The 71,037-nt window shown below is 38.2% G+C and overlaps 5 protein-coding genes and 1 long non-coding RNA gene across 8 annotated transcripts in view; 5 read left to right on the forward strand and 1 right to left on the reverse strand.

Annotated features, from left to right (window-relative positions):
* The first annotated feature begins 2,818 nt into the window (after window positions 1-2,818).
* itgb2 (integrin, beta 2) lies at window positions 2,819-16,200 on the forward strand. Of its 2 annotated transcripts, none has more exons than XM_056236900.1 (16): window positions 2,819-2,948; window positions 4,575-4,632; window positions 9,105-9,196; window positions 9,918-10,110; window positions 10,252-10,422; window positions 10,495-10,736; window positions 10,990-11,145; window positions 11,589-11,684; window positions 11,977-12,066; window positions 12,192-12,326; window positions 12,480-12,670; window positions 13,286-13,518; window positions 13,625-13,841; window positions 14,186-14,391; window positions 15,740-15,903; window positions 16,027-16,200. In XM_056236900.1, the coding sequence occupies exons 2-16, from the start codon at window positions 4,578-4,580 to the stop codon at window positions 16,093-16,095; spliced, it is 2,310 nt and encodes a 769-aa protein (XP_056092875.1). In that variant the 5' UTR covers window positions 2,819-2,948; window positions 4,575-4,577; the 3' UTR covers window positions 16,096-16,200. The 2 variants fall into 2 exon arrangements, with proteins under 2 accessions (XP_056092875.1, XP_056092876.1); XM_056236901.1 differs by having other exon boundaries at window positions 2,880-2,952.
* Window positions 16,201-19,099: 2,899 nt separating this feature from the next.
* Window positions 19,100-37,014, forward strand: vil1 (villin 1). 2 transcript variants are annotated; one of them, XM_056236896.1, is made up of 20 exons: window positions 19,100-19,224; window positions 24,885-24,994; window positions 25,108-25,182; window positions 25,291-25,487; window positions 26,690-26,798; window positions 28,929-29,039; window positions 29,166-29,368; window positions 29,463-29,541; window positions 30,170-30,268; window positions 31,254-31,407; window positions 32,064-32,164; window positions 32,243-32,380; window positions 32,572-32,730; window positions 33,370-33,549; window positions 33,676-33,821; window positions 34,330-34,474; window positions 34,562-34,750; window positions 34,845-34,913; window positions 35,455-35,610; window positions 36,285-37,014. In XM_056236896.1, the coding sequence occupies exons 2-20, from the start codon at window positions 24,914-24,916 to the stop codon at window positions 36,396-36,398; spliced, it is 2,505 nt and encodes an 834-aa protein (XP_056092871.1). In that variant the 5' UTR covers window positions 19,100-19,224; window positions 24,885-24,913; the 3' UTR covers window positions 36,399-37,014. The 2 variants fall into 2 exon arrangements, with proteins under 2 accessions (XP_056092871.1, XP_056092869.1); XM_056236894.1 differs by lacking the exon at window positions 19,100-19,224 and adding an exon at window positions 21,282-21,389.
* A 6,867-nt stretch (window positions 37,015-43,881) lies between these two features.
* Window positions 43,882-51,374, forward strand: LOC130072017 (peroxisomal N(1)-acetyl-spermine/spermidine oxidase-like). The gene is made up of 4 exons (XM_056236893.1): window positions 43,882-44,085; window positions 49,106-50,361; window positions 50,480-50,663; window positions 51,026-51,374. The coding sequence occupies exons 1-4, from the start codon at window positions 43,882-43,884 to the stop codon at window positions 51,143-51,145; spliced, it is 1,764 nt and encodes a 587-aa protein (XP_056092868.1). The 3' UTR covers window positions 51,146-51,374.
* A 3,414-nt stretch (window positions 51,375-54,788) lies between these two features.
* LOC130072021 (spermine oxidase-like) lies at window positions 54,789-57,077 on the forward strand. Its single transcript, XM_056236898.1, has 3 exons — window positions 54,789-56,230; window positions 56,344-56,527; window positions 56,878-57,077. The coding sequence occupies exons 1-3, from the start codon at window positions 55,041-55,043 to the stop codon at window positions 56,995-56,997; spliced, it is 1,494 nt and encodes a 497-aa protein (XP_056092873.1). The 5' UTR covers window positions 54,789-55,040; the 3' UTR covers window positions 56,998-57,077.
* A 1,918-nt stretch (window positions 57,078-58,995) lies between these two features.
* Window positions 58,996-71,037, forward strand: part of dnajc10 (DnaJ (Hsp40) homolog, subfamily C, member 10) — a 15,288-nt gene continuing 3,246 nt past the window's right edge. The window contains exons 1-20 of the mRNA XM_056236897.1: window positions 58,996-59,104; window positions 59,831-60,118; window positions 60,203-60,368; window positions 60,501-60,551; window positions 61,215-61,297; window positions 61,407-61,538; window positions 61,618-61,711; window positions 64,210-64,287; window positions 64,384-64,427; window positions 64,549-64,680; window positions 65,276-65,365; window positions 65,620-65,730; window positions 66,198-66,312; window positions 67,236-67,363; window positions 67,612-67,728; window positions 68,404-68,505; window positions 68,606-68,761; window positions 69,688-69,821; window positions 69,905-69,958; window positions 70,310-70,457. Of these exons, the coding sequence (XP_056092872.1) occupies window positions 59,921-60,118; window positions 60,203-60,368; window positions 60,501-60,551; window positions 61,215-61,297; window positions 61,407-61,538; window positions 61,618-61,711; window positions 64,210-64,287; window positions 64,384-64,427; window positions 64,549-64,680; window positions 65,276-65,365; window positions 65,620-65,730; window positions 66,198-66,312; window positions 67,236-67,363; window positions 67,612-67,728; window positions 68,404-68,505; window positions 68,606-68,761; window positions 69,688-69,821; window positions 69,905-69,958; window positions 70,310-70,457 (2,133 nt within the window). The 5' untranslated portion in view covers window positions 58,996-59,104; window positions 59,831-59,920. The remainder of the gene's footprint in view (window positions 59,105-59,830; window positions 60,119-60,202; window positions 60,369-60,500; window positions 60,552-61,214; window positions 61,298-61,406; window positions 61,539-61,617; window positions 61,712-64,209; window positions 64,288-64,383; window positions 64,428-64,548; window positions 64,681-65,275; window positions 65,366-65,619; window positions 65,731-66,197; window positions 66,313-67,235; window positions 67,364-67,611; window positions 67,729-68,403; window positions 68,506-68,605; window positions 68,762-69,687; window positions 69,822-69,904; window positions 69,959-70,309; window positions 70,458-71,037) is intronic.
* LOC130072020 (uncharacterized) overlaps window positions 68,799-71,037 on the reverse strand; it is a 12,009-nt gene continuing 9,770 nt past the window's right edge. The window contains exon 3 of the long non-coding RNA XR_008804064.1: window positions 68,799-68,840. This is a non-coding gene — a long non-coding RNA (uncharacterized LOC130072020). The remainder of the gene's footprint in view (window positions 68,841-71,037) is intronic.

Genomic DNA, 71,037 nt, shown 5'->3' on the forward strand with positions numbered 1-71,037 from the left:
ACAAACTGAAACAGTTTGAATCCAACTTACGTGCTCGAACTAAAAATTCGTACAATAAGAGACATAGAGCAAGATCTTTGTCACCACTGAAGCCTGGACAGACTGTTTGGATTAAGGACCAAGCCATCACTGCGAAAGTGATCCGACAGCAGGCCCCAAGGTCGTTTGTTTTGAAAACCTCACATGGAAATATTCGACGCAACAGACGGGTGTTGGTGCGACTCCACCACCCTGGAAAAGAAAAAGAACAAACAGTTGATTTGCCAGACTTCTGTGAGGATGATCATGTACCTGACTGTCAAGCAGTAACAGTTCCCCAACCAGCTCCAAGTCCGCAGTCTGCCTTGCCTACCCGACAGGGAACGTACACAAGGTCGGGACGTTTGTCTGTTCCACCAAGACGAATGAACCTTTAATTTATGGCCGGTGACTATAGAGGCAGAATAATCCTCTCACTGTGCCAGGAGTGCTCAGGTAGTCCACCCTGACCTCCTTAAAAAAAAAAAAAAAGAAAAAAAAAAAAAAGAAGAAGAAGAACATATATTGTAAGACAATTGAGTAACAGTATTGTAAAGGGAAAGAAAGCAAGGCAAAATGTTATGCTAAAGGATGTTTATTAAAGCAATAATTTTATTTTATGTTATAGAAGTATGGCATAGTATTTGTTAAAATGGTTATGTTTACTATGCCAGAACAGTAACATTCTTGGATTTACTAAGTTCATTGTTTGGGGAAAGGAGAGATGTAGTGATATGTGATGGGTGGGATCGCTACTGAGTGAGCCACGCCCCAAGCGGGGTTTTTGTACTCTGTGAGTGAGCAATAAAGTTAGTTATGTACCTGCTAGGCTGTGTGATCACTGTCTCGGCTCATTCACGAACACAACAAATACAACACATTAACGCTGTCATATAGAGAACACATATCAAACACTGTTCATATTCTTTCAGTTTTCCAAATTATGAACTAACCAAACCGTCAAACACCGGCTCTCTGTGTGAACACATGCAAGTGACTAACAAAAGCATTTTTAAGCTAACTTGCAATTGGTATTTTTGTGCCACTTATGCACATGACTGACAACAGCATACTGCATGTGCCCTGCAAATGGGCGCTCTGCATTTGAAACAGACAGTGCTTGTTTTCACATCTTTTGGGGCACACAAAGTGCATCTCTTCCTTTTCTCTCCTCTGCCTATGACAGCTGAAGGACCTGGTTCTGCTGTTGGTTCTGGTGTTTGTATGTCTCTCACCAATGTAGCAGAGGGCAGTGACATAAAAAAGAATATGTCTTCAAGCACACATGTACATATGTGAACATAAACATGAACATGCTCCTGACAACTAAATTTTTCTCAAATTTTTAGTCTCCCCCATTCACTTTCAATGACCGGGAACACCACAAGTGTGACTCTGTGTCATTTTGTGCAAAAAAACCCACACATTTCAAAACAAACGGTGTCATTAAATATTAAAGTAGACAAGTGTGATCAACAGTGCAATTTTTTTTTCATATTTTACTTAATATTGCCAAAATTATTAACAAATAATGCTTTTTTCACTCAAAAACTGAAGTGCATAAGCTCGGATAAATGACTCCTACAATTAAACCGTTTGAAAATTAAATACAAAACCAGTCCTAATTGAAAGAGAACAAGTTGACAAAAAGATTGAATCCAAGATTGGGTGAAAATATGGTATAATGAGTGATTTATAAGCTATTTTTTATAGGCCGGTCATTTTGACCCGGGAAGACCACAGGTGTTATAGGGTTTTGAACACCACATGAGGGTTAATTGCGTTAAATATTTACCACTGAGTCTAGGCCGCGGTTCCTGCGCAGACGTCACGTCACGAGTAGGATGGGTTTCATACAAGATCTGGCAACTGGACAACCTTGGAATAATATATTGATTATTATTCATATAACGACGTTTAGGCCATACAAATTACGGGAGTTTCACGGGAAAATAACAAGGGGGGCGGGAGATGTGTGTGAAATACTGGAGACTCCCGTGGAAACCGGGAGTGTTGACAGTATGTGTTTCTGATGTGCGCTCGGTGCGAAGCTGCTGCTGCCTGTTTCACGATTTAAAACAGACTGAAGGTTAATCACAATTTCTTTTGAATTTTTTTTTTCTTTTTCTAAAAAGGGCCAATAGTGACGCCCATGACTGGCACTGTCAATGTAAAAATCTCGTCTTTGCAAGAGTAATTGGTTCGTTGTATTAATATTAAAATTAAATCAGGCATTAGAAATATAACATGCAAAAATAACATAACATTTTGAATTAGACTTTATTTTGATGAATTTATGCTTATGCTGCATATACCACCACATAGCACTCCACGCCTACCACAGTTTTAGTGCATCCACAGTTATTATCAACTATGTAAATCTACTGTACCTGTTCAGACTAATGACTTGGGAGATGGTTTTATTCAAAGCAAATTACAAATGAGGAACATCGCAAGAGCCAACAGTATCGCAGCACCACAAATTTTCCTAGTAAGCTAGAGCAGAAGTAGAAGAAGCAGAAGAGTTTTTTTTTTTTTTTTTAGGCCTAAGGCCTATTTCTAAAAGGCACAACAGCAAGTGTAAAGAGAAGGTGTAAAATGGATACGAGAAAGTAAATTATGGCAGTTTCTTGCATCAAAAATGGTAATGCGCTCAGTAACATTCCTATTGTAAAACTTTTATTTTGAATTACTTCCAACTCTTTTTGAACTTGTGGTTTTGATTTGCATAGGCCATCTCATCTCCCCATTGCCCCACCGCCCATTATTTCTCACAGACTTACATCACTGTACTTCCTCTCTGCTTTCCTGTCACGTGAGCAGACGTTTGCTAACTTTCTTTTCATTTTAAGGCAAGGTTTGAGGAAACCAAAAACATCCCATAGCCACTTAACGGTTGTATCTCTCTAGGGCGTTGCATTTCGACCAAAGTAAGTAAGGCTTGTTAAATACTTTACTTTTTACTTGTTTTAACAAAGAATGTGCATGACTATAATTTTTATTAGAATTCTTATTCGTATCAGTTTTTTTGGACAACAGTAGTTGTAGCTTTAAGGAACAGCTATAGTTTTGATCTGATTAACCGTTAGTTCACTAATCCACTCAAACTATATGTTCTTGTTGATGATTTACAACATTTTAAATGAAAAGTGTTTTATTTGGGTTCATAGAGATCTCAGACATTCACACTCTAATTCAAATGCATATTTGGAATCAGTAAACACTGAGATTGTACTACATTTGATCACTTTATACAGTAAGGAGAATTTCCCTAAATAACTAGGCTAATGGCTATATCAACTGCATTTGCTAAATTCGTGGAGGACACATGTTGAAAGGAATAGGAATATAGTGACACTATACACTATAAAGACTCTATATATAGACACTATATTAGGAATAGGTAACAAAAAAAAAAAAAGAATATTCTGTCATTATGTTGTTCAACAGAGTATTATTTTCTTTCTTCTGGGAAACACAAAATAAGATGCTTGGTAAAATCACCATGCTGCTTTTTACCATAAAACAAAATGAATGGTTATTTACACTGTCAAGCTCAAAAAATGGACAAAAAACATCATAAAAGTAGGCTATCATAAAGTTGTAGGCAGTACGCATTATATGATTTGAGCTCGACAGTATACAGTAAATACATATCCAAACTTACATTGTATGGTAATCAGAACAACTTCTCTTTTGTTTTTCACAGAAGAAACAAAGTCAAGCAGGAAAATTTTAATTTTCAAACAAGCTATCCATTTAAGCATTCACAACACGGAAAGTGGCGTAAACTTCTCACTTTGGAATCTAAATATAGCTCTCTGTGTGAGAAACTAAGCATGTTTCATTGGGTGATGCGATAAAACCATGATGAACCAATAAATGGCAGGCACACAGATCCCTTAACCGTCTATGGCAGTCTATGAGTCTTTAGACTGTCAAAGTCATCCCCTTCTGAGATGTGTCACCCACACATCATATTGACAACTAAAAAACATTTTTCAAGTTCACACTTTCTGTGCGGCACCTTGCACAGCTGCTGCAAAACTGCACAGGCATAGAAAAGTTTTCATTGCATTATTTAACATGTGAACCTGGACCACAAAACCAGTCAATTTTGGGTCAATTTTTTGAAAATGATATTTATACATCTTCTGATAGCTGAAGTAATAAATAATAAATAAGCTTTTCATTGAACTATTTGGAAATCTGGAATCTGAGGGTGCAAAAAAAATCTAAACATTGAGAAAATCGCCTTTAAAGTTGTCCATTTATGTTTGCGATTGTGCTGCATTCACTCACAAAAATAAATGTTTTATTTATTTATGGTGAAACATGATCTTTACTTAATAGCCTAATGACTTTTGGCATACAGGAAAAAATAGATAATTTTGACCCATACAATGTTTTGCTGGCTATTGCCTCAAATACCTGTGCTACTTGTGAATGGTTTTGTAATCCAGGGTCAAATATGGCAACTGAAATCTCATTTCTCGTCTCATTTTCAATAGTTGTTTGGGATGCTGATAATAATAAAGAATGCTGTTTTAAATTAGAAAATGCTTCAGTCGGTGTGTCTGAGGGGACTTCTCCTGCTGTTGGTGGGAAGACAGGGTAGGTACATGAAATACACCTAGTGCAAATGTCCTTAAACTGGGTTCACGGCTGTGTTTGAAACCTGAACAATACAGGTAGCATAAGGAGGTGGGAAGGCATTATGCCAATGTTTGCAAAGCCTCATTTCCTGCCTATAATATCCCATGATCCTGTGCCTGCAGTTCATACATAAACAAAAATGGTGTCTGATGTTATGGTGCATTGGAAGCCAGTCTAAAAACTGTTTCAGGAGAATACAGGGCAGCTTGGAACAAAGCCTGTGTCTCACAAATAAACGGAATTTGTATTTGTGTCTGTTAAAGGGATAGTTCACCCAAAAATGAAAACTCTGTCATTAATTACTCACCCTGATGTCGTTTCAAACCTGTAAAACTTTCGTTCATCTTCGGAATACAAATAAAGATCTTTTTGATGAAATCTGAGAGCTTTCTGTCTCTCCATTGCTAACACTTTGACGCCTCAAAAAGTTCATAAAGAGATCGTAAAACTAATCCATATGAATAGAGCGGTTTAGTCCAAATTTTCTGAAGAGACTTGATCGCTTTATATGATGAACAGATTGAATTTAGGCTTTTTTCACATATAAACATTCATCAACTCACACTTCAGTTTGGTCAACTTTACGTGAAGAGAACCTCGTGTTTCACAGCACGTTTGAGCTTCTGTAAGAACCAATGAGGTTCATTCTCGTGTTACATCGCATGTTTGAGCTTCTGTAAGAACCAATGAGGTTCATTCTCGCGTTACGCAGCACGTTTGAGCTTCTGTAAGAACCAATGAGTTTCATTCTCGCGTTACACAGCACGTTTGAGCTTCTGTAAGAACCAATGAGGTTCATTCTCGTGTTACACAGCACGTTTGAGCTTCTGTAAGAACCAATGAGGTTCATTCTCGTGTTACATCGCATGTTTGAGCTTCTGTAAGAACCAATGAGGTTCATACTCGTGTTACACAGCACGTTTGAGCTTCTGTAAGAACCAATGAGGTTCATTCTCGTGTTACACAGCACGTTTGAGCTTCTGTAAGAACCAATGAGGTTCATTCTCGTGTTACATCGCATGTTTGAGCTTCTGTAAGAACCAATGAGGTTCATTCTCGTGTTACGCAGCACGTTTGAGCTTCTGTAAGAACCAATGAGGTTCATTCTCGTGTTACATCGCATGTTTGAGCTTCTGTAAGAACCAATGAGGTTAATTCTCGCGTTACGCAGCACGTTTGAGCTTCTGTAAGAACCAATGAGGTTCATTCTCGTGTTACGCAGCACGTTTGAGCTTCTGTAAGAACCAATGAGGTTCATTCTCGCGTTACACCAACACAGTCTCATCCCAAGGCGTCATCTAACTGACGCTTCTGACCATGCGTCAACATGCCGACGCACACACCACCCCCCAAACGTCAACATGAGACGCTCATCCTCGGGCGTCATCAAATGCCGCGCACCCTTTAGCGTCAGTTAGATGACGCTTCCGTTATGGGTAGGTTTAGGTCTGGGGTAGGGTTAGGATTAGACCACTAGGAGGCGCGTCTCATATTGACGCTCAAGGGGTACCCTGTGCGTCGGCATATTGACGCATGGCCAAACATGGTCTAAAGGGTCAGTTAGTTGACGCCTTGGGTGTGAGACTGGGCTGGTTACACAGCACGTTTGAGCTTCTGTAAGAACCAATGAGGTTCATTCTCGCGTTACACAGCACGTTTGAGCTTCTGTAAGAACCAATGAGGTTCATTCTCGAGTTACGCAGCATGTTTGAGCTTCTGTAAGAGCCAATGAGGTTCATTCTCGCGTTACACAGCACGTTTGAGCTTCTGTAAGAACCAATGAGGTTCATTCTCGCGTTACACAGCACGTTTGAGCTTCTGTAAGAACCAATGAGGTTCATTCTTGTGTTACACAGCACGTTTGAGCTTCTGTAAGAACCAATGAGGTTCATTCTCGTGTTACATCGCATGTTTGAGCTTCTGTAAGAACCAATGAGGTTCATACTCGTGTTACACAGCACGTTTGAGCTTCTGTAAGAACCAATGAGGTTCATTCTCGTGTTACACAGCACGTTTGAGCTTCTGTAAGAACCAATGAGGTTCATTCTCGTGTTACATCGCATGTTTGAGCTTCTGTAAGAACCAATGAGGTTCATTCTCGTGTTACGCAGCACGTTTGAGCTTCTGTAAGAACCAATGAGGTTCATTCTCGTGTTACATCGCATGTTTGAGCTTCTGTAAGAACCAATGAGGTTAATTCTCGCGTTACGCAGCACGTTTGAGCTTCTGTAAGAACCAATGAGGTTCATTCTCGTGTTACGCAGCACGTTTGAGCTTCTGTAAGAACCAATGAGGTTCATTCTCGCGTTACACCAACACAGTCTCATCCCAAGGCGTCATCTAACTGACGCTTCTGACCATGCGTCAACATGCCGACGCACACACCACCCCCCAAACGTCAACATGAGACGCTCATCCTCGGGCGTCATCAAATGCCGCGCACCCTTTAGCGTCAGTTAGATGACGCTTCCGTTATGGGTAGGTTTAGGTCTGGGGTAGGGTTAGGATTAGACCACTAGGAGGCGCGTCTCATATTGACGCTCAAGGGGTGCCCTGTGCGTCGGCATATTGACGCATGGCCAAACATGGTCTAAAGCGTCAGTTAGTTGACGCCTTGGGTGTGAGACTGGGCTGGTTACACAGCACGTTTGAGCTTCTGTAAGAACCAATGAGATTCATTCTCGCGTTACACAGCACGTTTGAGCTTCTGTAAGAACCAATGAGATTCATTCTCGAGTTACGCAGCATGTTTGAGCTTCTGTAAGAGCCAATGAGGTTCATTCTCGCGTTACACAGCACGTTTGAGCTTCTGTAAGAACCAATGAGGTTCATTCTCGCGTTACACAGAACCAATGAGGTTCATTCTCGCGTTACACAGCACGTTTGAGCTTCTGTAAGAACCAATGAGGTTCATTCTCGAGTTACGCAGCATGTTTGAGCTTCTGTAAGAGCCAATGAGGTTCATTCTCGCGTTACACAGCACGTTTGAGCTTCTGTAAGAACCAATGAGGTTCATTCTCGCGTTACACAGCACGTTTGAGCTTCTGTAAGAACCAATGAGGTTCATTCTCGCGTTACACAGCACGTTTGAGCTTCTGTAAGAACCAATGAGGTTCATTCTCGCGTTACACAGCACGTTTGAGCTTCTGTAAGAACCAATGAGGTTCATTCTCGCGTTACACAGCACGTTTGAGCTTCTGTAAGAACCAATGAGGTTCATTCTCGAGTTACGCAGCATGTTTGAGCTTCTGTAAGAGCCAATGAGGTTCATTCTCGCGTTACACAGCACGTTTGAGCTTCTGTAAGAACCAATGAGGTTCATTCTCGCGTTACACAGCACGTTTGAGCTTCCGTAAGAACAAATGAGGTTCATTCTCGCGTTACGCAGCACATTTGAGCTTCTGTAAGAACCAATGAGGTTCATTCTCGTGTTACGCAGCACGTTTGAGCTTCTGTAAGAACAAATGAGGTTCATTCTCGCGTTACGCAGCACATTTGAGCTTCTGTAAGAACCAATGAGGTTCATTCTCGTGTTACGCAGCACGCTTGAGCTTCTGTAAGAACCAATGAGGTTCATTCTTGTGTTACACAGCACGTTTGAGCTTCTGTAAGAACCAATGAGGTTCATTCTCGTGTTACGCAGCACGTTTGAGCTTCTGTAAGAACCAATGAGGTTCATTCTTGTGTTACACAGCACGTTTGAGCTTCTGTAAGAACCAATGAGGTTCATTCTCGCGTTACGCAGCACGTTTGAGCTTCTGCAAGAACCAATGAGGTTCATTCTCGTGTTACGCAGCACTTTTGAGCTTCTGTAAGAGCCAATGAGGTTCATTCTCGTGTTACGCAGCACTTTTGAGCTTCTGTAAGAACCAATGAGGTTCATTCTTGCGTTACACAGCACATTTGAGCTTCTGTAAGAACCAATGAGGTTCATTCTCGTGTTACGCACCACATTTGAGCTTCTGTAAGAACCAATGAGGTTTGTTCTCACACGTCAAGCAGGTTCGGTTGAGCTTTTATTGTTCGCTGATCAATGTTTATATGTGAATAAAAGCCTAAATTCAATCAGTTCATCATATAAAGCGATCGTGTCTCTTCAGAAAATTTGGACTAAACTGCTTAATAAATATGGATTCGTTTTACGATCTCTTTATAAACTTTTTGAAGTTGCGCAGCTGTCAATAGAGGGACAGAAAGCTCTCAGATTTAATCAAAAAGATCTTCATTTGTGTTCAGAAAATGAACGAAAGTCTTAAGGGTTTGGAACGACATGAGTGTTAGTAAGTAATGACAGAATTTTTATTTTCATTTTTGGTTGAACTAACCTTTTAACTACATCTATCATAAGAGACAAATATCCAGGATGCTGAATCATGCAAACAAAACAGACTGTTTAAAGACATAACTGAAGTTAAATCTGTTTGTTGCAGTCTACACTCAGGAGCAATGCTTAAAAGCTTCAGTAAACACATGTGGAGACTGTATCAAGTCCGGGCCCGGCTGTGCCTGGTGTAAAGACTTGGTAAGCCCTGCTTAATGGTTCAATTTAATTACCCTTCAGAAAATAACTGACTGTCTGAACTCACTCTAAATGTATTAACACTACTCATGCTAATATAACGTAATTTAAAGTAGTTTCAACAATTTCAATCCCTAGTCTCTCTCACAAAGCCATAATTTGACTTGCGGTATAAAGTTTGTTCCAGTTTATTCTGACCAAGAATCATGTATTTAGATGATATGTAAAAGTGGCCAGTTTTTACATCCTGTTTAGGTGCACGTTAATCAGAAGAAGAAAAAAACACACCAATTGATTAGCATAGAAAATACTTTCAAAATATACCACAGCAGTTTGAAAGTAACAAGTGATGATAATTTCACAGATAAAAGCAAAGTTCTGCTCATGAATTTCTTGCTTGCAACTAAGTGCCTCAAACAGAACTCCATCGATCAATACTTCATCACAAGCACTCATAATATCAACCCAATACCTTTTAAAATCAATTATATTTATTGATAAAAAGTCAAACTCTCAAAGTTTCATTGGAAACAGGAAATTTCATAAGTGCCTTCAACTTTTGTGTGCAATATGTCTCAGATGGTCAACTATTTGATCTCCAACATTAGTAATGCAATGTTGGTCTGTCTAAATCTAATTCTCAACAGCTTTTTCGATTCAAAATATATTGAATTCCACATTGCATCTTCTTAAAATCCTCCTGTTTGTCTTATTCAAACAACAGAATTTCACCAAGACTGGGGAGCAGGAAGCAGCACGTTGTGACACAAAAGCCTTGCTTATAGATAGAGGATGTCCACCCAATAGCATAATAAATCCTTTAAACATTTGGAAGCCTGTTTTAAACAAGTCCCTGGCTGCTGGTCCAAATCCAGTGCAAATCCAACCACAACAAATTGAACTAGATCTTAGACCAGGTATGTTATATACTTTCTATATACCGTACTACTGTATATACTGTATATAACTACTGCATTGACCAAAACAATGACTTTTTTAATGTAAGTTTGAGACTGACTTTCAAAGAATAGAGATGACTAATTGTGTTGTTTTCTCAGGGTTGCCCCACACTTTTCAACTAAAATTCAAAAGGGCAGAAGGCTATCCTGTAGATCTTTACTACCTAATGGATCTCTCCTACTCTATGAAAGATGATTTGGCGAATGTGAAAAATCTGGGAAATAATTTACTTCAAGAGCTCAATAAAATTACGGGCAATGCCAGAATAGGTAAGCATGTATATCTCAATCAGAGTTGAATTGTTATGGCAATGGCTTCATTAACCAACTTTCCTGATGCAGGATTCGGTTCGTTTGTCGACAAAACCGTTCTTCCATACACCGACACCAATGAAGCGAAGCTCAAACAGCCATGCCCGACTAAAGATGAACCATGCCAGCCAGCATTTGGCTTTCAGCATGTGCTTTCACTGACAAAAGAAGGGGAAACGTTTAAAAAGATGGTAGACAAGCAAGATATATCTGGAAACCTGGACCCTCCAGAGGGAAGCCTGGATGCCATCATGCAAGCCGCGGTCTGCGTGGTGAGACTTAAAACGTTTCACACCACATAAGCATGCATAAGTGGCAGAAATATATTTTGGCAGCCATTTTAACAGATTGCATCATCCACGCTGTGGGCAAAAGAATGGGAAGTATATGTCATGCTGTGAGAAACAAGCTTGAAAACTTACAGTACATGAAACCTGTAGAGAATTTCTTTGTGCGTGATTCATGCATGACGTTCTATATCATGTTAGTAAATAAAGTAGGCCTAAATGTGTTACCTGTGCACAGAATGAGATTGGTTGGGGAAACAGCACTCGGCTGCTGGTGCTGGCTACTGATGACGGCTTCCACATGGCAGGGGATGGAAAACTCGCAGCCATTCTGGAACCAAACAAAGAAACCTGTCAGCTGGTCGGAAACAAGTACAGCATGAGCAACATCTGGGTATGATTTAATACTTCTGAAGAACTTTAAATCTGAAAAACATGTGAACTACACCAGAAAGTTCCAAGGCAGGGTTATAATCTAAAATTAAAACAAATTTTAAAAATAATTTAATAATTTTAAATAAAATCAACATTAACTGAAATATACAGTATATAGACATAAAAAAACCTAACAAAAATGACAACAAAAATGTATATCAATGATACTAAAATAACAAGGCAAGTTTAAATGTAAATGTTGTACATTTGGATAGACACTAATAAATTATGTATATACTAGACAATCAATCTTTGAATTCCACTAATTCAGTATCTAAATACCTCCCCGAATCTGTAAACGTGTGCATCTCCACATATGTAAAAAGGTACGTATGTTTTAGATGCTACAGTATCACCTTGATATATGTGAAAATATAACAACTATATGATCTATGTTTTCAGGACTACCCATCTGTAGGACAGATAGCTCGCAAGCTGGAGGAGCAAAACATACAACCAATTTTTGCTGTCACTAAAAAAATGGAAACTGTGTACACAGTAAGTAAAACATGCTTATATCTAAAATGAGAAAATATATGTTCTGGGGGTAAAAGGATATAATAAGTTATCAAAAGTGTAAACAAGTGACTCAGCGGCACTTGCAGCGTTGATTATTGGCAGATTGGGAGTGTCTGAGAGTGATCATTTTTGTACGTTTGGGGAATAAATTATAACACCTTCTCCTTTTACTTTGTGTCATTTACACACGATCCACATTAATATTCCTAGCCTAGTAGAAGTAGTAGAAGTACAATGGTGTACCTGACCACAGTTGTATGTTCTTTAATAGGAGCTGAGCAAACTGATCCCTAAATCTGCAGTAGGAGTGCTTTCTGACGACTCCAGCAACGTTGTCAATCTAATTGTGGATGCATACAATGTGAGTCCATTTCCAATTTATACAATCCTTGTCTTTTTAAAGGCTAAATAAATAAATAAAACATTACAATGAGAGCGCTTTTCTATGTTTAACACCCTTATCAATGTCCTATGGGGTTTGAACAGAACTTAACCTCTGAAGTGATCATGGCTCATGATGCCCTCCCAAACTCCGTATCTGTGAAATACACATCAAACTGTCCAGGTGGAGGAAACCCCAGTGACAGGGGGAAGTGTGATAATGTGAACATTGGACAGGAAGTGAGTACGATTAGACACCAGCACACACAACCTAAAGGTAGACAGATCATTAATGCTCGTGCAGATGCAAATCCATTCAGCAGATTTAGCAAATGCAATAATTCAACAATGTACACTTTTTAAATGACTTTACTCTTACTTTAATCCTTTTAGGTGACTTTTTATGTGACAGTAACAGCAGAAAGATGCATGCCGGGCAGTCAGAGCTTCTTTATTGGGCCATTAGGATTTAATGAAAAAGCGAAAGTGACCGTTCAGACTCGATGCGAATGTGACTGTGATGATGAGAATAAAAATCATATTCACTGTGGGAATAACGGTAAAATTGTCTGTGGCAGCTGCAGGTAACAGAACAGTATCATTTACTCCAAATGTGTCCTTTTTCATCACTTTTTACTGATATTAAACTCCAAAGGCCCTGGCTGAATATTACAACAACATGTCTGGGTCATATATCTATAAAAAATAAGTAACTAAAAATAAGAATTTATCCAATTAGTCTTAAAGGTGAATCTCATTAGATTCTCATTGCAAAGTACTGTAGCAATAATAATACAGCAAAAATAAAGATAGCAAAACAAATTACAATTAAGTAATATTTATTTATGCTTTATTTATATTACAAAAACATTCTAATGGTCCCAACAAAGACTTTAGTAATGTTTTTCTTAGAGCATATTATTACAATTTAAAATAGCTGTTTTCTATTTGATTACATTTTAAACTATAATTTATTCCTGTGATGCAAAGCTAAATTTTCAGCATCATTACTTCAGCGTCACATGAACCTCCAGAAATCATTCTACGCTTGTGTGCGTGCGTGCATGTGTGTGCAAAGATATAGATGCATACATTGACATCCAAATAACCTTTTTGCAGCACACACAACCTGACTGTAGTGACAGACATTCTATTACATATGACTAACACAAGCTAAAGCAACCTCCCCATGTCCTCAGGTGTAATACTGGTTTCTTAGGACAGCGCTGTGAGTGCACACTAGGAAAAAAGGACGAGGCTTCACTGAAAGCACAGTGCCGGAAAGACAACGGCACGGAATGCGAAGGCAAAGGAGATTGTGTTTGTGGACGGTGTCAGTGCCATATCACAGAGGCCGGTGGCAATTTCTATGGCGAACACTGTGAATGTGACGATGAGCACTGTGAAAAATTTAACAATACACTGTGTGCAGGTGATTAGTGTGGAGAGGCTCATATTTAAGTGCTTAACAGTTTATTTTATATATTATGTATATTTTTATAATTTTTTAATCATTTAGATGTTTTTACTTTTTACAGGTCATGGCAAGTGCAAATGTGGTAAATGTGAGTGTGAACAAGGCTACGAGGGAACAGCGTGTCACTGTGCAAAATCCGACGAGGCTTGCAAGAGGGACGGGAATGTTTGTTTTAACCGTGGTAAATGTGTATGTAACCAGTGTGAATGTGAGAGAGGATACAAGGGGCCCTACTGCGAAACGTGTTCTGCTTGTCAACGTCCGTGTCAACAGTCAGGGTAAGAAAACTTGTGTGACCTTGACCTTTACAAAGCCACCCTATAAATACAAATGATTACTTGAAACACACGTTCTTACTTAATTTTACAACCCCAACTGGGATTACTAAAACTACTAATTTAGTTAATCAGTTAATATGGACGATTTATTTAAATTATCCATTTCACGTATTCTCAGTTATATAAATAATGGTATTTTCTAGTTTTCTTATTTGTATTTAATACAAATGTATTTGTTATTTATTGTAATATATACATATTATATTAATTCTGTATATAAAATTTGATGTTTAATATTTTTATATGTATTTCAAAATTATTAAAGTATTCCTGACCTATTGCAGGAGTTGTGTTGAATGTTTGGCCTTTGGGACCGGTCCGTTTGAAAAGAACTGCTCTTTGGCCTGTGGCCATCTGAAGTCTGTGACGGTTGAAAAATTACTCAAGAGCGACTGTCGAGTCAAAGATCACATGGGCTGCTGGATGTCATTCACAATGAAAGAACAGCTTGGATTTGACAAGTATGATATGAATGTCCTCATAGACAGAGGTATAGTCCCGGACACCATTCCTGAAGTATTGAAACATGTACTAGTTAATTCGGGTTCTTTCATTATTGACCCTCATGTTATTTCAAACCCTGTAGATCTGTGTGTGTGTGTGTGTGTGCGTGTGTGCGTGTGTGTGTGTGTGTGTGTGAAGCATTTCTGAAGAATCTTTATATTCTTAAAGGGATAGTTCACTTTGAAATTAATTTTTGGTATGTTTTAGCTTACCTCAAGGGCATCCAAAATTTAGGTGTCTTTGTTTCCGCAGTAGTTTCAATTTTGATATTTTTAGGTCAAACCGTTCTTGTCTGTCAGTGATATAATGCAGGTCTATGGTCACCACCTCAAAGAGCATGCACAGAGAAGTCCAAATTAAACATGATTTAATGACTCGTAAATGTAAGTACACATTGATGGCCTAAGACTCGAAACGAGCGGTTTGTGTGAGAAAACGAACAGTATTTATATCGTTTTTACCTCTTGTAAACACAGCCACGTCCAAGTGATCTGAGGGCGCGGGCACGTCGGTCTGCGCAAGCCCCGGAAAGCACCGGAAGTGATCTCTCGCGCGTGTACGTCACTCATTGTTTAGACAGAGATTTAAGAAGTGTTACCTTTCACTGTGAAGATCTAAACATATTAAGATATACAGGAAATCGCAATGGAAGACGATTTCGATATATCAACAGACAACATGGAATTTTTTTCACAACCGTATTTATTTACTTCCGGTGCTTTCCGGCGCTTGCGCAGACCGAAGCGCCCGCGCCCTCAGATCACTTGGATGTGGCTGTGTTTACAAGAGGTAAAAACGCAATAAATACTGTTTGTTTTCTCACACAAACCGCTCGTTTCGTGTCTTAGGCCATCAATGTGTACTTACATTTACGAGTCATTAAATCATGTTTAATTTGGACTTCTCTGTGCATGCTCTTTGAGGTGGTGACCATAGACCTGCATTATATCACTGACAGACAAGAACGGTTTGACCTAAAAATATCAAAATTGAAACTACTGCGGAAACAAAGACACCTACATTTTGGATGCCCTTGAGGTAAGCTAAAACATACCAAAAATTAATTTCAAAGTGAACTATCCCTTTAATATTCTTTTTTTTTACAACAATAGTTTATAATGGAAAAAAGTAAAAGCTGTAAAAGTAGTCATATGGACTTTTTATAATGCTTTTTGTCCTTTTTGGAGCATAAGTAAATCAGTAGCTCGCAACAATAGGAGGGTGTGTAAATGTCAGATTTTATTTTATATTTGGACAAATATTCCATTTTAAACAAATATCACGTTTGAAACTACAAAAAGAAAAGCGTTCTACCTTTATGTTTCTTGCGTTAGAATGTCCTGAGGGGCCGAACATAGGAGCCATCGTAGGAGGATCTCTGGCAGGTGTGGCGTTGATTGGTCTCCTAATCCTCCTCATCATCAAGGCAGTTCTGTATGCAAGTGACCTTAGAGAATGGAGGAGATTTGAAAAAGACAGAAAACATGAAAAAATATCTGTAAGTTCGTTTTCTTTATACATAAAACCCCTACCCTTCATATTCAGCCAAACTGCCAAAAGTTGTTCTTTATTCACACTTGACTTTTTTAATTAAGCAGATTGTTTCCCTCTCCTCCCACAGGGTGCCAACCCATTATTCCAGAATGCTACGACCACTGTTCAAAACCCAACGTTTTCCGGAGATTCTTAGAAACTTGTTGGAGCTGACACACATGATGTAGAGAGTGGATGTGTATTAATTAATCTATAGGTCTGATGCATGATCATGCAATAAAATAAAATAGCTTAAAATGTCCATTGCGATCTTTCTGTGAATTCATAAAGTTTCTACACTGTCTTTATTGTATTTACAGTAATTTAGATTAAATATGTTCAACTGCATAAAATTCATTTACCATAGTTTATATTTTAAATGCTGTTTTATTTTCTCTTGTGTGTTATTTAAATGTTGGTGGGGTTTTTTCTGTTTTTTTTTTTTTTTTTTTTTTTTTTTGAGAAATAATTTGTAAAAGCATTTATGCTTTAGAAGCTCTCAGTGTCTTTATATTGTATGTTTTAATGTCTGTCTAGATGCAAATGAAAATTAATGAGATCACTATGTATTACTGCATTTCATGGATACGTTATGAAACATGAGCACTGAACAAGCGCTGGCTTTCCACATTATTAAGATAATAGACTTGTGACCTAAAGATTTGCTTAGCTTTTCATTGTAACATGTCTAATGGTTTTTCAATGTTCATAACATGCAATTTAGGTTATATAATGTGTGTTTGTATTTAAGAGCTCTGTAAATGTCTTAAATATAAATAAATTACAACTGTAATTTGCAGGAATTGCCTTGTTCCTTTATAAATTTGGGCTATGCATTTGAATCTCTGATGGCACAATGCCATTTTAACATTGAAAATATTAAATCAGAATGAATTTTGATTTCAATACTTTAGAAAGTTGAAATAAAAGCTAGGAAAATAAATGAAGATTTCTATTTTTATTCTTAAGGTTTAAGTAGAAGTAAATTTCTTGAATTCTCAGCACTTAAGACTAAAATGGCACTTTGAGAAGCTTGATACGGGCCCTTACTTCATTAAAAAATCTTTTCATACGAGTCAACTGAAAAATAACGAGTTCATACTATCATAGTCCATCAAAATATACTTCAGTAATAATGGATTAAAGGAGGATCTTCACTCGTTGACAGAAACCTATGAGTTAGTCTGGAGTGCCCTATTCGACAGTGTGTGTACTATGATCCCAGCGATTTTTTTAAAATGGACACAGTGCTTTACCAACCACAGGATTGATTTTGTAAAGCTTGTTTGTTATACACTGATCCCATTCAGCTTGCCATTTCTTGTGAATATAAATGTTTATAATATAGGTTTGAGCTCTGAGGGTGGAATCGGGCACTTTTTGAGCTCTGAAGATGAAGCTTCCTCAGCCACAGCATCAGCTTGTTCATTTCCTGGATTTCCACAATGCCCTGGCAGTGGTACCCAACAACAAATTACTGTAAAATTCTGTGCCTCCAAGGACCGCAAAATATTTACAATTTTCACAAATGCTGGGTGTTCATTTTTGGAAGATGCCAGAGTCTGATGACAGGATTTTGAGTCTGTCATTAATAGGACATTTCGCTGCTGAGAAGTTTTAATATGCTACAATGCCAAAATGATTCTAAAATGAAATATAATGAGGAATCTGCATTACTCATCTCTGTATATATTGGGATGTATGATGAAAATATTTCTCGGATACTCGGAAGTTGTGTTTTCAAATTTGCTCTTCTTAGATCTATGATTATGATTGGGGTTTTTTTTAATTCCAGGGAGGGATACTGCAAAAGTGTGTCTGGCTCAGTACATTTAAATCAACTTTTATATTTTCCAGGTGGGGTTTAATCCGCAATCCAAAGGGACAAATAACCCTTGGTTTTTTCTTTGCCTATTTAAGAAGCACTGACAATCAACACTCAGAAATGCTTGTGTCCAGACCAAACCTAAAGGAAATGGCATTGCTTCCCAGTCAGTCAACAGGCAGCGTTTTTCTTTAAAAGTTACATCCTATGGCTTTAGACTGGATAGGGCTTTCATGATCTAAAAAAATAAAGAAAGCTTTAGACACAAACAACTAAATATTTAATGACTGCAATGCTTAATTCTTAGTAGACACAAGTGCAGTCAGTACATAGTCATTATAAGTGCATACAGTCCCTCAGATGCCATTTCTATTCTTTCTTGCACAGAATAGCGGGATATTACTGTATAGGCAGTTGTGAGCATCTATGCAGAATTGTTGCAAAATTTGTAAAGACAGAAAAAAACATTGATTACAATGCTGTTCTTTTGAACTTTTTATTCATCAAAGAATCTTGAAATAAATCTTTTCATTGATAATAATAACAAATGGTTCTTGAGCAGCAAATCAGCATATAAGAATGATTTCTGAAGGATCATGTGACACTGAAGACTGTAATAAAAGTAATGATGACAGTTGAAAATTCAGCTTTGCAACCGAAAAAACACATAGGCAACTATATGAGGAAATATATTAAAATAGAAAACAGTTATTTTGGTAACACTTTATTTTAAGATGACGGAGTTACACGTAGTCATAACAGTAACTTATGCATAATTAACTAAACTTAAACTAAACCCTAATGTAATATTACAAAGTACTTATTTAAGTAAGTACAGTGTAACTACGTCAGCTTAAAATATAATATAAAAAATATAATATAACAATGCACCCTCTGTGAGCATAAGATACTTATTTAAAAAAATGTTACCGACCCCAAAAAATTAACTGAACCCGACCAGAAACCCTACAGTGTTCTGGGTCCAGTGGGGCTCAGGTTGGGTACCAACTGTAATACTGTACATCTCTGCTGCCCTTAAGAACAAACTAGATCAAGGCATTTATGTAGACATGTTGTTATGCAAACATTTGGACTTGCCTTGATGCCGTCCTACCTCCGTTTACCTGTAAAGGCAGCATTTGTTTTAGATATGAGAGCACATGGTTGAAGCCCAACCTCCACTGAGGCCTAACACACTCTGCAGCACAATCACAAAAGCAGGTTCATGGAGCTGAACTAACGCCATGTTAACGTGTGTCCTGGATTATGTAAGAGAAGGGGGTGAGTTCGAACTGAAGCACTGGTGGCTGGCTGCTCTCTCTGTTAATGAGTTTGAGGAAGGAGAGGGGAGCGGCCGCATTCTGGAGGCTGAAGTTCACCTAGAGACTATCTGGAGGTGAAAAGATAGGAGCGAAGCCCAACTCTTGGCTATCAAGGACAGAAATACACTGCCTAAAGAAGGTAGGCAACATTCTCTGGCAATTACAGTACTTTGAACTATAAAAACAGAACAACTTTTAATTTCACAGACTTTTGATGGAGTTTAGATGATTTATAATGTATAAACGTCATGCTTTATCTATGCAAGAGCTTGAGCAACTCCTTTTGTGGTGCCATTTTATGGTGGAATGTGCATTTCGGGTTAAGGGAAGTCAAATGAGTAAATCCCCAGCAATTTCATTCTCAATTTGCCCTGTTTCCCATGCATCCTTCATTATTTCATTCACAAAGTCTCTACTGTTGGGTCGAGCAGAGCACAACAAACAGTGCTGAATGTAGTAGACTAACAGTGAGCCACTGTACATCTCAGTAATAATCACCCCCACACACACTTTTGATGGTCAATTTAACTCTCGAAAGATCCAGCCAGCTCATTGCTGCCAGGGCATTTTGTAACCTATACTTCATTTGCCAAAAAAATCCAGAAAAGACGGTCAGTATTGATGCTTTAGACAACATCAATGCACTGAAGGAACTTGCTGAGATTCACCAAGGAGGTTCAATGACCAAAGAGGCTTTAACTAGATCATAGCACAGGAAACATTCAACATAATTGCTGCACATTTATTTTTAAACCTTTTGTGCAATTGTCATGGCATACTTGATTCATTCGGTATATTATGCATGGACTTTGGAATTGTAGTAAGATAAACTAACAGTCAAAAGTTTGGACACACCTACTCATTATTTATTATTACCCTTTTCCACATTTTATAATTAAAGTAAAAATATCAAACCTATAAAAAAACACAACTGTAAATATGGAATTATGATGCCAAAAATGTTTAACATGGATGCTTTTTAAACATTAATGTTGACATGCTTTTCGTTCTGCTCCAATACATCCATTTAAAAATTAACTATTAGTTTTGTACAGCAATTATGTGTAGGCAACTTGCATTAGTATTTCAGCATTACTTGGTCAATGGGGTTATAACATCTTGAGAAATATATATTCTGTCAATTGTTTCCAGACTTTGACTGGTTATTAGTTGCATGTAATACCACAAAGGCGAAAGAGTTAACCAGTAATACATTCCAGTCCAGATTAGAGCCTGTAGCTCTTTGAATTTAAGCTTCAAATCAGGGTTATTTTGGTTGGAGATTTTTTTGTTGTTGTCTGGAATTCCTGTTAGAAAAGGGCTTGTAGTATTTGCATAAAAACTTAATGACAGCTCTCTAGTTTATTTTTCACTCATAAATTAAAATCCTGTCATCATTTACTCACCCTCATATTACAAACCTGGACAAAAAACATAATCAATATCTTCATCAAAATTACATGATGACAGTGTTTTCAGGTACAGGTGAAATATCCTTTAGAATTTCACAATCATACAAGCTGACTCATCTTACTAATTGCCAATATCTCATAGGTAGATATGACCTCAGGCTTTGGAGCCTCTCCTTCTCTTTAAATATATATGAATGCTGTATATTCTGAGCAGATTAGATATGTAATATGCACAACTAAAGGGAATGTGTAACTGATGAATTTATAAAAGCTCCAGCGACGAAATACAGACTTCGCTTGGTAAACTTAGCAGGGAAAAAAAGGAATATGGAACTCCTTGGAATATCAGAGAATTGTAAAGTTGATTTTAAAGTTTTAATATATAAATAAAGCCATCATGTCTGGAAAATATTATACAGTGCTTATAATCTTTTCTTGTTACGCTCATTAAATAAAAATGTTTTTTTTTGAGAGTGAAAAAAAACGACTGGAAAAGAAACTCATTGGTCAGAAGGAAGAATTGGTCAGTATACAGTCCACAGTCATGTCAACACATCAAAGTAAACTGCAAAGGACAAGTACAGTATGTGCAGCAGCAGATGGGCTGGGGGTGGAGAGGTAAACAATACATTTGTTTCGCTTTATTGCTCAGAGACATCTACTGGGGAGGGGGGTGAGATAAACATATCATGCATGTAACTACAGATATGACACACCTGTATGCATATCACCTGCTCTTGCCATATATGGCCCTGAGTGAATGAACATAGAGAGAGATAAAAGTGCAAGGGTTGTAAAGTAGAGAGAGAGGGAGTTGCGCAGTCTCCACCACTTTCTGTAAACCAGCAGCACCTTTACTTGGCTGCGTCCTTCTCGATTGCTCCGGTGGCAGGTGAGTTCCTCTTTTTCTCACTCTTTCCATTGCAGAGAAGACCTTTAGCTTTGACGATGCTCGTTAAAGTGATTCATTAGCCAAGCGGACTGTAAAAGTTGACCCTGCAAAAGAAGAAAAAAGGAAAACCAGTTGTTCGGTGAATAATACAACAGTGCTTCTTATTTGAAATAGAAGTTTATTCAGAGATTGTTTGCCTTAATATTTATCATTAATCATTAGTTTTAATTACCCTTCTAATATTAGCTGCAAAATATCTTCCTGTCTTTAAACATTACATTTCATAATATCTATTGGGTTACACTTTGTTTTACAGTATGTGTACTTACAGTGTACTTACCCAAGAAAGTACTGGTAATATACGGCAACTACTTGGGTTAAGGTTAGGTTTAGGGGTTACCCAACCCAGTTACTGTAGTTGCTATAAGTAGTACTTGGTACAGTATGTACATGCAGAACAGGACTGTAAAATAAAGTGCTACCATCTATTGAATCAATTAACAGATTCATTTGAAGCATTTGACATGGACAACACATACATATAGATTTATATGTAAAATATTCTCAAAAAGTTCATAGCAAATTAAGTCAATGTCTCAATGAATATCTGGTGACCAAAAGCGTCCATTGTGTATGCTGGCTTTATGCTTGAATAACTTGCCAATATGCTATTTTTGCCTATGTTACATTGTTCGTTATAAGTTTGTGTTGCATAATCTGATGTGCTTTGGACTGAAGGTTGGATTGGCCATGGTGGGCAGTTTACAGGAAGAATATTAATCAAGGTTATAGGGAAGGAGGTGGAGATGAGACATGTACACACTGTCAGGCCTGATCAAACACCGGGCGGTTACATTAAAACTCTGCACACTTTCCTGTTTGTTCTGACACACCGCATCTAATACTGGAGGGCAGATAATTCATGATATGCTGTTGTAATGGTAACAGCAGAGAGGAGCCATTATTGGACTAACGGCATAACTTTAAGATTTAGTTAGGAAATATGAACCTTTGCACTGGGCAGAGGGTTTGTGATCAGTGACTTAAGGGTCAGTGCAATCTGCTTACGCTAGAGACAGCGATACAATCCCTAATAAAACCCAACCATCCAATCAAACAAGGGAGATTGAGTCATCTGTATTATCACACCATATCAACATCTGCAAGGTATCAGGGAAACATAAAAAGATGTAGATAAGAAAGCTCATAAATTTGGGATATGCAAACAGAAAATGATTCTCTTGGGTGTGTGTGTAGATACATAAAGGGTGTATACTGTATGTATGTATGCATGTATGTATTATTTGTCAATAATGAGCGGCTCGCTGTACACGATCTGACTTTTTTACATCACTTTGGTCCTGGAGGACTAGATCTGCTAAGCTGCTGCTGTTGACTATTGTTGCTGCTGCAGAGCAATTATGGAATACTGCTAAATATGTGCCGCAGCATAAATAGAGATATATAAATCATGTAGCAAATTTAGGCAGGTGGAGCTGGGGGAGGTGGAGGGTTTCTGATAGCAACCCTAAGTCTGACTCTGTAGCGTGCTGAGGACTAGCCAGCAAACACTAAACCAGATTTAAATGTTGAGCAAGCAATCTTATTGGATAAGCAGAGGCCAATCAGCTTGTCCCATGTGGTTATAATGTGATTGCTTGCAGATGACTGAACTATATACTGTATGATTGATGAATACACATTACATTGTCTTAAAGACATCATTAAATTACAATAGCGTTTCATGTAAGAGCTGTTATCAGGTGCGATGACCCCACATTATCTGAGCTTCCTGCCTCATTTGTTAAACACAACACCACAGAAATGCAGTTGTCCAAAAATAGATGATAGCGATCAAGCACTGGCAAGTTTTTTATTTAATTTTTTATATCATTACGGAACCAGGATGTGGAAATGAGGACAGAGATAGTGGAAGGGAGGATAGGATGGAGAGGATTTGGTTGAAAAGCAATGGCTTTGAAACAGACACTATCCCTCACTAGCCACAAAGTTTGCAGTATATTTAAACAGAGGGGTATGCACACAACAAAGACAAAGCAAACACAATATAATACAATTTTTATAGTCCCCTGACTATCATAAACCATGTACATCTTCCTTTAGAACATTATAATCATGTGTTACCTGGGACAATGTAAAAAATATTCATATAATAAATAATAAAAGTGGACTACATAACACACACAAAAAAAATTAGAATCTTTATCGTTAAATTATTAAAATCCAACCCGATCTCACGGCAGTTCGTACGAATTTTACGAGGTGGCTAATTCGTAACAATTCGTACGACCTCACTCGTACGAATTAGTAAGATCTTTGCTAAATCGTACATATTTTACGAGTTGCCCAATTCGTATGAATTCGTACGAATGACAGAATTTTAATTAAAATTAAATACATATTTTGCCTATGTATATTTAAGCCTATTTTAGGAAGATTTTGCATTTTGACATTATTTTTATTACAATTAAGCACCTTTTATTCACCAAGAATATATCTTGAATTAAGTGTTTTATACCACACTTAATGCATAAATGTCACAAAACAAATCTAAATATATTTAGTGAGGTTTATACTTTAAAAAAATAAAAAGAAAGAAAAATGGGGGGACTAAAAAGACTAAAAGAGATTAAAGAGTATCCTCAAAATAAACTTTATAAATAAAAATGTCCTTCTCAAGTAAATGTATCTTGTTATAAGGATGTTCATATGGAAAACAAAACAGACATACTGGTTAAGAAAAAAATATTTGCAGTCAAGACGGTTCGAAGTATGTGCTCACTTCAGCAGATAAAGTGAAGTATTGTAGGTCTTGATCACACTCTGACATCTCAGCCACACTTAAAGATAACTGCTCTATCTGTGGGGCGTATTTTACTACACATGAGGCTTTCATTTCCTTTCCCAGGGGCGGCTGACTATCTTTCTTCCGCAAGTAGGGTTTCAAATAGGGTCTGGGTTTACTAATGCATGATAAACTGAAGAGCAAGCTAATGTATGAAACTTTAGGCCGCACCCTATGCCTTTAAGCCTAACAGAAAATAAATCATTAAGCAAGCATTTATAGAGACCATGGCCATAAAAAACAAAGCCATATAGCTTTGTGGGCTTAACATATTTCATTATTAGTTTAAAAAGGTCATTCATTGGAAATCTTTGCTTTCCTTGCAAGTCTATGTACTGTAATATCAAATACAGCATGTTTTTGAAAAAAATAATGATAATTTTCTTTTTATTGGGAACTGTAACTTTTACTATACTTTGCTATATGGTGAGGTCAGATCAAGGAAAAGGGGTAGATACAGGAAAATGGGTATGTAAACAGCTTGTAGCTTTGCATTAGAGCATATACTTAATGTAAAATTCACAAACACATTTATCAGGAAATCTTTATATGTATGTGATTCTAGGAAACATTTTGTCTCGCTGAATTCAAGTAATTCCTATCCAACCCTCCCTTTTTCTCTCTTCCAGGTATTTCGCTGAGACTTTAAGCTGGCACCATGCCACAGGACCAAGTCAAGACCGATGTTCCCAAAGTCCTCAATAAAACCACACCAGGACTTCAGATATGGAGAGTGGAGGTAAGCAGGAATGATAGACAGCACAGCTACTTTGTCAAATCAGTGCATTCACATCTCAGATACTGACATCTTTAGCAAATCACTAATCAGTCTTCTGTTTAATCAATGGTCAGAACATGGAGCTCGTGCCCTGTCCATCTAAAACATTTGGACAGTTTTTTGAGGGAGACAGCTATGTAATACTCTACGTAAGTATCAGTGCTAAGTGCCCTATAATTAACTCAAGTGCTTTTGAGCTGACAACCTTACAGGTCAATGAACGAATGGTTGCACTAAAAAAACAATCTCATTTTCAGACTCACAAGACCAGCAACCACTACTCCTATGACATTCATTATTGGCTGGGCAAGTCCACCTCCCAGGATGAGCAGGGAGCAGCAGCGATATACACCACGCAGATGGATGACCACCTAGGGGGGGCCGCTGTGCAGCATCGTGAGGCCCAGGGCCACGAAAGCGCCACTTTCCAAGGATACTTCAAACAGGGCATCATGTAAGCCATCTTGGATGAATCTAATCAAAACATAACATCACACTTCACTCCAAAATCAGGATACTAATAATTAAAGCTGCAAGCAGCATTTATCGGGGTTCAAGCGTTTAAGGCCTTTAAGCACACATGCGTAAAAAGAAATTAAGTTTTATTTAGAAAGCATGTAAACACTTAGAAAACTTAGGAAACCAAAAGTAATTTAGAAAAGATCATATAAGAGATTCAGTCAAGAATCATTTTGTACAGACGTAAATAATGTATGTTGGATTGATGTTTAAGGAAGTTCATCCTGATGATGCATTATCAGCATTTGAAAGAGTATTTTACCCTTTGGTGGACAAACATGCACCTATGAAAAAATATACAGTGAAGATTGTTAGGGCACCATGGATTGTTAATGAGTTGAAAAACATTATGTTTGAGAGAGATGTGGCAAAGGGTACAGCAAACAGAACTGGGAACAAGGAGGATTGGGACGTCTATTGCAAATTAAGAAATCAAGTAACTAAAAGGAATAGGAAAAAGAAAAGAATGTTTTATAAAATTAAAATAAGCGAATGTAAATTTGATTGTAAAAAAATGTGGAGTGCACTCAATGAAATAATGGATAGGAAATCAAGTCGAATTCCTTCTTTTATTGATACAGGTGACTCATTTTGAACTATTTTGAAACAATATGAAATTGTAAATTATTTTAATGATTTTTTCCATAAATAAAGTTGATAAATTAAGAGAAGAACATTTCTTGTTTGCCAGAACCTGTTTGCCACATCTTTAATAACCCAAAATAGTGTAAAAATGCAAAAAAAAAAACTTCAACTTTCCAAAAAAATACCCTTCATTTTATTTATGCAAACTATAATTTCTAATTGATTTTATACTTATTTTTGTGGTGAAATCTGACCCTAACATGTTCTTGACAGGGGAGTTTCAAGGGGAGTTCCAATTCATCATGTGATTTCATACACAGTGCATATATTTTCCTTCAATAGTAATTTCCGCAAATGAGCCTCTTTATTTTAAGATGCTGTGTGATAAGCAAATGACTTTAGAATGCTTCTCTTCTCTTAGTCACAAATAATAAAAAAAAATGGGGAAGATTACAAAAATAGACTTCTTCCAATCAGTTTCCAAGAAGTGATCAACTTTGAGCGAGTAAAAATTTGTTACAATTGATCACACTGTTAATCTCATTATTCTAGATACAAAAAAGGTGGAGTCGCATCTGGGATGAAACAAGTGGAGACGAACACATACAACATTCGCAGACTGCTGCATGTGAAGGGAAATAAGCATGTGGTTGCGGGAGAGGTAAGAATAGCCCCAGTCAGATCACAATAGAGGAACTCAGACCCACTACATCAATACATGCTGACAGTGGTGTAAAAAGCCTCCATCTAGATTGTCTGACTTTTAACTACTTCTTTTTTCCATGTGTCAGCAACACAAAAACCAACCACCAACATCATGCCTAAAATATTAACACCCACTTAAGAAAGGTTTAAAATCATCCAGTCCATGTCCATTTTGGTAACACTTTACTTGAAGGGGTGTGCATAAGACTGACATGACACTTTCATAATCATGACATGACACATGTCATTTATATGAAGGAGGTTTTATGCATGTTTATGACAACTGTCATTAAGTGTCATTCGCTCAATTATGACATTTTTAATGCAAATATGACATTGTTTGAGATGTCTTTGTTATGACAACTTGACATAAACCAATACATCATAATCTGTCAGTGTCTTGTCTTTGTTATGACAACTTGACATAAACCAATACATCATAATCTGTCAGTGTCTTGGTAATGACAACTTGACATAAACCAATGCATCATAACCTGTCAGTGTCTTTGTCATGACAACTTGACATTACTAAGACAACACAACCTGTCATCATAAATATGTCATAAACATGACATAGCAGATAAATGATCAAACTTAAGAGACCACTTAGCTTTATGTGTTAACATTACATTAAACTGTCAGGTGGTTGGTTTTGACATTGGCTGTCATGAGGCCATTATAACATTTTAATGACAAATTCAATTTGTACCACTGTAGTTGAGGTCAAGAAAAATATTCATGACACCGTCATAATGGCCTCAGGACAGCCAATGTCAAAACTAACCACATGACAGTTTAACGTAATGTTAACCCATAAAGCTAAGTGGTTTCTTAAGTTTGATAATTAATCTGCTATTACATGTTTATGACATATTTATGACAATTGATGTTGTCTTGGTAATGCCAAATTTTCATTACCAAGACACTAACAGATTATGATGTATTGGTTTATGTCCAGTTGTCATAACAAGGACATCTCAAACAATGTCATATTTGCATTAAAAATGTCATAATTGAGCGAATGACACTTAATGACAGTTTTAATAAACATGCATAAAACCTCCTTCATATTTATGACATGTGTCATGTCATGATTATGGAGGTGTCATGTCAGTCTTATGCACACCCCTTCAAGTAAAGTGTTACCGGAATGACATAGGCAAACTTATAATTTACATAATATTTAAATGACTTCAGGAATAAGATCTGTATAAATATTAACATAATATGCATGCGCAATGAATTATTAAATTAATTATATAAATGTATTAGTATTACATTAAATTTATGTCTCCTGTACCAACTTGAGAGGCAGTTATAAGCAGTGTTGGGGAAAGTTACTTTTAAAAGTAATGTGTTACTCCCTAAAAAAAGTAACTAATTGCCTTAGTTACTGGTAAGAAATGTGTTACGTTACTTTTACATTACATTTTCTCCTGGGCTGGGCTTGCTTGTTTGTTTTTATACTACTTCTGGATTGCAGAAGAATAAGACGTAGGAGAAGAAAGTTCAGAACTCTTATTTCAGCCATAAAAACAGAAAAATTAAACAAATGTGATGTTTAACTAAATTATAGCTTTAAATTATAAATTATATAGCTTATTAGTATGGTTACACTGGATCAGTGAAGGTAAGCAGCAAATACATTGATTAATAAAGTGAGATTAAATACAGAAAGTATATTTGTATTATAATATACTTAATTATCCATGTTTGCATTGTATTGTTTATTTTAATTTTTAATGGAATACTGAATCTGTTTTTGAGCAAGTGAGTTGAGTAAATGCATGCTCACATTTAGTCTAGAACTACAATAAAGCATCATGTTTACACAGCGCACGCAATGCATCTTCACCTTACTCTTGATGTCTCTCAACATACGGACAGGAGAGGTGTCAGTCAATAAATAGGAAAACAAAGTAACTTGCAATACTTATTTGAAAAAGGAAGATTTTTTTTTTGTAAATTTAAAAGTAATGTGTTGCTTTATTTCTTTACTTGATAAAAGTAATCTGATTACATAACTTGCGTTACTTGAAATCCCCCAATAAGTGTAAATAATGAGGCTCAATCCCTCTGTGTTCAGGTGGAAATGAACTGGAACAGTTTTAATAAAGGTGATGTGTTCCTGCTGGACCTGGGGAGCCTGATCATCCAGTGGAATGGGCCCAAGAGTAACCGAATGGAGAGGTTAAGGGTAAACCATTAGAACTGATTTGCTATGCAAAAAAGCTCAATTTAGCAATGTAAAGAATCACATTCTTGATGCTGAAGGTTTACATTACCACATATGCACAGTAATCAAACTGAAGGCTTTTTATAGGGAATGAACCTAGCGAAGGACATCCGTGATCGAGAGAGAGGTGGACGAGCACAAGTGACTGTAGTGGAAGGAGATGATGAGAAATCTTCTGAGGAAGCCATGAAAATGATGAAGCAGGCATTGGGGGAGAGAAAGGAGATCAAAGATGCCATCCCAGATCAGATCGTTGATGAGAAACTGAAAACTGCCATTAAACTCTTTCAGTGAGTTCAATTTGAACCTGTTTTAAGTATACTCTTGCTGCATTATTTTTGTTGAAAAATATGCGCTGCAACTAAAATAATCTTGTGTGAAAAGTATTTCAGATGCTGAGGGGAACCTTGTAGTGCAAGAGGTGGCGGTGAAACCTCTCACACAAGACCTACTAAAAACTGAGGTATGACTAACCCTGACCTCTTAACCAACCTACACACCACAGCATAAAACAATTCTGTACAAAGGTCAAGTTGATAGCAGAGGATCCAGTGATGCATATTATAGTCAAATGTCACACTTACACCTATGTCAAAGTGTATAGTTGCATTTCATTGATCACAGCTGGGAGGGACACATGTGATGAAATAGTTAGGGTCATAAAATAGTGAGCCAAGGATGGAGTAGTTAGAGGAAATGGGCTGAACAGAAAGAGGAATTTATGACGTCAAATGCATTTTTTTGGTTTGTTTCAGATGCATAGCAAGTTATTACATTATTGTATTTTGATACAAGATTATGAAGACAAACTTGTATTTTGATATTTTTTAAATAGCATGCACCAATGAATTGTGCACAATAAGACCAAGAACATGACTTCAAAAAGTAAATAGAATCTGATTTCATGACTTGAAATGGAAAAACTAAAAAGAAACAAGCAAGTTGTACTGTATGCAAGAAGCTATCCAAATGCAAATTGAGTGTATAATTGTTGTTTTGGTACACAAGAGGCATGGCTGTTGTTACACCGCATAAAGACACTTAGCACGCAGTATAAATGTATGCCAAGTGAAATCTGATTCCTGTGGCAGGACTGCTTTCTGCTGGATCAAGGTGGAATAAAGATCTTTGTCTGGAAGGGCAAAAAGGCATCAAAAACTGAAAGGGCAGAGTCTCTGAAGAAAGCAGAGGTGAGTCCAGACCATTCAAATACACCAATGAAGCACTAATCAAATCATTTTTCACCAACTGTGTATACATGTATTTGTGCGTAAAAACTTATGTGTGAATAACGTCAAGCTGAAATTATGATTTATCGTCAACTAATTTATCGTACGAGTCCTTAAAAGCCAAGTCTTTAAGTTATCCTATTTTGAGATGATAAATGAACTGACATTGGTTCTGGATTTAAAGGGGTCATGTCAGTTCATTTATCATCTCAAAATAGGATAACTTAAAGACTGGCTTTTTAAATTGCTGGCTTTTTTAACTGGCTTTTTAAATTGTTTTATATTGTTCTCTGAGGTCAACTTATGACGTTCGCTTGGTTTTTACATTCAAAAACATCAAAATGAATAAGTAAGAGGCTAATTTCTACCCTAGTTTTGAGCCTAGCTCACAAACACTTGGTTTTTATGGGCGTCTCGCATTGAAGACTTGGAAGTAAACGCCCACTGCTTTGAGTGGATAACAGTTTTGCATATTATAATGAGTTTCGTGTAATGCGCGAATCGGTGGGCGGGGCTAAACCGGCCGTGTTGAAGTAGGCGTTGATCTTCTTCTGCGGGGGTGGTGTTTTATCCTCTTTGTCGTCATAGTTCCCCACTTTGAAAAACGAGTCGTTTGCTGAGCCTGGTGTCAATAAAAGCTTTTATTGGACTAACAAGGACGTTTTCAGTTCTGAAACTTACAGGATATTCTTATAATTTGATGACCTCTTAGATGTCAAAAGCTCAAGGAAAATTTGATTTCTCAGTTCATCACCTCTTTAATTTTATTTATTTTTGCTAGGGAACTATTTATGCGCACATTAGAACAATTCTACAGTTATTAGAGAATAATGCCCAATATTTCCAATCTTAGCATAGTATATTGCACCAAATATTAATGTAATCACATAGCAAATTATTGTGAAAGACACACTTCATCATCTAACTTAATATTCTATTGTTCTAGGCCTACATAAAGGCAAAAGCATATGCTGCATCCACCTATGTAGAGACTGTGAGCGAAGGAGCAGAATCATCAGTGTTCAAGCAACTCTTCCAGAAGTGGACAGACAAGGGACAGACAGCTGGAATGGGAAGCACACACAGTCCAGGGAAAATAGGTGAGCATGGTGTACTAGTGTAAAAACCGACACTAAAGAACACTACTAAAGAAGCAGAAGCACTGGTAAAAACAGATGTCCAGGAGATTAAAAAAAGACAGGTTCAGGAGCTTGTAAAAATAGTGAAATATAAATGTATCATCTTTGTAATAGTTAAAAATGACAAAAAAAAAAAAAAAACGGTTCAGCAATGCAGTGTTTGGGAAGTTTCTTTAAAGCTCATAGCTTGTCCAGCTATAGTTTAAGTTTAAATACAGTCAAGCTCATCCTTTGAAATAGTAGTTAGCTATACTACAATTTGCAAACAAAAAGTAGCTAACCATATATGAGTGTTTTGAAAACGGCTTCAAATTGTTCACTACTACATCGCTACTTTTAGTTGTCATCTTTTCAACACTGCTGAAATGACAAATGCAGAAGAATTTCTATTTAAGATTAAGGCAGCGTTCATACAGGATGTACTCTCATGTTAAAAAAAAAACAGCTGTGGTGAGACGCTGATTAAAAAAACATTCCTCTACCCTGTGTACATAGGCCAATCATTAAAAAATAGCACAGACAAAACACAAGAATGCATCCTGTATAAACATCCCCTTAGAGACCCATTTTATTCTACATGACTCTGACTTTATTCATTTTATGATTGCTTTCTGTAGCCAAGGTTGAGCAAGTCAAATTTGACGCCACCTCTATGCATGCAAGACCTGACTTGGCTGCACAGCAGAAAATGGTGGACGATGGGTCAGGTGAAGCCGAGGTCAGTGAAATGACCTTTCATTGCCTTTCATGCATCTTAGTAAACAGAACTCATTACATAAGTGTGTTCATCCCTCAGGTATGGAGGCTTGAGGACAATGAGCTTGTCCCTGTGGAAAGGAAGTGGCTCGGCCACTTCTACGGGGGGGACTGTTACCTTATTCTCTACAAATATGAAGTCAGCAGAAAAATATACTACATTCTGTACATGTGGCAAGTAGGTGTATCTCCCTCCCTCATTTTCTCACTCTACACTACCTTTCAAAAGTTTGGGGTCAGTAAAAAATTTTAACGTTAACCAAGGCTACACTTATTTAACCAAAAAAAAAAAAAAACAGTAATATTGTGAAATATTATTAGAATAATTTAAAGTAACTATTTTCTATTTGAATATTTTAAAATGTTTAGGGGCGCCATGCAAGCACGGCAGAGCTGACAGCCTCTGCATATCAGGCTGTGATTCTGGACCAGAAGTACAATGGAGAACCGGTGCAGGTCCGCGTTCCCATGGGAAAGGAGCCCATGCACCTAATGGCCATTTTCAAGGGCAAAATGATTGTTTATGAGGTAGGTCTGTCAAACTGTTGCTCTCTACGAAACACTTGGGCATGTCATCTGTTGTAACAATGGAAAACCAAAACCCAAACACACTTCCTGTTTTAGGAATGATTATGTTTCTGTTCTTAAAAACACTATCAGAAAATAAATAAATAATAAATAATATATATATACGGTACGCATATACACACATACACACACACACACACACACACACACACACACACACACAGTATATAGCAAACCGTAAGAAGTGCAACAGCTTGCCACTGGGGCAGTACCTTAAAGATACAACTTTGTCCCATATCAAATCAAGGTGCATATTAGGACTTAAGGGGGTCATATTATTGCCTTAAGATACTTTAAGGGTAGATATGGATATGATGCAAAGGTGTACTTCTGATGATATTGGTTCAATGACAAGCTTTTTTTTTTTTGGCACATTGCACTTATTACAGCTTAACTTCCTGAAAAGAGTAAAATGTGTGGTGCCTTCAAAACAATTGAGGTGAGACTGTCAAAGATCAATATGGGGAATTAGGAGTGTTTTGGAAACAATTGTTGCTGCTAGAGGTGCAGAAATGACCCACTTATCATATATTTCTCACAGTACATGCTAACTCATTTGTTGTTGTGATTGAATACCAGGAAGGAAGTTCCAGAGAAGGCTCCTCCCATTCTCAGCCGCCAGTAAGATTGTTTCACGTCCATGGAACGAATGAGTTCAACACACGTGCCACTGAGGTGCCTCCACGTTCATCTTCTCTGAACTCCAATGATGTCTTTGTGCTCAGCACAGATAAGTGCTGCTACCTGTGGTATGGCAAGGTCGGTAGAGTTTAATTCTAAAAACATCTGACATATTTCAAAAGATATTTCTGAAAAAGTATAGAGGAGCACCAGAAATGTCTTACCTGTCTGTCCCAAATACTTGACTTTAATATTACCATGCAGGGCTGCAGTGGAGATGAGAGAGAGATGGCCAAATCACTGGCTGACATCATCTCCAAAAGGGAGAAAAATGTTATTGCAGAGGGTCAGGAACCAGCTGACTTCTGGGTAAACCTTGGTGGAAAGTCCCAGTATGCCAGCAGCAAAAGGTACAGAAACAATTGCACACTGCACACGTTAATGCACAAATTATTATGGCTCAGTTCCAAAATCTGTTGAGCTGTTAATTGAAAAAATATATATTTCTCCATCGTTATATTATTCGCAATGCTTCATGGGATTGTACTTATTTTTTCCTTATTAAATCAGTTAAGTACTCTGTCTTTGTCTTTTTTGCTTCGAATAAAAAACAAGTTTGTAAATTTGTGTAATGTTTGGCTTGGTTCATGGCTTAAAATGCTTTAACAAAGACTTTTAAAAAATGAAACGTGAAATGGAAAAAAATACTTCCGGAACCAATCCACAGAAAAAGTTGGCGGGCACTGTTGCACTCTATAGCGCTCCTCACGTGAAGAACAAAGGAAACTGGACAATTGATTTCAATAGGGTTTAGCATTATGGCATGCATTTCGCCATTGCTTTCATTGCAAAGGAAAGGATATGTGATTTCACGTAAACAGTTTTGGGACACAGCCAATAAGTTTCTCCCATTCTCAGACTTCAGGATGAGACAAGTAGTGTTACACCCCGGTTGTTTGAGTGCTCCAACCAGACGGGTCGCTTTATAGCGACAGAGATTACGAACTTCAACCAAGATGACCTGGATGAGGATGATGTGATGTTGCTGGACATCTGGGATCAGGTGAATGTCAGGGTGGTTGTCTCTCTGTGCAAATGTTCATATCTTTTTCATACCACTAGAAATCACAGCACAATTATGTTCTGTTAGGTGTACCTGTGGATCGGCAAAGGTGCCAATGACAAGGAGAAGCAGGAAGCAGTGGTTACAGCACAGGAATATCTGAAGTCCCATCCTGCAGGGCGTGACCTGGAGACACCTATCCTAGTGGTCAAGCAAGGGTTTGAGCCGCCCACCTTTACAGGCTGGTTCTATGCCTGGGACCCACAAAAGTGGAGTGTAAGTACCTGACATGAGTTTACTTTCTTTCGGCATGACAACTTATTTCACAAGTGTATGGTGCAGGTGATGAATGTTTTTTACTGTCTTTTAGGGTGGGAAATCCTACGACCAGCTTAAATCAGAGCTTGGAGATGCAACTGATCTTATCAAAATTACTGTGGTAAGTTCTTAATTGTTTTTACGGGCTTAAATGGTAAAGCGTGATGCTAGCAACGTCAATGTCCTAGGTTGAATTACCTAGGGAATGCAGGAACTGATAAAAATGTACAGTATAACTTGAATGCTCTTTAAATTGCTTAGGGAAAAAAGTGCCTGCAAAATGCATAATGTGCAACGCATTCTCATCCTTTGGCGTCATATAGGTGATGCCATATGACATTTCGTCGAAATCTTACGCACATGGCATCCTTTAGCGTCAATATAACACGCACTGTTAAGGGTAGGTTTAGGTCTGGGGTAGGGTTACGGTTATGACGCCTTGGGATGTGTGTGTCATATTGACGCTAAACGATGCCATGTGCATCGGATTTAGACGAGTGTCACCTGTATGACGCCTTTGGTTCTGCGTCTCATATTGATGCTAAAGGATGCCATGTGCGTAAGATTTCGATGAAATGTACAAAGCGTCACATGTATGACGCCAAAGGATGAGAACGGGCTGTAATGTGACATGTGAAGATGTTTTGAAATCTTGTGCACAGGATCTGACCCAACCAACCTCAAATCAAACCAACTCAAGTAACTCAACTCAAGGGGTTATGATACCCCGTCCTGTCACGCAAACCTTCCCTCCAGAGAAGCTGGTGAACACTCAGACAGAAGACCTGCCTGAAGGAGTCGACCCCACAAGAAAAGAGGTAAACTCGTGATCTACAGATGTCCTTTTCATACACCATAGCAAATGTAAAATAAACACTGCCAGATCGCAATAAATTGTCCCCAAAACAATAAACTGTTACGGTTAACAAGTATATGAGGGTATAAGAAAGTGGCGTAACTTTGTTTTAAAAAGTGAGTGTGTGTGTTTAGGGGGCTTGCTAATACTATGCTAAATCAGATATATGTACAATTATGTGTACAATAACATTACAATGTCCAGCAATCAATTTAAATACATTGGGTTTAATTTGTCGTTTAATGAGATCTAATATACTAAACAAAATTATAAACACAACACTTTTGTTTTTGCCCCCATTTTTCATGAGCTGAACAAAGATCTAAGACTTTTTCTATGTACACAAAAGGTCTATTTCTCTCAAATATTGTTCACAAATCTGTCTAAATCTGTGTTACTTGTAAAGTATAGTTTGTTTTTTTCTCATCAAAACCAAATATGTTCATCAGTGGTTGTATATCAAGCTGGGACACGTTCATTTTGTTTTGTGATTTCACCGGAATATTATAATAATATTACAATAAAAAAAAAATCTTTATTGTCCTTTTTAAGGGGGGTGGTGAAATGTGACCTGAACATGTTTTGGTAAGAATGATCTATTGATAAAACTAACACACACCTCTATCATCTATGCAGGACTATCTCTCAAACGAAGACTTCGCCCTGATCATGGGGTTTTCTCGGATGGATTTCTATGCTATGCCGTCCTGGAAGCAACTGAATGTGAAGAAACAAAAGGGCCTGTTTTAGGATGGAAAACATGGTACAGATTGTACACAAATACAATCCTGTTCTACAAAACAGACTTCCTCTCGCTAGACTGTATGAATAGTAGTGGTGCCATGCAAAAACACTACAGTCAGGATCATTTCTTTTTAGAGTTTTTAGATTTATATGTTTACATATAATTACTTTATTTAAATATATTTTTGCACATGCAAATTGATTTATTTGAAATTGCTGTATTTGACGTTAATGTTATAAAGCAGAATTAATTAGTACCTATAATTTTACAACAGAAAAGGAGATTTGGGAAAATGAAACTTGTAGGTCTTTTTTACAGCGATTATTGAACCTGCTTTGTGAACTTTGATTTTAATCTTTCGTTAATGCATCTCAATGGGATACCTTCAAGCACTGACTAAAAGCTGCTTTTTACACAAGTGGCTTAAGCACTACAATAAAATGTAATATATTTGAGCCAAGATAAAGGTTTTTATTTGAGGTTAATCATGTATAGTGTTAATTATTGGAGGAGACTGTATACTGTCTAATGTGTAATTTTCATTGGTATTAATCATTTACTGTATACAAGAGGCACGCCACCTGTCTAATGGAAAAGTCAATAAACAGAAAAAAGACCTCATTGAAACGGAAAATCTTTTGTTACCTCTTTGCTAATGCAAATATTATACATTACCCCTTGCACAATATCAATAAGGCACTACAAAACCCTTTTTGTGGCCCTGAGCAAAGCATTTGCATCTTAATCTAACAAAACAGTAAACTTGTAACAAGTACAGTTCTTATTTAAATAGTATAGAGATCAAAGCTTGAGAATGGAAGTCAAATTATGACCGCCAACTAGTTACTCAGGAAAGCTATCCGATGTTTAAGTCATCCTAGCTGGTAGGAGAAAAAGCTCAGGCTCGATTGCTGGTTCTTGAAAACCTCTCTAAAACCGGCAAACGATCTTAGGCTGGTTTAAGTTGTTATGGGATTGTAGTTAACGCAAAGAGTTTAATCAGGGACGTAACTTGAAAAGCCTTAGACATAGGCAGTCAAAACATAGGCAGTCAATGATAGAATTACCTCAGACACCTCGTATACAGCAGAACAATGATTAAATATAGAAATAAACATTCTAACATAAACTAATGATTCATAAATAAGTAGGCTATATCAGGCCTGCCAACTCTCACGCCATTGACACTGTTCTCACGCCACACATCCATTTCTTCGTGCAGTGAAAAATCGCTTTCTGGAAACGCACCCCAGGGTAGGAGTAATGTGTTCACGTTTTTTTATCCCCATTAAAAGTCTAGCAGCAGAATTGTGAACTTTTTGTAAACGAGAAATAGATGACTGACTAATTCCCGTATAACGCATTACAATAGTCAAGTCTGGATGTTATCAAAACGTGGATTGCAGTTTCAAGGCCTTTAAACGTCAAGCATGATTTCATCTTTGCCAGATTGCGTAAGTTAAAGAAACTTGACTTTACAACAGAGTTTATTGCAACTGTGTTGTACCCCTGGCTCCACTAGAACTATAATCTCAGTCTTGTTTTCATTTAGATGTAAACAAATTAGAAGTCAACCATGTTTTAAGATCTAAAAGACAGACCATAAGAGGTTCTAAACCATTTTCATGTGACAGTGGCAGATACACTTGTACATCATCAGCTTAGCAGTGAAAAGTAATATTATATTTCCTGAAAATATTTCCCAAAGGAATCATATAGAGAGAAAATAAAATAGGAGCAAGATTGGAGTCTTGCAGCACACCACACATGATCGGTGCTGATCTAGAGGAACATGTCCCAATATTCACTATCATGCTTCTACCAGTCTGATAGGATTTAAATCACTCCAGGACCTTTCCCTGAACCCCCACATACTTCAACCGTGAGAGCATCACTAAGTGATCAATTGTGTCAAAAGCAGCGGTTATATCTAATAAAACTAACAGAGCAGAGTTTCCAGCATCAACAGTCATCAACAAATCATTAAAAACATTTACAAGGGCTGTCTCAGTTGAGAGGTGTTTCTTGAAACCAGACTGGTATACTTCACCAATATTGTGCTCTTCTAGAAAGTTTAATTTTAATTTAAGTTTTATTTAAGTTTAATTTAATTGATAAAAAAAGTTACTGCACTAAAATTGATAAACATTTCAGATAAAAATGAAAGATGAGAAGTTATCCAGGACAGTCGGGTCCAAATTTGGTTTCTTTAATAAAGGCTGCACAAATGCCTGTTTCAACATGTTTGGAAATAGTATCTAAACTTTTATTTATGATCTGCAAAATGCCTGGCCCAATCACCTCAATAGTTTCTTTAAAAAACCATGGAGGGACCATATCTCCGTCGGAGCCAGTGGGTTTTAATTTACTTACCAACTCCTGTAACCACTAAAATGTAGCCAATTCAAATTGATTAAAAACTGCCATATGCCGAGCAGGACTTGAGGGTTTATAAGTCATTGGTGAGAAATCCACTAATTGCCTCAATCTTAAGAATAAAATAATCAAGAAAGTTCTCACATAAAGCCGGGGACAAAATTAAATTTACCTCAGTGGAAGGGTTCTGTTACGTTTTCCGTGGTTGAAGCAAGGTTGAAGCAAGGATGAAGCAGGACCCAACAGCAGCACACTTTATTCAATAGACTACAAACCATACAAACTTAGACAGGAAACCAAACTCAGGAACATGATTCAAGAATAGCAACAACCACCATACACGTAAACAATCAAACAAGAACTCACAAAGACAGGGCTGAAACACAAGAGACATAAGAGGGCTTAAATACAAGGGACAAACGAGCTAGACAAGATAACCACAAGATACCACTCAAGGGGGAGTGGTAAATCCTAAACACCTGTGAACAATGATCAGACAATTAACAAGACACATTGCAAACAGTGAATCACAGGACAGACAAGAACAAGAAACAAAAGACAAAACCCACACCGTGACATAGCCCCTCCCCTATGGGCGGCTCCCGACACCCATCAAAACCACAAAAGTTCAGGAGGGTGTGGTGAAGCAGAGGCTGTCACGTTACAGTTACCAAAAGTGGAGAGGAGGACTCAAGTGCAGCAACGGATGATTTATTAACAAAAGAAAACAAAACACAAAGCAAAAACCCACAAGGGGGAAAACACAATAAATGAGACATTAAACAAAACTGAAACTTGAAGAACAAACACTGACTCTGAACACGAAGACCATCACACGGAAACTGGGAAAACATATGACAACGATCCGACAAAGACTGCAAACAAGAGGAGACTTAAAAAGGGAACAAATCAAGAGGGAACAGGTGGAAGAACTCAAACACTAATCAGGTAACAAGGGGGAGGGATCAAACAATAATGAGAGCACATGGCCCAACATAACAAAGACACCCAAGTGCAATACAAGACAGGACAGACACGTGACAGAGGCGGTCTTGGGGGAGGGACGGAGGGCCAGGCCCCCACTGGGAACCGGGACCAGAATATAGGCAAGGCGGGCCTGGGTCGTGAAGCGTGAGCGACCAGGGTGGAGCAGGATCTGCAGGCGACCAGGGTGGAGCAGGCAGTGCAGGCGGCCAGGGCGGAGCAGGATCTGGCGCAGACCATGGTGGAGCAGGATGCGCAGGCGGCCAGGGTGGAGACGACCCTTAGGGCGGCCAGGGAGGAGACGACCCCTCGGGCGGCCACGGCGGTGAAGACCCCTCGGGCGGCCATGGCGGTGAAGAACCCTCGGGTGGCCACGGCGAGTACCTACTGCCCCCCCCCCCCCCAAAATTTTCTTGGGGGTAGCTATGGGGTCATAGGCTGGACCAGGCGCCGGCTTGGGAACAGGAACAGATCGCGTCTCACTAACAGACCGCGTCTCACGAACAGACCGCGTCTCACGAACAGACCGCATGGCGGAGGCCACCTTGTGCAGAGTCTCTGGATCGGCAGACGTGACGTGAACGGTCTCTGGATCGGCAGACATGACGTGCACAGTCTCTGGATCGGCAGACATGAAGCTCGGCTGGACTGGACGGAACCAGCGTTGCAGGCTCGGCTGTGCTGGACGGAACCAGCGGTGCAGGCTCGGCTGGGCTGGACGGAGCCAGCGGTGAAGGCTCGGCTGGACCGGCGTGAAGTGCAGGTTCGTCAGGGCTGACTTGGAACACAGGTTCGACAGAGCTGACGTGATGCTCAGGCTCAGCAGGCGGGGCGGTCTGGACGAAACGAGTCCCAAGCAGAATAGCCTTCTTGGCAACCCGTGCTGACCTCAGCGGGGAATCGGCCACGCTGGACACCAGACCCGGACTGCTATAGATCAATCTGGTGGGTGGCTTGATAATGGGAGTGACGTAAAGACCAGACTGAAGGGATACTATGGGTTGATGGAGTTTCTTCTCCTTCATGTCCACAGCAAACGACGAATCGCTCAGGAAAAGGGCCAGGTTGATATACCGTTCTAGCGTCCAGTCGGTATAGTCATCTGGCATCATAAGAGCGATGCCCTCGTCTAGTCCGCTCCGGAACAGCTCTATAAGCTGGGCGTCGTCTAAGGACGCTAAATGGCAGCAAGCCCAGAAGTCTTTCACATACCTTACTATGGGCTGGCCATCTTGTGACATTGACAACAGGTATCTCCTTAGGGCCTGGTTGTTTGTGACTACTGGATCCATAGTTTTGGTGAGTTCTTCTGTTACGTTTTGCGTGGTTGAAACAAGGATGAAGCAGGATCCAACTGCAGCACACTTTATTCAATAGACTACAAACCATACAAACTTAGACAGGAAACCAGACTCAGGAACAGGATTCAAGAATAGCAACATACACGTAAACAATCAAACAAGAACTCACAAAGACAGGGCTGAAACACAGGGCTTAAATACAAGGGACAAACGAGCTAGACAAGATAACAAGGGGGCGTGGTAAATCCAAAACACCTGTGAACAATGATCAGACAATTAACAAGACACATTGCAAACAGAGAATCACAGGACAGACAAGAACAAGGAACAAGAGACAAAACCATGTGTTAGTACCAAGTCTAATGTATGGCCATGCATGTGGGTTGGGTTCAATGAAACAGCTTAAAGGGGTCATATAATGCCATTTTTGTACAAGCTAATATGATTCTTTGGGGTCTAAATTAAAAGTTTGTAATATACTTTAATTAAAAATTCTCATTAGTATTGTAAGAAAACAGTTATTTTACCTGGTCAAAAACAGCTCTGTTTTCAGCACGCCGTTTCAGTGCATATGACTTTAAATGATCATGAGCTTTGCTCACCCCGCCCCTCTGTTCTGTGCGTACACGTTTTTAACACAATAACCATAACGCGTTGTTCATTATAAACGTGGGATTATGAATTAAATTGAGAACGTCGTACATAGAAAACATCCAGTAATGTACCCTGAGTGTAAACCTTAGACTCATTCATCGTGAAGCGTGCAAGCGATTTGCAAAGATATAAATATTAATATAAAGGTTAATAAAACGTTACACTCACTTCAGTTGTTCTAGAGGTTCAGCAGGAACACGAATAGCTGGTACCGATCCTTTATTCAGGAGCAGCTTCTTAGCAAAACCAGCTCATACTGACCCTCGTTTATAAAGCAGTCTGGTGAGAAATGATTTGCGCAAACATGAAAGCATTGACGTTGCTCGTGGGGAATATTCCCTTCGAAAACAAACTCAGCCACTGCGTCTTCAGCGGTTCAGATTTAGGAACATCAAAATGACTGTGTTCGTTATTGCACCCAAGAACAGAACACCACAATCGCTTAGACGCCATTCTGCTCATAGACAGTGCTCCAGCATATCAACAATGACCGCGCCGGTCCGCGCAGACTATTATTGACAGCTGGCTCACGAGCGAGGGCGGGTCTGTGTTGAAACCCGGCTGTCAATCAACAATCGCGGGAGGGGCGTCCGACCGTGTGACGTCACAGGCTCGAACGGCTCGATTTGAGGCAGGGGAAAACATATAAGGAGATTAAAACAAAAACACTGGATGGATTTTTATCATTATATGATGGTTGTGTACAGGCACTGCCAACACACATTTCAGTACAATCAACTTGAAAAAGTGCATGTACCATTATATGACCCCTTTAAGATGTCACGTTACATACGAAAGCCTTGACCATTTAGGTTGCTAGTAAAATAGAGAGGAGTATTTGGCTAAATATATGCACTATATTACATATTTATTATATTTTTACTCATTATAAACAGATTATAATGTTATTATTATAAAAAAACGCATTATATTATAATTTGAGTTGTCAATTTTAACCTTTAATAACAATATTAGCTACTCCCTGTATGTTTACAGCATTAGTTGAGAGATTTTTTCCTTGTGAAGATTAACATGTCACTACTGAACCTGATATTTATACAAATGTATCGATATTGAATCAAGATCGGAATCTATGGGATGCATGCTATATTGATCACCATAGTATCAGCCGATAAATGCTAATTTTTAATGTTATATAATGCTGATATATTTAAGCTGCATGAGAGATAATGTATTATTTCTTTCAGCAGAGACATTTCAGATGCGTGCTGTTCATCATGGTTTTGAATAACTTGATTGGAATCACTACGAAAAGGAAGATACAGTTTAGTCCAACATGTGCAGCACAAATATGTCATATAGGCTACATAAAATTATAATGAGAACACTATTTTAATAAAATGTTGTGAATTCTTTGGGTTTAGTTGCTGTTTCAGTGCGTTATTACAGGAAGAGCGCATCCACAACAGGAGTTGCTACATTCACTACGTACATTGACTATGTAACTTAGTTCAAGTTCATCTGTGCGTGATTTTGTGAAAATATAAGTCAATTTATTATGTTTATTTTGTATGTATGATTTATCGAATGAGTTCCGTTGAGCTAATTAACCTGCTAGCAAAGCGCTTCAGGTGTTCATCAGAAAGTAAGATTAAGAGTTTACAATTACTGTAATATTACAAATGTTTAATATTTTTTCAAAAACATTGATGCGTTATTATTAATAACTAGCACTTTTATTGTTCTCTTATTCTTTATCAACAATATTGTTTGATTAATGTCATTTCCTTATTGTCCATGCGGAGGCTATTCCATGGCACATGTATTTTGTTTCTGTACATAGCCTGTCACACTGTGGTTTCCTCAGGAACAGAATGAAGACTCCGATTATAGATACAAACTCAAACTTTAATAATAGTATTCTGGAACAAGCTGACAGGCAGGGAAAACACACATAAACAAAACGGAGATGGGACAAAGACTGAAAGAAAGGGTGCATCTTAAATAGCAAACAGAAACGAGATAATTACATACACATCTGGGACAAATTAACTCATAATGATAGTAACCGTAGAAACGAAGGAGTGGCGGGAAAAGAACAAAGGAAAACAGGAACCAATCAAAATACAAATTGAAAGTCCAAACATGCACTGACGTGACATTACGCCCCGGGAGGCGCGTCCTCGCACAGTAAAACATCCAAAGGGGTGGGATGGTGGGCGCCCTGGAGGCTGACGAGGGCGTCGCTTCGGTAGAACGGGAAGCCTCCAGGACGGTGGCGGCAGTTCAGGAGACCAGGGGGGAGCCGGCAGCTCGGGAGACCAGGGTGGAGCAGATAGTGGGAGGAGCCAAGGAGGAGAGAGGAAGGACTTGGAGCAGGAGGAGCATTTCGGTGCATCCCTATCAGAATCAAATCGTAAGCTTATGAATTGAAATCGTGAAATTTTTGTTAAGTACTAATAAAAACATTGGCCAACCAATGTTGTACCATGTAACATTTATAACATGTTGACACTAAACTAAACTTTTTTAACTAAATTCTGTTATGCCAAATGTTTTGACAATCACAATACAATTATTGTGCAGCAAGTTTTTTTTACAAACCCTTCAATCCAACCAATAACACCCTCCACCTACCATAATTCTCACTCCAAGCTAAACTCAAAAGTTGGCAGCCGAGTATATTCGTGAGACAGTGCAAATTGAGACCTGAAGTAAACTGTGCAAATTGCAAGAGCTGGAGTAAACTAGCTAGCGCTTGTAAGGTGGGTACAGGCAATATGTATTTTCCCTGTCGTGATTGTTTGGCTTATTTTCGTTCAATCATTTCTCAAAAAAGGCTAAATCATTTTACCTCAGGACGCACAAGTGGCCAAAGAATAGTTTAACTGCGTCATCTTCTGCATGAGCAGAATTATTGTGATCTGAATTTTATCATAAATACATTAAAAAAAAGAATCGCATTAAAAATGAGATATTTCATGCTTGTTAAAAAGTCTAGCATAATGTCTCTTATGGCGCTTTTCCATTACCAGTACAGTACCTGCTGAACTCGACTCGACTCGGCTTGCTTTTCGCTCCGTTTTCCATTACAGATTGTACCTCCACAATAGTACCTGGTCGTCATAGCGACGCCACAGGAAACTGCCGCGGATCCTCTCTTCGGCAGCCAAACAAAGGAAAGTCTGCATCTCCTCATTTGACCACGGATTATTCTTATTAGTTGCCATAATAGTTGCCATAATAGTCAGTGGCGTCATGCCCATTCAAAGTGAGGGGGCACGTGCCCCCTCAGATTTTTCCTCCCTGATAATTTTTTATTTCTTCAGTCTTGTTAAAATCAGATTCAGCGCGTTGTTCATCTTCAATCCGCAGCGGTGCCGAGCAGAGCGCACGTCCGAAACAGAGGACAGGGTGTGTGTGTGTGTGTGTGTGTGCGTGCGTGTTCATCTGAGCCTCATTGGTCTGCCACTGCTCGTCAATGTCAGAATATTTGAGATGACGAATCAAATCAAAGTAGGCGGGCTTTATGTTCACAGAAGCTGAGCGACGCTTCAGTGTACAGTCAAGTGCGAGATGTAAGTAGCTAAACTAAACATTTCATATTTGACAGTTTTTTTAGTTCATAAATGTTAAACGAATGACAAAAATAATCAGGCACACGAATATACTTTTGTCTAATTTCGCCATTTTGAACTGAAAATAGGCCTATATAACGTGACTCGTAATGTAGGCTAATAGTTTACTGTCATTGTGAGGGGAAAAGACGTTTTCATTGTTAGGCACACGATTAATAATGAATGTGTACATATTGAGAATTAATATAGTACAATTTGTAGCCTTAAGTAAATTAAAAAAGCTCAGCTTTAGGAGGGGAAGGCAAGATCAGGAGACTGAGAGAAAAAGAAAGAGTGATGGATAAGAAGTGAGAGCAGGTATTGACAAATAATCTGCCCACTGACATGGTTTTAAAGCTATTTCTTATCCTTTTTTTGGCCTTCAAACGTCTTGACATGCACATATCAGAGAAATAAAACATTTGAACCCCCTACCCACCTCAAATTTAGGACCTCTGTGATTATAAAGCCCTGTCTACGGCCCTGTATTAGGCATAAGATCAATAATGAATGTGTACTGTGAATGAATTTAATAAACTTAGTTAGGCTACCTAGCTTTCCTAGTAGCTTTCAGTAAATAAATTCGTCTGAGAAAATGATTCATAAATCAATCTATCAGTTGACCCTATGTTTACTTTCTTCACTGACAGACAAAAATGAAAAGCCTATCAGTCAAAGCTCAACTTTAGGAGTTGTTTTGGCCTTCAAAACATCTTATAATGCACATATAATATACACATATACTTTAACTTAGTCCTCAGATAGAGGAGGGTTGCTGCTAGCTCCGTTAAGGTATTTCTGTCCCTCCCAAACTGCATTGAAATAGTATGTTTCGCAGCCAGAATTAAAAAAATTTCAGGGGGAGAAACCCCCTGACCCCTCCTAACATGATCCATATCACCCGTCAGAAAACAATTGCAACGTCTCAGATTGTGCCCCCCCAGAATTTTGGCTTGCATGACGCCCCTGATAATAGTAGTAATGGGTATATCACGCAATCTCTGGCCAAACTATTTAAAAATGGCGGGGTTATTCAGGATACTCTGAATAGTGACGATTCTCTCTGACCAATCAGCAGTCTGCAGTGTTTTCACGTCACATTTTAGTACCGCCTCAGCTCACTCAGAACCTATGAAAAAACGGGAAAAAAAAGTACCTGAAAGCAGGTACAGGTACAACTTTTACACAGTGGAAAAACAAACAAAGGCGAGTCGAGTCGAGCTGGTACTGTGTAGTGGAAAAGCACCATATAAGGGCTTACGTTTGGAGTTTTCCATTAAAAAGTCTACCATTCACGGCACGTTTACATGTGACAAATCGCAAACATATATTAAAAGGTGTTGTCACGAACTGCTCCAAGACAAGAAGGTTGAGGATCCAAATGCAGTATTTATTGAACAGGGTAATCCAAAGACGTAATCCAAAGTACAGGCAAGGTCAAACACAGGCAGGCAGTCCATACAAACAAACACAACAAGGCAGGGAACACGGGCAAAAGAGTAATCCACGGAACAGGCAAGAAATCCAAAACCAAGAGACATGAAACCAGGGAGAATGCTTGGAATTGCAGTGTAACACTAAAAACAAAACTTTGCAGACAAGAAATGAGAAAAACCAGGCTTATATGGGGTGAGCTAAACAAGATAATGAGACACAGGTGAATGTGATAATGGATGAAGAAGAGTCCGGGCCATAGCTGTCAACATTGAACATTGAATATAAAGGAGATTTCCCGGAATCCATCCCCAAAATAAGGGAATTTTTTTACACGATTCTTACCCACCACAAACTTTAAAAATAAAGCACTAATCATTAAAAGTCTAAAGAGTTTATAACTACAAATGAGTGAGAGAGAAAGAGACAGTGTGTGTGTGTATTAGAGAAAGTGTGTCATTTTTTAAACATTTTTTATCAGAGAATGTTTAAATACTAATATCAGCTTACGAGGGAAACGGTACGTGGTGCTTCGGGGGCTGCTGGAGATGATTAGGGAGAGGTCTGTGCTCCTTTACCGATCAAAGCGCGCGCTGACACGGAGTATAATTGTTTATACTTGACGCGTCCGCACGAGCGCGGCAAAGATTACGCGTTAGGTGCGCAAGACCAGCAAGACCCCATTTCGCTTGGCTGTGTGCACAGCTTTTTTTGTAACAGCGCGCGCGGCGCCGCATCCGAGGATGAACGACTTCAAGCCGAATCTGCCCGAGCATGTAGGCTACGTCTCACACAACCAGAGCGTAAAAATACTGGATATTTTACGGGAAAATAATAAAACGGGAAGACAGCGGGAAAAGAGCTAAAATACGTGAGAAACCCGGAAAAAACGGGAGGGTTGACAGCTATGGTCCGGGCAGTGAGTCATGGGAGATGTAAGGCTTGTTCGACTTCATGCAGCTCTGCGCAGACCGATCGGCGGCTGACTTGAAGCAGTGCATGCCGGTTAGAAATGTTGTCCGACTTGATACAGCGCCGACGCCACGTGACTGTGACGTATGCCATCAAAATACCGCGAGAGCGATTCGAGAGAAGCCGGAGAACTCAGCCAGCGCAGCTTCTGAAGAGCGGCTGCTCGGGGCTGCACGAGCTCTGATGACGACACAGCTGTTCCACGATTGGCCGGATTCACCGCATGACAACGATCACGTGCGTTTCGTGTTTATTCTCACACCTTTAGTTCCACTAAAGCTCACAAATCAGTTTTTTATAACAGTAAACACTCTTTTCATGTAGTCGTGATGTTAGGCTATATTGTGTTATGTTTATCAAAATAAAAGTGATTAAAAAACGTCGACTGGATTCATTGATAGTGGCTATTTTGAACTTTATTCTTGTTCAAACAGATGCATGAAGCAGTACATAAAGTATTGAATGAAAATGTGTCTGAAACATCTGTGCATTTGGCAAATATTGAATTTATTTCACTTCAGCTGTGGTAAAGTATACAAACACCATGTGAGCGGTCACTACGGGAACCAGAAAGTGTCCGACTTCACGTCTCCGTTTGCAGCTCCTCCCCGCCTGCACGCGGCTACTCTCGCCGATCACTTACATCCAGCCGCAGCCGATGTCGAACACACCTCTTGATTGTGAGGGAATGACAATAGTCTGATGTGGAGTGGCACTCCAGCTGGTGACCATTACAGGTGTATGCCTACTCAGTAATTGTTCCCTTATTCATAAAAGCTTTAGCACTAAATAAATAATTACAACAATCTGTCTGTTTAATGGGGTGACTGTTTTGCAATTGTGAAGTGTCATTCTTAATTGTTTAAATGTTATTAAAATAAAATTAAGACAGAAAAATATAAGTATTATTTTATATAAGCATTTTTTTTGGGGGGGGGGGGGGTGGGGGTTGGACCAAATATCCTTTTAAATGTATTAAAAAAAAATTTTAAACTAATGAATTATCTTTTTCTACAATATACAGACATTTATTTGGAATTTTCTCTTTAATAAATGTAAATCTCGCTGTTTTCACACTGTCATTACCATCAAGGCAGCAGTATAAAAATAAGAATTTGTTCATTCATATAGTTTTACTGGGCAGCAAATCAATTTAAGTATCATATAGCCTCCAAAGTGCAAATGAGATGAGGTCATATGCTCCATGCTTTAGTATTTCAATCTGTATTTGCCATTGGATGTCCCATGACCGCCTGATCTATATGTAAACAATGATACTATGTATTGTATGAATTACAAAGGTCGGGTTTTACAGGTCTAAGCACTGGTATATAAAGGAAACTCCTTTAGAGCATAGTGCACTGCACCCATATCACTAGTAATCTCTGTTATTTGCTATTATTCCGGAGCAAGAGTTGCTTTTTGTTCTTTTACATTTTCTGCTTTTCTCTCTCTAAACAGCTCAACAAAGCAGCAATAATGAGTTCTTGTTCGGGACCAGAAAATGCCAAAGTTGTAGTGGTAGGTTCAGGTTTTGCAGGTTTGGCTGCTGCAGCCAAGTTAGTGGAGGCAGGATTTGAAAATGTCCTGGTTCTTGAGGCAAAGGAAAGAGTTGGAGGCCGAGCGCACACCACTAAACCGTTCAGCGAGAATGTCATTGAAGTTGGAGCTAACTGGATCCACGGGCAGAAAGGAAACCCTCTGTTCAAGATTGCGAAAGAGGAGAACCTGCTATCTGAGGGACCTTCTGCACGCAAAAACATGTGCCAGCCTCGTTCTGTAACTCCTCAAGATTACTTTTTCAAAGAAGATGGGAAGCAGGTCTCCACAAAAGTTGTAGATCAGGTGAGTTCGTGCTTCAGCAAGCTCACCGACAAAGCTTTTGATGATGAACTCAAGAGCAGGCACAGGAAACTAACTCTAGGTGCTTATCTGGATGATGCTTTTGGTGAAGCTCCTTTAGCGGCGACAGAGGACGCCCGGCAAGTTTTTGAATGGTGCAAGAGGAATGAATGCACAGATGAGGCTTGCTCCACCCTCTATGAGGTTTCTGCATCTCAGATTAGCAATTACACTGCTCTAGAAGGAGAGTTTTTTAATACATTGGGACCTGGTGGCTATCGAGCAGTTTTGGATGTTCTCCTAAAAGATCTGCCTTCGGGAACTGTCCAGTGTAGTGCACCGGTCAAGAGCATCCAATGGGACTTGGTCAAAAAAGGTAGTGGTGAAGATCAAAGGTATCCTGTTAAGGTCGTCTGTGAAAATGGACAGAGCTTTGAGGCAGATCATGTGATTGTCACTGTATCTCTGGGGGTTCTCAAAGACAAAGCGACAACCATGTTCGAACCGTCCTTACCGGAGAAAAAGCTGTCTGCAATTGAGAATCTTGGCTTTGGGATAGTGGACAAAATTTTCCTGTTTTTTGAGGAAAGTTTCTGGCCAGACGACTGTTCCGGGGTTCAGCTGGTGTGGAAAGAAGGGCCTGAAGATAAAGATGTTTATGAGGCTCTGTCTGAAGGAGAAACCTGGAAAAAGACGTGGTTCAAGAAGATCACTGGTTTTGATACAGTGGCTCGTCATCCTACGGCTCTGTGTGGCTGGATCACAGGTAGAGAAGCTCTGTATATGGAGAATCTTCAGGACAGTGAAATCGGAGCTATATGTGTGAGGTATGGTGACATAAATTATGAAATATATGATGTATGATCATTTTAACATGGCCAAATATCTCTCGGTCAAATATCATGCCTCTCTCCATATATAACAAACTCTGTTTTGTCTTTAAAGGTTGCTCAGGTCTTTCACAGGCTGGACAGTGCCAGAAGTCTCAAAGACACTGATCACCAGATGGGGCTCTGATTCCCACGTCCGTGGCTCCTATACATTTATTCCTGATGGTGTCAATGGAGTGAAAGCACACAAGGCATTAGCGTCACCTCTTCCCCCTAAATATAAATGCAGAGGCAGGAAGGTAACTCTTAATATCTTCTATAAGTGTTCGATTATTTAGGTTATATGCATATATTTAGTATGAGCCAGTGTTATTTTAGTATTATTTATATACTATCATTGTATTTGTAAAATGTAATAATTAACTTTTATATTAATGTTTTCAGTTATTTTAAGTTTGAGTAATTTTTTTTGTTTTTATCATTTTTATTCGTTTAATTTTTTTTTTTTTTTTACATGTTAGTGATTTTAGTACTTTAACTTATTTTACATCAATTAGTTTAATTTCCCTTTATTTTATTACAACTTTATTTCAATGAACATGAACATTTTTTCATTTTTAAAAATGATTAACAAAATGATTTTATTTCTCTGTTTTTGAAGCACCTTCAGGTGTTGTTTGCTGGAGAAGCTACACATGATAAATTCTACACCACGACCCATGGAGCGTACCTCACAGGCGTCAGAGAAGCAGAAAGACTCATAAGCTATTACGCCGATTGAACATACAGTACCAAAAAGAAAAGAGCATAGCCTACACTTTGGTTTCATGAAGATAACATTTTACGATCATTTAACATTTTATAGACTTCTTCTCACGCCCTAGCCTTTCACATGTTTTGTGTTTAAATGACCCATAGCTAGTTTATAACTGCCTGACAAACAGCATTTCCGAATGCTTACATCCAACTGATCACATTATGCATATCTCTGTCTGGTTAAATGTTATTACTCCAACATTTGTTAATTCTGGTCATTTGTTAAACTGTGTTATATTTTATATTTTTTATAATATATGTTATATTTTTTATTATTATTTAATTAAGTATATTAAATGAAGTAAATTAGTGGTCCTCAAACTGTGATACATATACAGTACCCTCGGGTGGTATGCAGCGTGATCCTGGAAATTTACACTATTTAGAAAATCGTTCTAAAATTGCCTTGAATATATTTAGGGGGGGGAAGTTGCTAAATATAAAATGACTTTTGCAGTGAGACAGTGCCTTGATTAAAATAAATTGTTACGCTGGGAATATCTATGGTGAGCACAGGCAATCAAAATCACAGGCAATAATCATCACAGATACTACACGCAATTATTGCATAATATATAGGCTATAAAATAAGCTATATAATATATGATATTTTTATTTCTTATGCATCTGTTGTGATCCTTTTCTATGTAAAGCACTTTAAATTACCATTGTGTATGAAATATGCTATATAAACTTGCTTTGCCTTGCAATCACAGTCAAACTTTGTTTCCAAATGCTGTTAATTTTATAAACTTTTGTGAACCCAGTAAGTATAATCACAATGGAAGCATCCATTCCAAACTGAAATACATATGCATCCATCACAGTTCATAGAGATAAAAAAAGCTTGATGGTGGTCAGATTAAGGCAGCCTATCGGAAAAGATGTTCAAGTCATCCTAACTGGTAGAAAAAGCCCATAGTTTGATAGTCTCCAAAACCTCTCTAAAACCAGCAAATCATCAGAAAACGATCTTAGGCTGCAAGTTGTTCTAGGATTGTAGTTATCACAATAGTTTAATCAGGGACACGTTTAACAAACTTGAAAAGTATTTGAAAAACATAAGCAGTCAATGGGCCTACAGGTTACCTCAGAAACCTAGTGGTACAGCATAATGATTATGAATAAATTCTACTATTATAAATTCTAATAATTAAATATACGTATAATTATTTCTAATGTATGATTCAAGTATATTCGCGAGACAGTGCAGACAGAGACAGAAGACAATAGAATGCAAACCTTGAGAATATTTAGCTGCAGTAAACTGTAGAAGGCGTTTGTGAAGTGGGTAAAGCGATATACCCTGTCGTGTTATTATTATTTGTTGAAGGATATTTTTCTTCGATTATTTCTCGTTTTCGTTGGTTTATCTGCTTGAGTTGTAGCCTATATGGATTCGTTGTTTGGAGGTTTTTGATGTATAGGTCATTTCATAAACAGTTAATCTTAAATTTGGCCGAAGCCACTTTACCTCAGAACGCACAAGTGGCCAAAAAGAATAGTTTACTAGCGCCATCTTCTGCATGAGCAGAGATGTTGTAGAATCTGTATCTCATCCGGGGGTTGGAATCGTGTCAAGAATATTTTATTAATTTATTTTTGTTCGTTTGGGGGTTGAACCAAGAGACCACACTGTAGTTGCAGCCGTTGTGTACGTTACTGACCGTACTGACGCGCCAAGTATAACTTACTGCAGTTAACGCCGGACAGAAGGAGATTCAGGCGTAAATGGATGGAGAGATGGAGAGAGAGAAGCATAGGTTACTGTAAAGCTACGTCTTAGTTTGTGCTTATCTTGGCGAAAGCCGAGTACAAATCAGCATGAGGTTTAACATCTACTCTAGTGTAACGTTAATGGAAATCTACAAAGACATTTAATTTGAAATTCGATTTGAAAAAAAACATCTTCGTTAATGTCGCCGTCTTCACACTGTCATTAAACGAGGCATATGAAAACAAGAATCAATGTTCAGACTACTTTTCTATACAACCTGAAGTTAGGAATGTTCATGTAACTTGTTGTCCCGTAGGGACTCCGTTAAAATGTGTTGATTGAGGTTGGGACTTCTCAAGTCTCACGCATTGGCCGTGAGACACACGCAATTCAAGAAAGTTGTCCTGCAAGCTTTATATATAACGTTGTATACGAGGCGCAGGCACACAAAGTGAAGTTTCCTGCCGCCAGCACGTGTCTAGGCCAGATTGCGTTCGTTACTAGGCAACATAGATGCGCGAACACACGGAAGTTGTCGATGGAACATTCTCGGCCACCGTAAGTTCGTTACCAAGTAACCAACAACATCGTGCGAACACACGTCGTGATGGAGAAGGTAAAGCTCGTCTAACATTTTTAGGCTAGAACATATAATATATAGCCCATCGTATACATTATTATTGATGCAGTCAAAAACTCTACAACTACTTTCCAACCAGGCCAGAAGCTTCGGCTCAGTTTGGCTAGCTTACGTCATCTGAAACTAAGGGAAATGTTAGTGGGTATGGGAAGGAATGAAGGTGTATTTCTTCATTTTATTTTAAATTATATATTATACTGTATTGATAGTCTTTCTAGTTACATTAAGGCTACATGTATTAAAGCAGACAACACAAAACACATTTCATAAGCTGGAGTGTGTACTCTTGTGTACACACACACACACACACACACCTTAATACTCTAATATGTCCATTTGTTCACAATGTTCCACCACACAATAAATCATTATACCATTTCGACTAGACACATTCAAGATGCAAAAAGATTAGTTTTTCCAAACTGTTTGGAGCAATTTGTTATATTTTTGTCATTTTTGTATATTTGTAATTTTGAAATATAACTTTAAAGAGTATATTTGATGTGATGAATCTCTCTGTCATTTATCAGATTTACCAATTGTTATAATTTCAATTTGTGCTGGTTAATTATGAACAATGGGTAAAATTGGGGGGCGGGGATGGGCGGGGGCGGGGGCCGGGATCCATTAGGGCTCCTCCTCTAACCGCATCTCACTCCAAGCTTTTGATAAAACTTGAGAATCCTTTGTGCATTGTAGGAAAGCATGTTTCTGGCTTGTGTGAATGTGGGAGTCTTAAGACAGTAGGGCATGTTTTCCTAGAATGCAGAAAGTATAGGGCAGAAAGAAATATATTCTTTGTTAACCTGGCAGTGGTCACTGGACACAGTGACGAGCATAAACTGATCTCCAAGGCAGTTCTTCAGTTCTTGCTTGACACAGGACTGTATGTAATAATTTAGTTCAAACCTTGACCTGTGGAGGGCAGTAATACGCTCAGCAGTGTCTACACTGCCGGAATCCTTATCCTACAAGAAGAAGAAGAACAATAACAAGAAGAATGTTCGTTCATGTAGATTTACTCAGGTTTTACTGAGAAACACATCTTTTTTGTAAGTATCATACATGCTGCATCTTCATCTGATTGGATCCCATGACCGCCTGATCTCTACAAAGATTTGTATGGACTCGCTGATTCTTGAGAGATAATTAAGGGAATTTATTTAAAAATAGCAACAAATGCCCTGATTATACAGATTTACTTTAGATGTAACTTTTTAAGTATTTTTAATTTTGTGAACTTCATTTTTAACATAAAGAGGGCTTTTGTGTGTAGGACACGTTTGGTCCCTTATCTCAAGATTCAGTTAACTACAAAGGTCAGGTGTTACAGGTGTTTAAGCACTGGCACATAAAGGAAACTCCTTTAGAGCATAGTGCACTACACTCATATACCTGTACTCTCTGTTATTTGATACTTACTGCTGAGCAAGAGTAGCTTTTAATTCTTACGACTACATTTCCTGCTTTTCTCTCCCTAAACAGCTCAACAAAGCAGCAATAATGAGTTCTTGTTCGGGACCAGAAAATCCCAAAGTTGTAGTGGTAGGTTCAGGTTTTGCAGGTTTGGCTGCTGCAGCCAAGTTAGTGCAGGCAGGATTTAAAAATGTCCTGGTTGTTGAGGCAAAGGAAAGAGTTGGAGGTCGAGCGCACACCACTAAACCGTTCAGCGAGAATGTCATTGAAGTTGGAGCTAACTGGATCCACGGGCAGAAAGGAAACCCTCTGTTCAAGATTGCGAAAGAGGAGAACCTGCTATCTGAGGGACCTTCTGCACGCAAAAACATGTGCCAGCCTCGTTCTGTAACTCCTCAAGATTACTTTTTCAAAGAAGATGGGAAGCAGGTCTCCACAAAAGTTGTAGATCAGGTGAGTTCGTGCTTCAGCAAGCTCACCGACAAAGCTTTTGATGATGAACTCAAGAGCAGGCACAGGAAACTAACTCTAGGTGCTTATCTGGATGATGCTTTTGGTGAAGCTCCTTTAGCGGCGACAGAGGACGCCCGGCAAGTTTTTGAATGGTGCAAGAGAATCGAATGCACAGATGAGGCTTGCTCCACCCTCTATGAGGTTTCTGCATCTCAGATTAGTTATTACACTGCTCTAGAGGGAGGATTTTTTAATACATTGGGGCCTGGTGGTTATCAAGCAATCTTGGATGTTCTCCTGAAAGATCTGCCTTCGGGAACTGTCCAGTGTAGTGCACCGGTCAAGAGCATCCAATGGGACTTGGTCAAAAAAGGTAGTGGTGAAGATCAAAGGTATCCTGTTAAGGTCGTCTGTGAAAATGGACAGAGCTTTGAGGCAGATCATGTGATTGTCACTGTATCTCTGGGGGTTCTCAAAGACAAAGCGACAACCATGTTCAAACCGTCCTTACCGGAGAAAAAGCTGTCTGCAATTGAGAATCTTGGCTTTGGGATAGTGGACAAAATTTTCCTGTTTTTTGAGGAAAGTTTCTGGCCAGATGACTGTTCCGGGGTTCAGCTGGTGTGGAAAGAAGGGCCTGAAGATAAAGATGTTTATGAGGCTCTGTCTGAAGGAGAAACCTGGAAAAAGACGTGGTTCAAGAAGATCACTGGTTTTGATACAGTGGCTCGTCATCCTACGGCTCTGTGTGGCTGGATCACAGGTAGAGAAGCTCTGTATATGGAGAATCTTCAGGACAGTGAAATCGGAGCTATATGTGTGAGGTATGGTGACATAAATTATGAAATATATGATGTATGATCATTTTACCATGGCCAAATATCTCTCGGTCAAATATCTCTCTCCATATATAACAAACTCTGTTTTGTCTTTAAAGGTTGCTCAGGTCTTTCACAGGCTGGACAGTGCCAGAAGTCTCAAAGACACTGATCACCAGATGGGGCTCTGATTCCCACGTCCGTGGCTCCTATACATTTATTCCTGATGGTGTCAATGGAGTGAAAGCACACAAGGCATTAGCGTCACCTCTTCCCCCTAAATATAAATGCAGAGGCAGGAAGGTAACTCTTAATATCTTCTATAAGTGTTCGATTATTTTGGTAATATATATATATATACATATATTTAATTGTTATCTATATAGAACAAAACCTTAAGTAGAGTTTGATATCTCATAACCATTATTATTACAAACAAACTTATGTATCTGCCGGTGTTATTTTACTATTCTAACATATATATTTTATTTTATTTAAACTTTATTTCAGTTAATATAAGTAAATAAGGGAAAATATTTTTATAGCTTTAGCTGCTGTCAATTGCAATAGTGTAAAAGATAGGAAGCAGATTGCATTTTCCAAAATTAATCAGTGATGGAGTTATCAACAATTTCTTTTCTCTGTTTTTGAAGCACCTTCAGGTGTTGTTTGCTGGTGAAGCTACACATGTGAACTTCTACACCACGACCCATGGAGCGTACCTCACAGGCGTCAGAGAAGCAGAAAGACTCATAAGCTATTACGCCGATTGAACATACAGTACCAAAGAGAGGGCAACATACATTAGCATTTCATGAAGATTACATTTTATGAGTGGATAACATTTTATAGACTTGCACAAGTCTTGTGTTTAAACGACCCATAGGCTGCCTGATAAACAGAGGATCCTTCATCCAAGTGATCTCTGAACCAAGCATATCTCTGTCTGGTTAATTGTTAAACTCCAACGTGTTATATGTGTAGTACTGATGGAGAAATATTCTTTCCCACACGCCAAACAATGTTAAATAATATTTTCTAAAAATTTAATTAAAGTAAATACTGTAATATTTAAAAAATTATTAAAAAATACTTCACATACTGCAGCACAAATACAGTGCCCTCGAGTGGTATGCAGCATGATCCTGGAAATTTACACTTGAATTGTTTTAAAATGGCCTCAAAATTATTATAAAATTTTTTGATCATACAATATGGGGGACTTTTGCAATGCCACAATGCCTTAAATGAATTATTTCACTGGGAATATCTATGTTTGATCATCAAACGTTTGCACATTCCACTTATTCCTTATTATTAATATCTACCCTTTTATTTATTATTGTTTAGAATAATAGTAGTCATCAAAACTATGAAATACCACATATGATGATTAGGGAATATGCAGTGATCAATAAAGGTTCTTTAAGAAAAAATGTTGGCTTATATTTGAGCTTCTTTGTCTAGATTCCAGCTCTGTGTTTAAATTGTGTTAATTCTCTCAACCAATTTCATGAGGTGCATCCTGGGATATTTAAATTTTTTCCTAAACTATCCACTCCAAATGACCCATTCTGATTTTAGTTATTGTAAAATGTACACATAGGCACAGTTTATAGTTGTCTACAAAACTAATTTCAAGTAACAACCTAGAGCTGAACATGCTCAACTGTGGAGATGATTGTGAGAAACACCGCAGCATTATAACCCCCATTCACCATCATGAGTAGTAGTGGAGTCATTCGGGTAGTGGAGTCATGGAGTCATTCGGGTTCCTGGGCACCACCATCTCTCAGGATCTGAAGTGAGACAATCATATTGGCTAAATCCGAAATCACCCCCTATACCCTCAAATAGGGTATTATTTTAGGGAACAGCCATTTGTAGTGGTGTCCGAAACTATAGCGGACGTTATCGAATGCACTCATTCTATCCCACATTGCGCCACAATAACGAGTGTGTGTATAGCCGATGTACACTCAACGGCTGTCCAAATTCACTCACTCGTTTTTTTATTCACTCCTTCAAATGAACTGTATTAGTGGACTAACGTTGAGGATTTAGGGGGCGATTTCGGATTCAGCCATTGACTCCATTGTGAAAAGGCCCAGCAGAGGTTGTACCAGCCACGGGAGCTGCTGACACACTTCTTATCAGCACAGCCGTCATTGAGTCTGTTCTATGCACTTCTATAACTGTCTGGTTTGGTTCAGCTACCAAAATCAGACATACGGAGACTACAACAGACAGTCCGGACTGCTGAGGATTATTGGTGCCCCCCTCCAGGACCTGTACTCTTCCAGAGTGAGAAAGAGGGCAGGTAAAATCATCAGACTCCACTCCCCCTGAACAGTTTGAACTGTTGCCGTCTGGATGATGATTCAGATCACTGGGCACAGGAACAGCTTCTTCCCACAAGCCATTTCCCTCTTAAACAGTTAAATGCCTCCCATGGCAAAATGGCAAAGTGCCATACCCTGCTGCTTAGTGCAATATCTTTGTAAACTCAGTTGATATTTATTCATAATATTGTAATGTTCATAATCTTATTATGACTAAACCTGATTGTGTCTTTATACTTTTAGATTGTATTCTTATATTTTTTTATTACTATGTTTCTTCTTGGTGTATTTGTATGTGTGCACTGGAAGCTTCAGTACCAATAAAAATTCAGTGTGTGTGCAAGCACACTTGGCAATAAAGCTCTTTCTGATTCTGATATTGAGCACATCTTTTATTTTGAAAAATTACGTACCTCCGGGGGTTGTTGTTTTCTTTCGGCCGCGTGCTTCACACTGCTGCAGTCACACCGGTGATTCGGCGAATAAGATCATGCATTAGGGCAGAACTGGTGGAGTAATAAAGAGCATTTAAGAACAGGTGAGACAATATACACATTGTATCGGAATACATGTGCTAATGTTACTTACATTTATCTCGAGGAGTCACTTGTGGCTTTTGATCAAAAGTTTAGGACTGGAATGCGGTAATTAACGTTAGCCTGCTGATGATCCAACAGCTTCTGTAATCTCACATCAGCATTCACCAACACACAAAAATGAATTAAAACCATTTAAGTATGGATCTAAATGTGAACTGTTATACTATACCGACTAGTCTCATACTAGTTTGCAGCTCTAGCTTTGCACACCTAACGTTAACCAGAACTGATCACTAGACACTCCTGAAGCTTTAATTTACTGATTGTAACGTTAAATGAGTTTCAGGCAACGGCGATTAAAATATTATGTTTGTAATGTACGTTTTATGTATATTTATAAATATGTTTCATGACTACTGTTAGTAACGTTATATGTATTAAGTTGTAAACAAGTATCATTGTAGTATTCGTTGAACTGCCTTAATTATTATGTATGCTGTATTATGTTTTATTAATACAGTAATGATAATTGAGATTGATATATTATTTTATTTTATATTGAAGTAATGGTATATATATATATATATATATATATATATATATAATGTTTAGAGTGATGTAAATTATTTCAGATGGCATGAGAAAGTTGCTCCGCCCTCTGTAAACATCTAGGCTACGTGTTCATTTGAGATCTCTTCTCTTTCTTCTTCACTCTCACTTACAAGGTGTATCAATTCAGGATGATCATCACACTCCTGTAAGCAGTTCTCCAACCTTGAAACACTGAAGATCTGCATCAACAACAACTTTCAGCAATGGAGTCATTCCAAAATCATTTGACACCTTCGAGGAAGTCGTTGCTGTTTGCCTTCATCGCAGTGTGGCTTTTCGTTTCCATTTCCTCCGATGAAGATTACTACAAGTTGTTGGGTATCTCGAGAGAGGCCAGTACGCGTGAGATTCGGCAGGCTTTCAAAAAGCTTGCTCTCACAATGCATCCAGATAAAAACCCTGTGAGTAGCTTTATTATGGCATGCCAACCAGACTGTGTCCTCCTTTCTTGTGACACTCTGAGAACGCTGCTATTGTCTTTTTAGAATGATGAAACGGCCCACGACAATTTCCTGAAGATCAATCGTGCCTATGAGGTGTTGAAGGACGAGGACTTGAGGAAGAAATACGACAAGTATGGAGAGAAGGGCCTGCAAGATGAACAGCAAGGAGGAAGATATGAAAGCTGGAACTATTACAGATATGATTTTGGTAATTTAGTTCTCCACGTTATGTTCTATGTGGATGTTATTTCATAGTGTTACAATACAGAAGTAAATGTGTAGGAAGATACGCCGTACTTGTCTCTATATTGGAGAAAAACCACAAAGTTGTGTTTTTCAGGAATTTATGATGATGATCCAGAAATTACTACACTAGACAGAGGGGACTTTGGTAAGTGATCATCTTAAATCACGCTGATTATGCGGTTATATTGTATTTCTAGGCAAATGGAAAAAGCGTCTGTGTGCTGGACTGAATCTCTTGAAAAAATGTCCAGGTTATCCATATTTCACCCCAAAATCAAAACATAAATTTTTTTATTATATTTTTTAAAGAAAATTAAGAATTTCTGCAGTGTGACAATATTTCCATGACATTTCCCAGTTTTTCAAATTATGCATCCAGACATTTACTTTACATTTTCATTTGTGCAATTTTCATTATTGTGAATGGTGATTGTCATTAGTCTCTAGAGATCACTAATAATTTACCGTATTACAGATTTTTTTTTTAATTTCGCACAAATTAAATGCTGTTAAAATGTATATTTCACATTGTATTAATGAGTTTGAATTTTTTTATTACTTGAAGAATTGGAAAGGTATTGTTTAAAATAACAATCAAGAAAAGGCTAAACATAGACTATATTTTCTTTATACAAAATTTGTTTTTTATTTTGAATTTGGGGAGAGATATGACCAGATATGACAATTTCTTGTTAGGTTTTTCATCTCCCTCCATCTCTTTTCAGCTGATCTTGTGGTATTCAAATAGAGGCCTAACCTGTTTTTGCAAATGGCAGTGTTGTGACACCGGTTTTGTCTTTTTCCACAGATGCAGCTGTAAATTCTGGAGAGGTCTGGTTTGTGAATTTCTATTTCCCACGCTGCTCGCACTGTCACGAGCTTGCCCCCACGGTGCGTAACTTTATTTTCTCCTCTTAGTCACTTCCTCCTCAGAGCACACATTTCAGAATTGTTCTAGGCACTGTAGTTTATTTGACTGACAAGTGAACGCACTCCACAGTGGCGGGAGTTTGCTAAGGAAATGGACGGTGTGATTCGGATCGCTGCCGTGAACTGCGGTGATAATGGCATGTTGTGCCGTAGCAAAGGAATCAGCAGCTACCCAAGCCTCTATGTGTTCAGAACGGGAATGGTGAGGACATTCTGTCTCTATCAGTATGTAATACATAAGATGTGTATAATCTAAAATAAAAATGTAATCATGCCAACAGAATCCAGAGAAATACTATGGCGACAGAACAAAATCAAGCCTCACCAAATTTGCAATGCAGTTTGTGGAGAGCAAAGTGACGGAACTATGGCAAGGTCTTCCTTTTTTTAAAATCTATTATTATTATAAATGTATGTTAAAGGGATCATGACATGAAAAATCAAATTCACCCTGATCTTTTGACAAATAAGAGGTCTTTGTTCCATTAAAACATCCAATTTTATAGCGTAAAGCATCCTCCTCATTATAAACAAAGTATTTATTTAATCAACCTCCAAAAATGACTCGTTTGGATGTTGTGGAATTTGTGACGGCACATGGGGAAATATGTTTGCGTATGCCTGCCTCCAGAGCAAGACGTCGACGAATAGTTATACATCACCATAGGCCCCGCCCACTGGCATTCAGTCACTGACATTTGCCTACACTGGATGTGAGCGTTGTGTCAAAAGTAAATAGAACCCATTATAATCAATGACACAGGATACACTGCATCCAGTGGACAGATCTGACGTATCCACACGTTCGAGTCTGCCGAGGAGAAGGAACGTTTGCTTTGACGCGTCCTGTTTAAACAGCTGCTTTGTACAGACTTCAGAAGGATACCGGCTTCAGGAACAAGTGGATGTTTTCGTTTATGGCTTTATGGGTCGCGTCGGAAGATTATATGTTTGTTTCAGAGAATTTGACTGCAGATTGTTTTGAACACGAGGCACATTGTAATGGAGCGTTTGCAAAGAACAGGCAAATGAAGCAGTCAGCTGAATTGCATCTGACAGCAGCTACATCGCAAACCCTTTTCAAAACACTGACTCGCGTGTACAACTACATGAAATCCATTCTGAAATCTCAAACAGACTTTTAATCTCCCTGTAAACAAGATTTGATCAAGTGGTGTTCACCAGATGACGTATAGGTCATACAAGATTTAAGATTAATTCTTAAAATTAAAGTATGTATGTTTTGCAAAACCCCCCTTTCCATTAAACATTTTGTTGTCCCACTTTTAATGCAAGTAGAAAATAATTTTGATGTAAGTAAGTAAGCTCACTTAAGGACTTATTTAGTAAGATTTTACCAGAAAAGGTTTTATAATTTTTATCATGTTAAAGCTGCAGTCCGTAACTTTTTGGGGTTAAAAATTATCCAAAATAAATTTGAGCATGTACATAACCAGCCAGTGTTCAAAACTCTCTTCTTGCCTTAGCTGGATTCAAAACGGTAAGCTTGCAATAATGTTTTTAATTCCAGTGGTACTGGTGGATTTCCGCGGGAGATTCGAGCATGTCTTTGCGTCATTACGTCACATCTTCTGTACACATAAAGTGTGAGGATGTTTGAGGTGGAGATTTATAGCCTTTTCTCACAGCACTTGATATAATTAAACTTATTAATTTGATGGCGGATCCAGAAAGGTTCAAACGACGATCACCAGTGACAACAGATTCACCCTACGGACTGCAGCTTTAATGTTATAAATATTGTATAATATTAATTGCTTTATTTTTTCTGTTTGCTTGGTTTTATTTGAATTGTATATATGTAACTTTTGTATTTTTGTAAGTCAGTTTTTTGCCATGAAGATACCACAGATGCTTACGTGGCATTAAATAAAAAAATACTGATACTTACTCGAGTGTAATAGCGAGTGGGCGGTGATGTTAGCCAATCATAACAGTGACCGTTTACAAGCCTAAAGGCCCTTGCACACTGAGTCCCAAATTCGCATCATTCAGAGTCGAATCCCGATGGAAGGGTGACCTTTGACCCGATGTATGACGTAGGCATAGCTTAAGCTTAGGTGAGAATAGATGCCTCCTGTGAAAAACAAGTTTTAAATATGGATATTTTTCTTACAATAACCCATCGCTTCGCTTCAGAAGGCATTTGTTACCCACTGGAGTGGTATGGATTACTTTTATGATGGATGGATGAGCTTTTTGGAGCTTCAAAAACTTGCGCGCTATTAAATGCCATTACAAAGCTGAGAAGAGCCAGGATATTATTTAATATAATTCTGATTGTATTCGGCCGAAAGAAGAAAGGAGTAAATTATGGGATAATTGTAATTTTTGGGTGAACTTCTTTTGAAAACGGATCTTTCAAACAGGGTCAGAATGAGGGTTGAAAATAATAGTTTTCCCACTTTTATATATTTGTTTTTTTTATGTGCAAAGAACCTCATTGAACACATTAAAATAATTTAAAAAAATCCATTTCGTGACCCCTTTAATACTTTTCCTTTTTGTGCAATTTGGTGCGTTTAGATACCTTTTCACTCTGTATTTACTACTGTTTATCCTTAATTTCAAAAGAAAAAATAAGAAATTATACTGTGTATAAAGAAAATGTTTTCCTATTTTTGCCTTATGTGCAATTATTTTTATGAAAATGTAAGCATGTTTCCTCCCAATTCCTGTTACAGTAATGCAAAAAAACCTCTTATATTCATTCAAGTAATGTGAAATATATTGTTTTAAAGTATTTATATGAAGAGTTAACATAACATTAAGTTTATATAGTCTTTTATGTTGTACTGCCTGTACTGATTTATGCTGAACATTTTATGTAAAATGGATTTTTTGATTTTCAGGGAACATTTCCAATGAGATTGATCGGGCATTTGCTGAAAGAATCGGCTGGTTGATAAGTTTCTGTGCAGACACTGGGGGTGAGACAGCTACTAAACCTTAAGGGTACAATTTTATGCTAGAAATACTGATATTTTCTTAAAATCTCACTAAAATGACACTTTTTCTTTTCATAGATTGTCTGGAACCTCAGACAAGACGGAAGCTAGCTGGAATGTTGGTAAGCGTTGAGCTGATCATGTTTAACCAGATTCAATTCAAGTATCACATATTGTAAACAAACCGTTTAATAAAGTATGTTATTGTCTCGTGAGCACGAATGAACATGTTTCTCTCTGCAGGACGGTCTGGTCAATGTCGGATGGATGGATTGCTCCAAACAGGCAGATTTGTGTGAGAGCTTTGAGATCACCACTAGCACAACGGCCCTCTTTCCCCCTGGCAGTTCCCTTGCTCAGAAAGGCAGCGTATTGGTAGGGAACTTCTTTCTAAGGGGGTGTTTACATGACACTTTTCAACTAAAAACAGAAAAAAATGTATGCTTTTTGGCCATTCATTAATACGACAACAGTTTTGGGGATCTGAAAATGAAAACGGGTTCCAAAGTGCACGTTTTTTTAAAACAACACCACCATTATTGTCTCAGTGTAAACTACAAAAACGCAAATTTGTGAAAATGGTCACGTCATGCGCGCATGTGTATTACGTGTTCAGTGAGGTTTATTAACGCTTCTCCAGCAAAGTGTAGATTTACTGTTTGTATTCACCGCTCTGTAGAAGAATGCATCTGTGCGCAGGCGTGTAGTGTTTCTTTACAAAGTGACATCGCCAACTACTGACCTGGCATGCATAATACAGCGTTTTTAGTCATTTTTGTGGATCCGTGTGAACCGATATCATTTTGACAACGTTGTCATCTGTACGGTAAACTTTTCTAACATTTCTGTTTTTACTGCATTGTTGTTGTGGAAACATACCCTAAATATTGCATTCTGTCCAGTTGTAGTAGTTCTTAATTGAGCCAATCTGATGGGCTGGTTTTCATTTTTATTTTTATTAACTTTGCAGTTTATCCAGAGTTTGGATACTAGAGATATATATGCACAAGTGTTGCAGCATCTGCCTGACCTGGAGATTCTTACAAAGAGCAGCTTCGAGGTAAGAGTGCAAGTGACTTTTAATGAAGATCGTAAGAACAAGGAAAAGCTGTAGAAAAAGAGTTTGTTTGCACTGAACTGAACGTAGTCCTGTACCGCACCCTGAACTACCTGCAGTATCACTGTTTACACAGTAACTGACGCGCTGGATGAAATATGATTGCGTGGCATAATGATGTGCATCTTTTTGGAAATATCATGAAAGATACCCTACTAATGATCAGGGGGTTTTTTTTTCTGATTTTGTCATTTCAGCATAAATTGGCTCATCATCGATGGCTCATCAGTTTCTCCTTTGGACACAACAATTTGGCAACACATGAGTATAAAAAACTAAAAGCTCTTCTTAAGGACTCTAACATACAGGTTCTTGATTTCTTTTTTTCTTGACATTCCTGATTTTATTTAGAGTTAACTTAAATTAAAATATTTCTTCTGCTCATGTTGTTCCAAACCCGTATGACTGACTTGTGTCCATGAAACACAAAAATAGTAATTTTGAAGAGTGGTCATGCTGCTTGTTACCATATCAAGCTGCAAAAAGCACCATAAAAGTCGTTTGTATGACTTGTGCGCAATATAATCTTAGTGTTTTGAAGCTAAGATTCAGTCTGTTTCTCACATGAAGCTGTCGTATGGACTACTGTATAGTACTTTCATGGTGCTTTCACCTATTTTTTGAGGCAGAAAATCGTACAGGTTTAGAACAACATGAGTATATGGTGACAGAACATTTGCTGTTTTTACTGTTGTTTTATGCAGTACATAGGTCATATGAGTTCTGGTATATGGTGCTGTTGTGTTGGATTCATTGCATTCATCTGTTTGCACAGGTGGGGAAGGTGGACTGCGTCTCAGATTTAGAGCTGTGTGCTTCTCTGTATATACAGAAGCCCTGTGTGGCTGTTTTTAAAGGGGTTGGAATTCATGATTTTGAGATTTACCATGGTGAGTTTTAGTAAGACTTAATATTCTGGTTCTAAATAATAAAAAAAGTGTTTTTTAGCCCTCTGATGCATTAATTATTCAAGTAAATATTGGGTTACACTTTATTTTAAGGTGACATACTGTAGTTACATTGCACTTACTAAAAAAAGTACTAAGTAATGTTACTTAACTACATGTACTTACCATAGAGTTACCTTTAGGGTTTAGTTACTTGTCATTATGCATCATTTTCTGTTATTACTATAGTAAGTACAGTACATGTAGTAACGTGTAACTATGTCACCTTAAAATAAAGTGTTACCAAATATTTCAATGCTTGCTTATACATTAAAACAAAAATATTACACACACACACAGTTTTCTGTTTTCTACATTAATATATATTTTAAAATGTATTTTTTTCCGGTGATGCAACGCTGAATTTTCAGCTTCATTACTCCAGTCTTCAGTGTCACACGATCCTTCAGAAATCATTCTACTATGATGATTTGCTGCTTAAGAAATATTTATCATCAGTGTTGAAAACCGATGTGATTCTTAATATTTTTGTGGAAACAGTGATAATTTTTTTTAGGATTCTTTGATGAATAGAAAGTTCAAAAGAGCAGCATTTATTTGAGATATAATTTTTTTGTAACATACATTTTCTTTACTGTCAGTTTTGATCATTGCTGAATAAAAGTATTAATTTCTTTTAAAAAAATCTAACCCCCAAATGTAAACAGTAATGTAGTTGGTAAAGGTCATGTGGTTTGGATGTAACTACGGTACACTCCCCGAATGGCTAAAAATGTCTTTTAAATATTTCCTGTATCAGAGGGTTAAAAGACATTAAAACCTTTAAACATTCATCCAAATTGGTAAAATTTAGTTTGGTATTGGTCTAAAATGTTTGTGATTTGTACTTTGTGTTAAATCTCCAGGTAAGGATGCCCTTTACAACGTTGTGGCCTTTGCAAAAGAGAGTGTGAATGCCCACGTCACCACCCTCAGGCCTGAGAACTTCCCCAGCCACGAGAAGGAGCCCTGGCTGGTTGATTTCTTCGCTCCTGTGAGTTATTACATCTAAACCTCTGCTGAAGCCTCCATTTGAACACTAATGATTATCTGCCAAGCACATACTTACATTACCATGGTAACTTCCATGCTACATCAAACTCAGTAGGGTGAGAAATGATTAGCGGAGGCAAGCACAGTGAACATTACTGACACAGTGTGAAATTCACACATTAAAAGCATCATTTGGATTTGTGTTTGAAATGTAGATTCTTTATTATGCGTAATTATTCTGTCCTACAGTGGTGTCCGCCATGTCGAGCTCTTCTCCCCGAGTTGAGAAAAGCCTCCATCCAGCTCTTTGGACAGATGAAGTTTGGGACTCTAGACTGTACCGTGCACGAGGGGCTCTGCAACACGGTACTGAGATACTCGCCTTCGCTCAAACGTTGCAGAATTTGACAGTTGATTGGGCATGATGGCTTAATATGTGCTCAGTATTTCTAGCATAATAATGTGGTTTCCTGCAGAGCATGTACTTATTAGGGATTGAGATTCTCATTGGCTTCCTGTCTTACTTAACAGATCTGGTTATAGAATCATCGTAAAACCTTCTGAATCTTTGCCACAGGAAACCACAGCATTTGACTTGTTACTTTCTCTTCATATTGCTTAAAAGTGAAGTGTGTCATTTCTGTACCACTAACAGCTAAATCGCAAAACATTTTATAATAATGAATAATGTTTCTTATACGGTAAAGTTGCAAAATTGCTAAAATATTTAACAACTTATAATAATTTTATATTATTATTGTTATTTTTATTGATTATATTAGTAATTATTAATATATTATAATCAATTATAATTAGTAATAATAACTTATTTACATTTTATTATAATTGTTGTACTTATTATATTTTTTGAACCAGTTTCAAACACTCCCTATCTTCGCATTGCATTGCCTTTGACTTTATTTATATTTCATTTATGATTATTTTAGACCTTTTCATTGTATATAAATATGCTTATTTTACCTGAGTATGAAGGTTCGGGTGACAGCCGGTTCTCATCTCTTGCATCTTTCCCTTCTTCAGTACAACATTCATGCATATCCAACAACTGTAATCTTCAACAAGTCCAGCATTCATGAGTATGAGGGCCATCACTCTGCAGACGGCATCCTGGAGTTCATAGAGGTGAGAAAGAGCTGAGGCACAGATTACGGTTACACTTCATACTCTCAGTCATAATTCATACATGCATCTGTTTAGATGAAATAGATTGTATCTATTGCAGGACCTTGTGAACCCTGCTGTGGTGACTTTGACCCCAGAGTCATTCCAAGAGCTGGTGAAGAGACGCAAGTCCTCAGAGACATGGATGGTGGATTTCTACGCGCCGTGGTGTGGCCCTTGCCAGGCCCTGCTGCCTGAGTGGAGGAGAATGGCACGGGTATCTGCCCTCATATATAACACTGGCAGTTACACTTTTTGGTTGTATATGATCTCGATGTGAAAGCCCTTTAAAGCACCTGTCCACAAATGTTTGATTTAATCGTGATTTGTGATAACCACAATCATTGTGCACTTGCCATTTTATTTTTGACATTTTCACAGAATTTCATGCAAATACTTAAAATGCCATGAAATAAATTAAGGATTCTGAGTGCACTTTCACTCATTTGTGTAACTATCTGTGTAAAGGACACAGAGATTTTGTCCAAAAGGTAATTACAAAAAAACTAAAAGGTCTTCCTTCATCTTAAGTTTAAAAGCACAGTCTTAAAATATATCCTGAATATTCATATGACGTCTAGTGTACTATTATTAACTATACTATTATACTTATTAATGGTCATGTTTTAATTGGCATTTATTATTATATTGTAATACTGAAAACCAAAGTGACATTTCAGAGAAAAAAAGATCAAATAAAAACTTAATATAACCTAACTGCATAAGTATGCACACCCCTGAATACATTATTTATTATATTTGAAGCACCCCTTGATTTTATTACAGCACTCCATCTGTTTGAAAAAAATCTGAAGTCAAATTGGCTTAAAATATTTTTTTCTTTATTATTTAATTTTAAGATATTTTATATTAATATTTAGATTGAGAATTTATATTTAATTGTATATAATATTTGAAATATTACTCATATAATTTTAACCTGTGCAGTATTTGTTTTGCAAAGCCTCAAAGGTAGTCATTTGAAATATTTCCAAGTTCCGTGTAACTTTTTCTTAAGGTGTATCCATTTTAAGCTTACACTTTATGTGAATAAAAAAAATACAATTTATTGCGGTCATTTGACAAGTAATTGCTTGCAAAAATGTCATGATCATAACTACCCTATTGCTGTGCCTGTTCTAGATGCTGAGAGGGATTGTAAACGTGGGAACAGTCGACTGCCAGAGAGACCACTCGTTCTGCCAGAGCGAGAGTGTTCGAGGTTACCCAGAGATCCGCCTGTTCCCTCAGAACAGCAACCGCAGAGACCAGTACCAGTGAGTGTACTTTACATTCCCTACCTCATATACAATTACACCTCAGTTCAACAAGTTCTGTGTTTCTCTCCCATTGTTAACAGGAGCTACAACGGATGGCACCGGGATGCCTTTTCACTCAAGTCTTGGGCTTTGAGGTGAGCCTGATTAATTCTCACAAAATATCCATAAATTCACCCGCGTTTTAATCAGCTTATCCTATTTGATTAATAGTTCCCGGTAAGCATGCGAGAGACTTGATTAAATTAATTTCAGTACAACTTTAGCTTGTAGCTTTTATAACAACATGATATGATAAGCCAATTTCTTTAATTAGCTTAGCTGTTATACACAGTGCAACATGCTAACGTAAAACTCTACTGAATTAAAGTTGCTGCCTAACTACAGAGTTACAAACCAGTCACTTTTGGTTCCATCTGTTAGGATGCTGTCTATGTAGGCAGAGCTATATTACATAACCTCAAACCCATGGTGTCTTCTCTCTGTAGCTCGCTGCCTCGTGCCTCAGTGGATCTGTCCCCTGAGGACTTTAAGAGAAAGGTTTTGGGAGGGAAGGATCACTGGGTGTTGGATTTCTACGCCCCGTGGTGTGGCCCATGCCAGCAGTTTGCCCCTGAGTTTGAAGTTCTTGCCAGGGTAAGACTAATTTGTGAAGACCTCTGATATAGAACGTCATTTACCCTCCTCGTAAAGTGAGAATCATATTTAAAATATTATGCTTTCCTTTTCACAATTAAACTCTAAAAACTTAACATACAAACTGTAACTTCATACTTGTGTTTTAAAGAAAGATTAAAGTTCGACAAAGTTTATATACACACACACACATTTATACACTCACCGGCCACTTTATTAGGTACCCCATGCTAGTAACGGGTTGGACCCCCTTTTGCCTTCAGAACTGCCTCAATTCTTCGTGGCATAGATTCAACAAGGTGCTGGAAGCATTCCTCAGGGAGTGACATGATGGCATCACACAGTTGCCGCAGATTTGTCGGCTGCACATCCATGATGCGAATCTCCCGTTCCACCACATCCCAAAGATGCTCTGTTGGGTTGAGATCTGGTGACTGTGGAGGCCATTTTAGTACAGTGAACTCATTGTCATGTTCAAGAAACCAATTTGAAATGATTAGAGCTTTGTGACATGGTGGAAGTAGCCATCAGAGGATGGGTACATGGTGGCCATAAAGGGATGGACATGGTCAGAAACAAT

Source organism: Rhinichthys klamathensis, unplaced genomic scaffold (assembly GCF_029890125.1).
Source record: "Rhinichthys klamathensis goyatoka isolate OS25496 unplaced genomic scaffold, OSU_Roscu_1.1 h1tg000471l_1, whole genome shotgun sequence".
NCBI lineage: Eukaryota > Metazoa > Chordata > Actinopteri > Cypriniformes > Leuciscidae > Rhinichthys > Rhinichthys klamathensis.

Bases quoted from the DNA above. Each gene is read 5' to 3' on its own strand.
- itgb2 (XM_056236900.1), top strand. From the start codon at position 4,578: ATGCTTCAGTCGGTGTGTCTGAGGGGACTTCTCCTGCTGTTGGTGGGA. The intron at 10,111-10,251 runs GTATGTTATATA...TTGTTTTCTCAG, and splicing joins TGAACTAGATCTTAGACCAG to GGTTGCCCCACACTTTTCAA. The intron at 12,067-12,191 runs GTGAGTCCATTT...GGGTTTGAACAG, and splicing joins TAATTGTGGATGCATACAAT to AACTTAACCTCTGAAGTGAT.
- vil1 (XM_056236896.1), top strand. From the start codon at position 24,914: ATGCCACAGGACCAAGTCAAGACCGATGTTCCCAAAGTCCTCAATAAA. The intron at 25,488-26,689 runs GTAAGCCATCTT...TCATTATTCTAG, and splicing joins TACTTCAAACAGGGCATCAT to ATACAAAAAAGGTGGAGTCG. The intron at 34,914-35,454 runs GTAAGTTCTTAA...TCTTGTGCACAG, and splicing joins ATCTTATCAAAATTACTGTG to GATCTGACCCAACCAACCTC.
- LOC130072017 (XM_056236893.1), top strand. From the start codon at position 43,882: ATGGTGGGCGCCCTGGAGGCTGACGAGGGCGTCGCTTCGGTAGAACGG. The intron at 44,086-49,105 runs GTAAGCTTATGA...TTCCGGAGCAAG, and splicing joins ATCCCTATCAGAATCAAATC to AGTTGCTTTTTGTTCTTTTA. The intron at 50,362-50,479 runs GTATGGTGACAT...TTGTCTTTAAAG, and splicing joins ATCGGAGCTATATGTGTGAG to GTTGCTCAGGTCTTTCACAG.
- LOC130072021 (XM_056236898.1), top strand. From the start codon at position 55,041: ATGAGTTCTTGTTCGGGACCAGAAAATCCCAAAGTTGTAGTGGTAGGT. The intron at 56,231-56,343 runs GTATGGTGACAT...TTGTCTTTAAAG, and splicing joins ATCGGAGCTATATGTGTGAG to GTTGCTCAGGTCTTTCACAG. The intron at 56,528-56,877 runs GTAACTCTTAAT...CTGTTTTTGAAG, and splicing joins ATAAATGCAGAGGCAGGAAG to CACCTTCAGGTGTTGTTTGC.